The sequence below is a fragment of the Oncorhynchus masou genome, chromosome 33 (genome assembly GCF_036934945.1).
Source record: "Oncorhynchus masou masou isolate Uvic2021 chromosome 33, UVic_Omas_1.1, whole genome shotgun sequence".
Lineage (NCBI taxonomy): Eukaryota > Metazoa > Chordata > Actinopteri > Salmoniformes > Salmonidae > Oncorhynchus > Oncorhynchus masou.
Genome location: NC_088244.1, coordinates 40,954,403 through 41,011,025, shown reverse-complemented (window position 1 = coordinate 41,011,025; position 56,623 = coordinate 40,954,403). Strand labels below are relative to the sequence as shown.

The following is a 56,623-nucleotide window of genomic DNA, read 5'->3' as shown; positions in this document are numbered from 1 at the left end:
GAAAATACAGGAATGGCATAAATCCTCTTCCAACGTTGTCAGCGGAACAAAAGAACGTTAGTATAGTGCAGGATGCTCCTGCCAGGCAGACTCCGACAGGACAGGACAAGGTGGAAGCAAACGAGACGACAGCTTGCTTCTGGCATCAAAAAACACAAACAAGAATCAGACACTGAAAGTAGCAGGAACAGAGAGAGAAATAGAGACCTAATCAGAGGGGGAAGAGAGAACAGGTGGGGAAGAGTGAAAGAGCTAGTTAGGGCAGATGTAGAACAGCTGAGGAATGAGAGACAGAGAAGGTAACCTAAAAAGACCAGCAGAGAGAGAGAATGAAGAGAAAGGACAGGAACAGACATAACAAGACATGACAGTACCCCCCCCCACTCACCGAGCGCCTCCTGGCGCACTCGAGAGGAAACCTGGCGGCAACGGAGGAAATCATCGATCAGCGAACGGTCCAGCACGTCCCGAGAGGGAACCCAACTCCTCTCCTCAGGACCGTACCCCTCCCAATCCACTAGGTACTGATGACCACGGCCCCGAGGGCGCATGTCCAAAATCTTACGAACCCTGTAGATGGGTGCGCCCTCGACAAGGATGGGGGGGGAGGGACGAGCGGGGGCGCGAAGAACGGGCTTAACACAGGAGACATGGAAGACCGGGTGAACGCGACGAAGATAGCGGGAGAAGAAGTCGCACTGCGACAGGATTAATGACCTGGGAAATACGGAACGGACCAATGAACCGCGGGGCCAACTTGCGAGAAGCTGTCTTAAGGGGAAGGTTCTGAGTGGAGAGCCATACTCTCTGACCGCAACAATATCTAGGACTCTTGGTCCTACGCTTGTTAGCGGCCCTCACAGTCTGCGCCCTATTACGGCAAAGTGCCGACCTGACCCCCTTCCAGGTGCGCTCGCAACGCTGGACAAAAGCCTGAGCGGAGGGAACGCAGGACTCGGCGAGCTGAGATGAGAACAGCGGAGGCTGGTACCCGAGGCTACACTGAAAAGGGGATAGACCGGTAGCAGACGAGGGAAGCGAGTTGTGGGCGTACTCTGCCCAGGGGAGCTGTTCTGACCAAGACGCAGGGTTACGAAAAGAAAGACTGCGTAAAATGCGACCAACAGTCTGATTGGCCCGTTCGGCTTGACCGTTAGACTGGGGATGAAAGCCGGACGAGAGACTGACGGAAGCCCCAATCAAACGGCAAAACTCCCTCCAAAATTGAGACGTGAACTGCGGGCCTCTGTCGGAAACGACGTCAGACGGAAGGCCATGAATTCGGAAAACATTCTCGATAATGATCTGAGCCGTCTCCTTAGCAGAAGGGAGCTTATCGAGAGGAATGAAATGAGCCGCCTTAGAGAATCTATCGACAACCGTAAGAATAACTGTCTTCCCCGCTGATGAAGGCAGTCCGGTGATAAAATCTAAAGCGATGTGAGACCACGGTCGAGAGGGAATGGGAAGCGGTCTGAGACGGCCGGCAGGAGGAGAGTTCCCAGATTTAGTCTGCGCGCAGACCGAACAAGCGGCGACAAATCGACGCGCGTCACGTTCCCGAGTGGGCCACCAGAAACGCTGGCGAATGGAAGCGAGCGTACCCCGAACGCCGGGGTGGCCGGCTAACTTGGCAGAGTGGGCCCACTGAAGAACGGCCGGACGAGTAGGAACGGGAACGAACAGAAGGTTCCTAGGACAAGCTCGCGGCGACGGAGTGTGAGCGAGTGCTTGCTTTACCTGCCTCTCAATTCCCCAGACAGTCAACCCGACAACACGCCCGTCAGGGAGAATCCCCTCGGGTCGGTGGAGACCTCAGAAGAACTGAAGAGACGAGATAAAGCATCAGGCTTGGTGTTTTTGAGCCCGGACGATAAGAAATAACAAACTCGAAACGAGCGAAAAACAGAGCCCAACGAGCCTGACGCGCATTAAGTCGTTTGGCTGAACGGATGTACTCAAGGTTCCTATGGTCAGTCCAAACGACAAAAGGAACGGTCGCCCCCTCCAACCACTGTCGCCATTCGCCTAGGGCTAAGCGGATGGCGAGCAGTTCGCGATTACCAACATCATAGTTATGTTCTGACGGCGATAAGCGATGAGAGAAAAACGCGCAAGGATGGACCTTGCCGTCAGAGAGAGAGCGCTGAGAAAGAATGGCTCCCACGCCCACCTCTGACGCGTCAACCTCAACAACAAACTGACTAGAGATGTCAGGTGTAACAAGAATAGGTGCGGATGTAAAACGATTCTTAAGAAGATCAAAAGCTCCCTGGGCGGAAACGGACCACTTAAAGCACGTCTTAACAGAAGTAAGGGCTGTGAGGGAGCTGCCACCTGACCGAAATTACGGATGAAACGACGATAGAAATTAGCGAAGCCCAGAAAGCGCTGCAGCTCGACGCGTGACTTAGGAACGGGCCAATCAATGACAGCCTGGACCTTAGCGGGATCCATCTTAATGCCCTCAGCGGAAATAACGGAACCGAGAAAAGGGACAGAGGCGGCATGAAAAATGCACTTCTCAGCCTTCACATAAAGACAGTTCTCCAAAAGGCGCTGGAGGACGCGTCGCACGTGCTGAACATGAATCGAGAGAGACGGAGAAAAAATCAGGATATCGTCCATGTAAACGAAAACAAAAATGTTCAGCATGTCTCTCAGGACGTCGTTAACTAGTGCCTGAAAGACAGCTGGAGCGTTAACGAGGCCGAAAGGAAGAACCCGGTATTCAAAGTGCCCTAATGGAGTGTTAAACGCCGTCTTCCACTCGTCCCCTCCCTGATGCGCACGAGATGGTAGGCGTTACGAAGGTCCAATTTGGTGAAAAACCTGGCTCCCTGCAGGATCTCGAAGGCTGAAGACATAAGAGGAAGCGGATAACGATTCTTAACTGTTATGTCATTCAGCCCTCGATAATCCACGCATGGGCGCAGGGACCCGTCCTTCTTCTGAACAAAAAACCCCGCTCCGGCGGGGGAGGAGGAGGAGACTATGGTACCGGCGTCGAGCGAAACCGACAAATAATCCTCGAGAGCCTTACGTTCGGGAGCCGACAGAGAGTATAATCTACCCCGGGGGAGTAGTTCCCGGAAGGAGATCAATACTACAGTCATACGACCGGTGTGGAGGGAGAGAAGTGGCCTTGGAACGACTGAACACCGTGCGCAGATCGTGATACTCCTCCGGCACCCCTGTCAAATCGCCAGGCTCCTCCTGTGAAGAAGAGACAGAGGAAACAGGAGGGATAGCAGACATTAAACAGGTTACATGACAAGAAACATTCCAGGATAGGATAGTATTACTAGACCAATTAATAGAAGGGTTATGGCGCACTAGCCAGGGATGACCCAAAACAACAGGTGTAAAAGGTGAACGAAAAATTAAAAAAGAAATGGTTTCGCTATGATTACCAGAGACAGTGAGGGTTAAAGGCAGCGTCTCACGCTGAATCTTGGGGAGAGAACTACCATCTAAAGCGAACAAGGCCCTGGGCTCCCCTAACTGTCTGAGAGGAATGTCATGTTCCCGAGCCCAGGTCTCGTCCATAAAACAGCCCTCCGCCCCAGAGTCTATCAAGGCACTGCCGGAAGCAGATGAACCGGGCCAGCGGAGATGGACCGGAAAGGTAGTGCGTGATCCAGAAGGAGAGGCCTGAGTAGTTGCGCTCACCAGTAGCCCTCCTCTTACTGATGAGCTCTGGCTTTTACTGGACATGAGGTGACAAAATGACCAGCGGAGCCGCAGTAGAGACAGAGGCGATTGGTGATTCTCCGTTCCCTCTCCTTGGCCGAGATGCGAATACCCCCCAGCTGCATAGGCTCAGCATCCGAGCCGGCGGAGGAGGGTGGCAGTGATGCGGCAGGTGGCAGTGATGTGGAGAGGGGAGCAACGGAGAACGTGAGCTCCTTTCCACGAGCTCGGCGACGAAGATCAAACCGTCGCTCTATGCGAATAGCGAGCTATTAAGGAGTCCAGACTGGAAGGAACCTCCTGGGAGAGGATCTCATCCTTAACCTCGACGTGGAGACCCTCCAGAAAACGAGCGAGCAAAGCCGGCTCGTTCCAGTCACTAGAGGCAGCGAGAGTGCGAAACTCAATAGAATAATCCGTTATGGATCTATTCCCCTGACATAGGGAAGACAGGGCCCTGGAAGCCTCCTCGCCAAAAACAGAACGGTCAAAAACCCGTATCATCTCCTCCTTAAAGTCCTGATACTGGTTAATACACTCAGCCCTCGCCTCCCAGACTGCCGTGCCCCACTCACGCGCCCGTCCGGTAAGGAGAGAAATGACGTAGGCGATGCGGGCTGCGCTCCTGGAGTAAGTGTTGGGCTGGAGAGAGAACACCACATCACACTGAGTGAGGAATGAGCGGCACTCAGTGGGCTCCCCAGAGTAACACGGCGGGTTGTTGATCCTGGGCTCCGGAGACTCGGAAACCCTGGAAGTGGGCGGTGGATCGAGGTGGAGTTGGTGAACCCGTCTTGTGAGGTCGGAGACTTGGACGGCCAGGGTCTCAACGGCATGTTGAGCAGCAGACAATTCCTCCTCGTGTCTGCCTAGCATCGCTCCCTGGATCTCGACGGCGGAGTGAAAAGGGTCCGGAGCCGCTGGGTCCATTCTTGGTCTGATTCTTCTGTTATGAACTTGAGTGAAGACCCAAAAGCGGTTTTAACAGAAAACAGAGTTCTTTAATGAAAATACAGGAATGGCATAAATCCTCTTCCAACGTTGTCAGCGGAACAAAAAGAACGTTAGTATAGTGCAGGATGCTCCTGCCAGGCAGACTCCGACAGGACAGGACAAGGTGGAAGCAAACGAGACGACAGCTTGCTTCTGGCATCAAAAAACACAAACAAGGATCAGACACTGAAAGTAGCAGGAACAGAGAGAAAATAGAGACCTAATCAGAGGGGAAGAGAGAACAGGTGGGGAAGAGTGAAAGAGCTAGTTAGGGCAGATGTAGAACAGCTGAGGAATGAGAGACAGAGAAGGTAACCTAAAAAGACCAGCAGAGAGAGAGAATGAAGAGAAAGGACAGGAACAGACATAACAAGACATGACAGCAGGAGAACACTCCTCCTCCAGTCCCCCTTGAAGCCGTACCTCCTAATTCCATAGGGATAGGAACATGGGGGCTAGGGATAGGAAACGACAGGACCTGATCCGAACGCCCGCGAACAGTCAGCAGGTTGTCGAGACGGATAGCCAGATCGATAAGTCCATCCAGTGTGAAAGTGGTGTCCCGACATGCCAGCTCCCTGCGGACGTCCTCCCTGAGACTACATCTAAAATGATCAATCAAGGCCCTGTCGTTCCGTCCTGCTCCTGCTGCCAAAGTCCTGAACTCAAGGGCAAAACCCTGTACGCTCCTCATCTCCTGACGCAGGTGGAACAGCCGTTCACCCGACCCTCGGGTGGATGGTCAAAAACAGCTCGAAATCGGCGGGTGAACTCTGGGTAATTATCCTTAGCCGAGTCCGGACCATTCCATACTGCGTTAGCCCACTCAAGGGCTCGCCCAGTCAAACAGGAGATGAGGGCGCACACGCTCTCCTCTCCAGAGGGAGCAGGACGCACGGTAGCCAGGTATAATTCCAGCTGAAGGAGGAAACCCTGGCACCCAGCCGCCGATCCGTCAAACACCCGTGGGAGTGTCAGCTGAAGAGCCCTAGAGCCGGATGAGGTCGCAGAAACAGGAGGTGCTGGAGAAGGGGTTGGTGAAGATGATGTGGGGAGGCCACTCCTCTCCCATCGATCCATTCTCTCCATCATTTGGTCCATAGCAGAACCAATCTGGTGAAGCATGCTGGTATGATGGAGGACCCTCTCTTCCATCGATGGGAGATGAGACGCTGCTGCTCCTGCTGATTCCATAGGTGGTGCGGGATTCTGTCACGTCTAGTCAAGGTGGGTGGAATCAGGCGCAGAGAGCAGAATGCGATAATAACGTTATTTCTCCGGTGAACAAAAAACAAACAACAGTCAACCCAAAATAAAGACAGGGTGAAAATATCCAAAACAGGATAAAGACTAACCGGAGAAAAAACAAACAGCAAACACCGACATACAAAACGAAATGACAAAATAAACAATCCCGCACAAAACAAGGGCGGGACAACCTACATTAAATACAGACACTAATTAACTAAACAACACACACGTGAAACCAATTAGACAAAACCAACAGAAACATGAAAAAGGGATCAGTAGTGGCTAATAGGACGGTGACGACGACCGCCGAGCACCGCCCGAATGGGCAGGAGAGCCAACCTCGGCGGAAGTCGTGACAAAAGCGAAACTGTGACTCCACTAGAGCCGAGCAGGTAATACAGCTCATGGTTTCAATGAATGATTCTCAAATTCTTTATTGACTTAATGTACCAGTCAAAAGTTTGGAAACACCTACTCATTCAAGAGTTTGTCTTTATCTTTACTATTTTCTACATTGTAGAATAATGGTGAAAACAACAAAACTATGAAATAACACATGGAATCATGTAGTAAACAAAAAGTATTATGGTAAGAACAGCTCAAATAAGCAAAGAGAATGACAGTCCATTATTACTTTAAGCTTACAAGCTATTTGACCAGTCAATGCGAAAAATGTCAAGAAACTAAAAGTTTCTTCAAGTGCAGTTGCAAAAACGATCAAGCGGTATGATGAAACTGTCTCTCACGAGGACCACCACAGGAAAGGAAGACCCAGAGTTACCTCTGCTGCAGAGGATATGTTCATTAGAGTAACCAACCTCAGAAATCGGCAATTAACTGCACCTCAGATTGTACCTCAGAGTTCAAGTAACAGACACATCTCAACATTAACTGTTCAGAGGGGACTGTGTGAATCAGGCCTTCATGGTCAAATTGCTGCAAAGAAACCACTACTACTCAAGGACAAAAATAATAATACGAGACTTGCTTGTGCCAAGAAACATGAGCAATGGACATTAGACCGGTGGAAATCTGTCCTTTGGTCTGATGAGTTCAAATTTGAAATTGTTGGTTCCAACCGCAATGTCTTTGTGAGACGCAGAGTAGGTGAACGGATTATATCCGCATGTGTGGTCCCCACCGTGAAGCATGGAGGATGAGGTGTGATGGGGTGGGGGTACTTTGCTGGTGACACTGTCTGTGATTTATTTACAATTCAAGGCACACTTAACCAGCATGATGGCTACCACAGCATTTTGCAGCAATATGCATCCCATCTGGTTTGTGCTTAGTGGGACTATCAATTGTTTTTCAACAGGACAATGACCCAACACACCTCCAGGCTGCGTGACCAAGAAGGAGAGTGATGGGGAGCTGCATCAGATGACCTGGCCTCCACAATCACTCAACCTCAACCCACTTGAGATGGTTTGGGATGAGTTGGACCGCAGAGTGAAGGAAAAGCAGTCAACAAGTGCTCAGCATATGTGGGAACTCCTTCAAGACTGTTGGAAAAGCATTCCAGGTGACTACCTCATGAAGCTGGTTGAGAGAATGCAAAACTCTCATCAAGGCAAAGGGTGGCTACTTTGAAGAATCTCAAATATAAAATATATTTTGATTTGTTTAACATTCTTTGGGTTAATACGTGATTCCATATGTGTTATTTCATAGGTTTGACGTCTTCACTATTATTCTACAATATAGAAAATAGTAAAAAATAAAGAAAAACCCTAGAATGAGTAGGCGTGTCCAAACTTTTGACTGGTACTGTACTTCAATTCATTTTTTCAACTGGCACCAGGGAACCTTCAGACGAGTCCTGTGACGCCTGTGGGCGTCCTAGAGCAAAACAACCGACACATACATGTCCATGAGAGTAATTTTTCTTATATGTTACGAATTACAATTCGTATGATATGTTAGAAATTTGCAAAATGTACAATATGTTTTTGCTTTAACGCTGCAATATGTAACTTATTTGGGCAACCCGACCAAATTCACATAGAAATGTTGAGTTATATATCTGCCATTCACATTGAAAGCAAAAGAAGCGGTAGATCTGTTCTATGTGCACTATTTCTGCTTCATACAGCTGAAAATACTATATTTGGGGTTTTGAAAAATCATTTTCATAGCGGTTTAGATGGTACAATGATTCTCTACAGAATGAGTGCTTGTTTTTTCACATAAACTGAAATTAGGCAAACCATTTTGAATTTTAGCAACCAACCAGGATATGGTGAAGCGATTTCTGCATATTACACCTTTAGGTAACCGTCTGTCTTATGTAACCATATCAAAGGTAACATATCATACTATACTGAACAAAAATATAAAAAACACATGTAAAGTGTTGGCCTCTGGAGCAGTGGAAACGCATTCTCTGTAGTAATGAATTACACTTCACCATCTGTCAGTCAGACAGTAAAATCTGGGACTGGCAGATGCTAGGAGAACACTACCTGCCCCAATGCACAGTGCCAACTGTAACGTTCGGTGGAGGAGGAATAATGGTCTGTGGCTGTTTTTCAGGTCAGAGCTCTGTGCAGGCCAGTCAAGTTCTTCCACACTGATCTTGACAAACCATTTCTGTGTGGACTTTGCTTTGTGCACGGGGGTATTGTCATGCTGAAACAGGAAATGGCCTTCCCAAACTGTTGCCACAAAGTTGGAAAGACAGAATCATCTAGAATGTCAGTTTATGCTGTAGCATTAAGATTTCCCTTCACTGGAACTAAGGGGCCTAGCCCGAACCATGAAAAACAGCCCCAGACCGTTATTCCTCTCCACCAAATGTTTACAGTTGGCACTATGCTTTGGGGGCAGGAAGCATTCTCCTGGCATTCGCCAAACCCAGATTAGTCCGTTAGACTGCCAGATGGTGAAGCATCCCTATGGAACACTTTTGATGCCATGTCCAGATGAGTTGGGGCTGTCCAAAGGGCAAGGGGGGTGCAACTCAATATTAAGGTGTCCTTTAATGTTTTTTGCAATCAGTGTAGATTGTCATTATGGAGACACCTATTGGATAAATGTGGCAACTCCTCTTTTGCTGCAATGAAAAAATAAAAACGTTTTCAAGCCTTGTGGGCGGGTTTTGTGTGTTCATTGGCTTAGATATTTAGCTAGACCTGGCAACCCTGGCTGTGTCTGTTGGTTATAACAGAAGGCGATCGCACGACTTTATGGGCAGAAAGAAGAAAGAACAGAAACAGACAAAGCATGGCTGAACAGACAGATGCTAATCATCTCAGATGCTAGCAGTGAGAAAGAAGCAAGCAGCCCACGCGAATACTTTCCAGATCTCAATGGCAAAATACGCCTTATCTACATCAAAAACGGGGCAATCGGAAATGAGAAACCTTACACATTTGAAAGGACGACGGAGGCGTTCAAATCAATGGATTAAATCTTTGTACAGCAGCTCCTCAACCTCATCTATGCTGGAAATGTGCAGCAGTCAGAGCGTTTGGTTTCCATAGTAACCACGGAAACACGCTGCCACGAACAATAGGTAGTACTGGCTCGCGCGTTTATTACAGACATACATAATCATCCTAATATTACCCTGTATTAGCATGCACTATGCTTAGAAATAAATTTGTAAGACTTTCTCAAAACTAGTGACAGTAGTTTACTTGATACCAGTAGTTGGCTGCGCTGTATTGAATTACAAAAATGGGGCCAGTGCACAGCAATGTGTATTGTGTTCTTGAGAGTCTCTTGCCTATTGACTTTTAATAGCCAACAAATTGGTTAGCTAACACACTGAGGAAATGTAGGTCAAACTATATATCAGTTACTATAAAGAATAGCTCGCTAATGCTAGAGTTCCTTTTTTGGTATATAACTTTAGTAGCTTGCAGAGACAGCAGCTATAAGTTCTCTAGCAACAAGTAACAAATAAACAAAGTGAACTGGCTGAAAACCTAGGTGGACAGTGGGGGTTGTAACAAACATAGGGGACTGAGCAAGCTTGCCTAGGCACACATTTTTCTCTGGGGAAAATTTACCTTATTCATAAAACAGAATTTTGAGCTCACAAAATGATTAAAGGTAAAGGTAAATGTATATTTCTCAGTCATCCAACTTTAAAGAAGCAATCAGCAGTGGTAACAACAGCAAATCTCTGACCTTTTTTCTGTAAAAAGATGAGGGATGGGGCTGGAGATATGTAACCACTCAAATTCATAGACAGAGCTATGGATGCAGGACTGACCATCCATGCATGATATCAAAACTATAGTTTTAACCATGTTTGGAAGCTATATAGTGTTTGTTTACATTTACTTTGTTTACAAACATTGAAATAAAACAAGCTTATATTCTGGGTTCTGATGGGGGATGACATTTGAACCTGCTAAGCTCATGAGGCAAGTTATATTCTTCAATAATGAATGGGTACATATAATTAATTAATAAGTAAAACATTTTTTACTGCTGATTGCCCCTTTAAGAGTGTGCTTTATCATTCATTTCAACTTATTTTGGAGATAATTTGACAGGCTCAATTGTGTTACTGTATTAGCTTAACTAGAGCCACTATAGTGTTACTATAGTTGCTGTACAGCTCTTTGTGTTATTGCCCTAAGAGCTAGGCTACTTAAGCTAAGTTTGACTTCTCATATTTCAAGTTCACATTGGTTATTCTGGTCAATTTTGTTGTGGTATTTTAATAAAAAATAATCTCTCATTTTAAACTATGATTTTATATAACATGTGTTTTTCCCCCCAATTGTGGACAGTCATATGAACACTAGTGTTAATCACTGGAGAGCAGGGGGGCGTGATCATGACAGCCCTGGGACCTGCTGGGATAGGAGTGGCGGACCTGTGCCAAGAAGGAGACAAACTCTTAGAGACTGGAGATTTGGGGAAGGCCACTGCTCTGTACATATCTGCCTTCAAGAGCCATGCTGGATCCACCATGGGTCACATGCGAGGCCTGGGGGGTTCCAGGTTGGCTAGGGTGATCTCCACTCTGGAGACCTGGCTCAATGGTCATGGGGAGATCCAGGCCTCCATGGAGGGCCTCAACAAAGGCCTGGCAGCTGTGTTCCTATCAACACTGAGCCCAAACAATGTGTCTGCCTCTCTTTTCAAAATGGAGTCCATACTTCAGGGTGCCGGTCAGGGCTGTGACGAGATTGTTGTACGCTGCTCAGCTTTGCTCGAAGGAAAGCAAAACCCATGTCGAGAGGGTTCCACTTGTGTGGTTTTGGAGTTAACTAGAGCCCTCACCTGCTTGCTCTCAGACCCCTACAGTCCCAAAGGCCCTAGGCTTTATCTCAAGGCTTTCCAAGACAATAAATCGGAGACTGTAAGACTGGTCAAGGGTAGACAAGCTCATCACCTGCCCAAGATAGTGAAGGCCTTCTCTGAGCAGATTTTGCCAAAAAATACTGAAATGAAGTCTAGGGAGAGAGCGAGTGAGGTCATCGACATTGTAGCAGAAGCTGCCTCTGAATTCCTTGAGTTCTTAATGGCTGTTTCGCCAGGTGACACAGATGTGCAAGAGCTGCAAGCAACCTTCTTATTTTCATTAGGCAAGTTCGAAGAGAGCGCAGATGTTTATTCTGCTGCCTTGCAGGATCTTTCACAATCACAACCAAAGTCAGGTACAAGCAAGGTGGTTAAGGGGATGCCAGCAGAAAGAAGAGCCAGTCTCTTGACCTGTAGAGCGGCCGCCCATTTCTTCATAGGGGGGCGAGCCACGGAGACAAGCCGGGACCTTGGTGAGGCTTTTGGAGTCCACCCTGCCACAGCACGACTGCAGTTCCAGAGGCTCTTCGTGGACCAGGGGACAGGAGCGGCAGCCCGCATGCAACTGCGTCAGCAGGCAGAGAGAGGACTGTTGGGGTACAGGGAGACAGTCCTGGTCCGTCTTGACCTGCGTTCCTCTGAGGGCGTGGAGCTGCTGGACCCAGTGATCGCGCAGCTCTGGGCGCTGTGCCACATGGAGCCCGACGGGGGCAGCAGAGAGCTGCGGGTGCGGCTGGCCGAGTGCCTCCTCCTGCGGGGCGAGTTCCGAGAGGCCCTCTCCATCTGCAGCCAGCTGGCGACCCACACCAACTCCCACACCCAGCATAGCTACCAGAACACTGTGCAGGTGCTGCGCGGCTACTCCCGTCTTCTCTCAGATGACCACAAGGGAGCCCTGGAGGACTTTCAAGCGGTGATCGAGCACATGGCACCCCACCCTTCCAGCTGTGTGCGGGCGCTGTGCGGCAGGGGCGTGCTGCGCATGATGGGGGCCTGCACTACCTCACAGCCCTGGACTATGTGACGGCGAGCAGGTTGCAGCCCCAGGACACTGCGCTGACTGTACGCTGCTTGGTTCCCTGGAACTGCCGCGGGCTGCTGCTCACAGTGCTGTTGGAGCAGGCCAGGGTCATGCTGGAGGAGTGGACCGTAGATCACAGCTCCAGCCTCAGTCCCTTGGAACAGCAAGAGCACCAGCAGACCAAACAGCTACAGCCTACGCAGACAAGAGATGGCTCCAAAGAAGGGTAGCTTGTGCATGTGTTTCTCAGTGTTGAGGAAGCTACTCTGTTATCATTGTTTACCAAACTACCAATTACTTCACACTAGAAGAAGTTAAGATACAATAAAAATATAGTTCACTAAACTAAAGCTACTTAGAAAAAGTAGTTCTCGACATCCAAGCTACTTGGGGAAAAATGATCAAATCTAAATTTATCTTTATTTAACTAGGCAAGTCAGTTAAGAACAAATTCTTATTTACAATGACGGCCTAGGAACAGTGGGTTAACTGCCTGTTCAGGGGCAGAATGACAGATTTGTAGCTTGTCAGCTTGGGGTTTGAACTTGAAACCTTCCGGTTCCTAGTCCAACACTCTAACCACTAGGCTATCCTGCTGCCCCAAATGTCAGACTACAAATTGCAAGAAACAGTTCACTCTAGGGTCAGGTATTAACAGAATGTGTAATTTAGTCTATTAAACGCAAAAACCTTTATTGCCTATATTTCCCCCATATTTTCTTATTTTTGCAAAAACAATTGTGTGTAGTTCTAGTAGTTAATTACTTTTTTGCCATGTAACGGTGTAGCTAACTTCTGAAAACACTACCAAAATTTGAATTTATTTCAAATTCCACCAAGCTACTGCAAAATGTAGTTTAATTACTAGTTGAACTACATGTAGTTCCCTACTCCCTAACACTGGTGTTTCTGCATGTCACACATGGGGTACTTTAATGTGAAAGATCTCATGAAATAGGCTGCATTGTGAATTAGGCTATAACCCACAAGTTGGCTATTCTTTAGACAGTGCTTGAATGATCTTATATTCGTTTTTCATTCTTAAACCCTGTCTGTCAGGGTTTGTATCAATTTGTACAATTTTTATTGAATTAGTATTCAATTAGATCTTCATGACTTTCAGTGAGGGTTTTTTAATTCATGAATGTCATTTCAGTATCGGCTGATACCCTGATTGAACCGTGATTGAATCTCTCTCTTTGGCAGGACACCAGTTGGAGTCCACTCTCTGGCTGTTTTGCTGATGGAGTTACAGCCCAGTGCTGATGCTCCTCAGATCCTGGTGGCTGATGCCCTGTACCTGCTGGGCCGGGTGGAGGAAGCGTATCGCTTGCTGTTGGCCATTGGGCCCGCTAGCCCACGTGCACCCATCCTGGCCCGCCTCATCCTGCTTCAACTGCACCGGGGCTTCCTTTATGATGCCAACCAGGTCCATCATTATGTAAACATTGCTTTATGTGAAAGGGCAAACTATTATGTTTAGTGTTTCCAACATAAATAGTCATTCTAATGGTCCTAACATTTAAAAAAATATATTACCTACAGTATAAGATGTCTTTAGAACACTTGTCAGGAGACCACAATATGACTACAAAAATACCTTTTGATACTGAAAGTCACTTGTTATCATGCACCAGCAATACACTTGACTTGGCCCTAAGTAACATTGTGTTCAAATTATACTTTTTAAATGTGTATAAATTCACACTTTGCAAATGCTGTTACAGCTATCCAGAATTATATGCACATTTTGAAATTGTGGACAAATGTTCCCAAATTTGCCATGATAAACTAAAAAGCTAATGACTGCTATCAACTAACTTTGTGCTCATGCTTTGTCTGTTCTTCTTTCAGCTGCTGAAGAAGCTGATCCAGTGTGGTGATACGAGCTGCTTGCGCCCCCTGCTGGCCTTGGCGTCTAAAAAGGACCGGCTGCTACTGCAGGGCTACTGCCACTCTGCCTCCAAACGCATCCTGGAGGGCCTGCAAGGCGAGTGCACCCTGAGGCAGGCCGTGGCCTATCTGTCCATCGCCATCATGGCCTCTGGTGATTGGCTCTTGTCATTTGGTCAAGCATAGGTCATAATTTTGGATACATGTTTTGTTGTATAGGAAGCTCCTCCATGATAGTTAGGAATTCCTGCTTTTGTGACATTTATCCTCCATTCTCTTTTGTAATAGAAACTTACCTCCCCCTTGACAAAATTCAGATTTTCCAAATTAAGTTTCAAATTAAGTAATGCTGACAGATTAAAATTAGGTTTATACTGTATTTTGTTTGCGGTAGATGCATCTCTGAATCATAAACACTTGATAAAGGGTCTCTTTTTTAGTGTAGCTTCGTCGTTATGTTTCGAATAGGTCATAATAGTACAATGTACACTGAGGGTACAAAATATTAGGAGCATCTTCCTAATATTGAGTTGCACCCCCTTTTGCCCTCAGAACAGCCTCAATTCGTCGGGGCATGGACTCTACAAGGTGTCAAAAGCATCCCACAGGGATGCTGGCCCATGTTGACTCCAATGCTTCCCACAGTTGTGTCAAGTTGGCTAAATGTCCTTTGGGTAATGGTGGACCATACTTGATACCCACGGGAAACTGTTGAGCGAGAAAAACCCTGCAGTGTTGCAGTTCTTGACACACTCAAACCGTTGTGCCTAGCACCTACTACCATACTCCATTCAAAGGCACTTAAATAATTCACCCTCTGAATGGCAAACATACACAATCCATGTCTCAATTGTCTCAAGCCTTAAAAATCCTTCTTTAACATGTCTCCTCCCCTTCATCTAGACTGATTGAGTGGATTCAACAGGTGACATCAATAAGGGATAATAGCTCTCACCTGGTCAGTCTCTGTCACGGAAAGAGCAGGTGTACCTAATTCTTTGTACACTCAGTGTATATTTTATATATACTAACATTCATGACATTATAGGCAATACAACTAATGTAAGGTCTACTACTTGCAGGATGTGAGGCAGCAAACTCATTGATGGAAAGGGCCAGGTGCTATGTCTTGTTGGGCCAACGCAAGACAGCCATCTTTGATTTCAACTCCATCTTGAAAGAGCACCCTGATCATGTACAGGCCCTCTGTGGAAGAGGCTTCACCTATCTCATGCTAAACCAACAGAAGGTACTAGGACACAAAAATGGGGGATACTTATCCTGCTGTACATGCAGTGCTAATATTGCTTTTTGCATCAGCATTAAAGCAATTGTTTTAAGGGCTCTACATCCACATTGACAGCTTCTGATTGACAGATAATCTCAAGACGATTATAAAAATGTCTTTGTTTTCCAGGAATGCACTCAGGATATACTGGCAGCACTTCAAATAAGCATGGACGCCGTCACCAAAGACATCCTATCGCTCAAAGATAAGGCAAGGAAACTGGTCTGTGATTGGCTGCAGCACTACTGCCGGACCAATCTGTCGGAGATCCTGGCGGCTAAGTCCGTCCCCTGCAAGGAAGAAGAGCTTCGAGAGGCTTTTCTAATTGGAGGAGTCCTGATGAGGACTGACTGCCGAGATACCAGACGTCATCTCCTCTACGTAGATATACTACTGGCCAAAGGTGAGATTGGCACTTGGCTGACAGACTCTCACTTATCTATCATCAGTGAGTGCTCTTTTTGGATGACTTTTGCCTATCCCAGCCTAGACCATATGCCCTATGATTACACCTATGAAGTAATCTCAGATTTTCACACCTGCATAGGGTGTAGGTTTTATGGGTCGACTTGGGATTTAGCCTTTGTCCTGTTCTGCCCTAGAGATGACACAGTATGGACAGTGTCTAAGCAGGCCTACTTTTAGGAAGGTTTTAGTTTAAGTATATTTTTGTAAAGTTGCTTTTTTTGATGATGCTGTTATATGATACCAGATCAGATTCATTTGTAGATTGAAGATACTTAAAAGTACAGCAGAAGAATGGTAGCTTCTGAAAGTAAACTGGAAGTGCTAAGCTGTGCACAGTTAGTACATGTAGCTGTTTTGAAATATCTGCCCCTGTGATCCAGGTGAGGTGAAATCAGCAGGAGCTCACCTGGCTCAGGTGTTTGGCCAGGATCCCCGGGAGGCTGCAGCTCAGGCCAGGGTGGGCGTGGTGGAGGCCTGGCAGCAGAATTACCGCGGAGGCGGCGCCAGGCTAAGCAAGCTGACTGAAAAGGAACCCTCTACTCTGGACTTCCTGCTGACCCTCATTCCCCCGATTCACAGGAAACGCATGGCACAAGTAAAAACAAAGACAACACCTATCGACAAATCAGATTGCTAACTGTTTTATAATCCCTTTTTCCCCCCACGCAAGACAAAGCAATTCTTACAAGAAAAACCAATCAACTATTATTACAAGACAAAACAATCAACTCTTACGAGATGTAACAGTCAACTCTCATCATAATATGCACTCACACAATTATGTCTATGTTACCATAGGCAGCAGCCCAGGAAGCAGGCAGTGTCTCAACGAGTGGCCATTGGGAGCAAGCCCTGGCCCTTCTGACTGTGGCTGTGCGAGCCGCGGCAGAGCTTCGACCGCAGTTCCTGCGCCAACGGGCCGCTTGCCTCGCCCAGCTTGACCTGCATGAACGGGCTGTGGCCGACCTGGACCAGGTCATCCAGAGCCACGGTGACCCCTCCGACGCTACAGTCTCCGGAGCCCCAGAAGAGCCTCACGTCTGGGCAGACGACCTGTGTCAGCGAGGCCGCAGCCTGGTGCTGTGCTCCCACGAGGGGCCCGCCCTGGACGACTTCAGCCGGGCCCTGGAGCTCCACCGGGGCCAGGCTTTGCAGTGTGTGGAGGCCGGGCTGGGAAGGTCCCGCCTGGCCGAGTGCTTCCTGCGTATGGCCCTGCAGCACTACGGAGAGCAGCAGCTCAGTAAGGCCTGGAGGTTGACCGAGAGCGGCCTGTTGGTGGACAGTGAGCACATGGAGCTGCGCAGGCTCAGGGCCAGGGTCAAGCGGGAGCACTGCAGCCCCTGCATTGTACACTAGATTAGTGTACCTTTGTAGTGCCTTTGTCCCTTGAGATACCATTGTACTGTACTTTGGAAGAAACACTTCCAAGTAAAGCTCACTTAAAGTAACCCTATGACAATTTGTTTTTGTGTACACTAAACCTCAGTTAATTGCTACCGCAAAAATATTTAGAATGTCAAAGGGGAAGCTGTATTTATATCTTATTCAGAATGAGGGCTAATAGAATAATGAACATTTCGTTGGGTAGTATTTTTGTAAATATGTGAGTATTTTGCAATCACATTCCTGACATTTAATAGGAAATGGCGTGGAAACAATGGATATTCCCTGGTACTTGATACCTGCCCTATATGGTGCCTTGTGGTGGTTGAAAGAATCCCAAAGGAACAAACAAGTAACACAGGTTATTTCTGTGTAATTACGTTTGACTATTTTACTACATAACTAGTACGACTGTAAAGATGCAACTACACACAACAATTTTTGTTTTATTTTTGTGTATTTTTGAATTCATGTGTAATAAACCAAATGTCTTCGACAGCAATTACTTTTTTTTACATTCAATTTGTTACATTCAAGTTAAAGACTGATTGTGTTTAGTTCATTCAGCTTCAGTTTAGTTCAGTTTAGTTCATTCAGCTTCAATGTCATTGACACAAATCAATTTACAATTGTGGAATACCAGAGCACAGCATCTGAGAATTGATACAGAAATCTATACAACCAAAATATCACCGTGAGGTTAAATAGTTATTTTAGAAAGTGCCCATGTGCAGGTTTTACTTTCTAAGGGGCAAATTCAGACCTGAGACATGCAAACTTTTCTCTCTATGAGTGCTCTGACATTGAACTTAAGCATGGGTGTCAAGGTCATTTGTAGAATTAACGGACCAAGGCACAGCGTGCGTAGAGTTCCACATGTTTAATTAAAGAAACTCAAAACAATACAGAACAAAAACGAAATGTGAAGTCAAATGCAGTGCACACTGGCAACTACACACAAACAAACAATATCCCACAAAAACCCAGTGGAAAAGGCTGCCTAACCCCAATCAGAGACAACGATAAACAGCTGCCGCTAATTGGGAACCATACCAGGCCAACATAGACAAATAATAACCTAGATAACCCACCCTAGTCACAACCCGACCTAACCACCATAGATAATAAAAGGATCTCTATGGTCAGGGAGTGACAGTACCCCTCCCCAAAGATGGGGACTCTGGCCACAAAACCTGACTCATTAGGAGAGGGTCCGGGTAGGTATTTAACGTCGGGGGCGACTCCTGTGCGGGGCGAAGTACCCACTCCGCTCACAGATACGGCAGCTTTGGTGGCAGCTCTGGTGCGAGGATCGTCGCTAGAAGCTCTGGACCGTGAATCGTCACCGTAGGAACCGGACCGTGGATCGTCCCGGGAGGGACCGGACCGTGGATCGTCGCCGGAGGGACCGGACCGTGGATCATCGTTGGAGGGACCGGACCATAGATCGTCGCCGGGGGCCCCGGACCGTGGATCGTCGCCAGAGGCCCCGGACTGTGAAACGTCGCCGGAGGCCCCGGAACGTGAAACGTCACCGGAAGCTCTGGACCGTGGATCGTAGCCACGCCAATAAAATGCAAATTAATTACTTAAAAATCATACAATGTGATTTTCTGGATTATTGTTTTAGATTCAGTCTCTCACAGTTGAAGTGTACCTATGATAAAAATTACAGACCTCTACATGCTTTGTAAGTAGGAAAACCTGCAAAATCGGCAGTGTATCAAATACTTGTTCTCCCGACTGTATATGTATTCATATCCATTTTGGGGAAGGCAGGTTACTTTAGAAACACCAAATACAGAAAATAAATACTGAATGAGATAACAAGATTAGAATGTGTAGTCTGTATAATATGTATGTTGTTCGAAAGAAACCTGGTATGGAATAAGAGGGATAATGTAATGATAATGATGCAAAATTAATGAATGAAGATACAGTCGTTGGCCCGTTAAGAAGCAGCCCCACTTCTTGCCATACCTAAACAAGCCTCTGTCAATCATCCTAAATCAGCACTCCTACTCTGAGATGCTTTTTGGACATAGGCACAGATTGGTTTTGTAAACCCTGTTAGAGCAGTAGCAGCAGGTGGCTTGGTCACTCACACACAAAGTACTCCATCATTTCAGGGTTATGGTGAGGGGAGGGTGCCAGACGCAGTAGCTCCTCACCCTAGGCAACGGTCGGGTAGTTGATGGCCTGGACGTAGATGTGTCTCTAGCAAGATGTCACACACCTTGGAGTTGAGCTCCGCGTTACACATACTACAACATCTTCAACCTACAATTATACTCAAGGTGTCACTGCAGGCTTTTTCAGGCACTTTTTCAGGCACTCCCAAAGCCCCCCTAATCATTAACACATCAGATAATTAAGTCAGATAATCAATCTTTAGAAAATGAACATCCCCTTTAGGGTCTAATTGTCAGAAAAAGCTTTCCAACAGAACTCATATAAATGACCCAGTTAGATGAGAGGTGCACAGACATTCTACATGCTAAGAAGCTTAATTTGTGGTTCGCAGATATATATTTTCTTGATTCAGCTAACAAGATGTGGCAATTTAAAAAAAAATTTTTTTACAAGTGGCTTAAGAAGGAACAATACATTTCTTGGTGCAGGAGGAAAAACTACCCACTGAACAAGAAGTTGAGAAAAAGGCAGGGCTCTAGTAATGACACATGATTGGGGTGACATTGACACAGATAGGATATCCACTGCTTAAGGCTGTAGTTGTAATAGAAAATGCATTACCCTTATAGGGATGATGTAGTAGTAGCAGCGATGGAAGAGAAAGCGAGACATCTCACTGGCTAATTTTTTTCTGGTTCATATGCAGTCAATTAACTAAGTAGACAATACCCAGCTTCTATGGCATTCGTGTCTATGGGAGAGCCACCCCTTAAGTAGTCCGGAAGTGTGACAATTTTTTCAATGGTAAACAGCCTTAGTAAGACATTTTCATTTATCCATCATCTTTGGTAGTAGTTATTGGAGCATGATGTACCACAGTACCCATAATGCTCTTCACAACCTATCCAAGGGTGTCTTGTCTCAACATAGATATAAATGATGTAGTAGCAGTGCCATAGTATCTCTTACCTTTGATCACAGGCAGTCCTTTCTCCAGGAGCAGCTGCCTCGTTCCTCTGGTTTGACGTTCCCCTGCATAGCAACTGGCCCTCGGAGCTCCTCAGGACCCTCACAGACACCAGGGCCCCAGCCAGGACCATTGGAGGCAGTGAGGTGGTGAAGAAGAAGCCTACAGCGAAGGAGCGTACCGTATCCACCAGGGTGGTGCTACTGTCAATGTAGCCCCCTACACAGCCAAAGGCTTTACCTGCAACAATACCAAAGAATAATAAAGAATTACCAAATGGAATACTTTGTGTAAATACAAGGCCTGCTACTATAATCCAATGAGACATTACTCTTATGTGAGTTAGTGTATAATATTACTGGATTTTGGAAGCAATGGAGTATTTTTAAGAAAGTTAAAATAGTGTATCAAGTTTGAATGTGACCCAATGTCACTAGCTAGATTGACAACCATTTACTCGGAAGCAAGTAGGCCTATGACTAGACTTGTTTAATACCCCCTTGTCATCTTAGCTTATATAAGCACTGATCTGAAACAATATTAAGTTCTACCATCAAATGGTGAATGTTAGGTTGGAGAGAAGGTAAGCTGGTCCTAAATCTGTGCATAAAGGCAACTTCTTCTTTGAGCTATTCACAGTCCAAGAGGGACTCTTATCAGTATGGCCAGACTGGGTGTGTGGGAGCATCTCCACAGCTGATACCATATGTCCCCTGCTTCCTCTGATAACGCCTAGCTTCTATTGTGCCTTTGATTAACCAGCATCATAGCATGATCAAAATTAATGCTGTAATGTCAGCAATATAAATGTATCAGTTAGTACATGATGACCAGTAATTAATTGGTTAACTGGCTTCTTCAATTGTATTATCTTGGCTCAAGCAAATCTGTTTGTGATGAGGGAGACAAGCTAAGACAGATAGAGACTAATGGTTAAGGGGGAAATCTGCAGTTGCTACATCAAAAGTTTAGAAACACATACTAATTCCAGGGGTTTTCATTATTTTTACTATATTCTACATTGTAGAATAATAGTAAGGACATCAAAATGATGAGATAACATATGGAATCATGTAGTAATGTCACAATTGTCATAAAGGGGAGACCAAAGTGCAGCATGATTAGAATACATTCTTCTTTTGTTGAAGGACGAACACGAAGAACAGATAAACAAAAACCACCGTGACGCTATGACCAACGAGTACAGCCACAGGCAACTTCACATAGACAATAACCCACAAACCACAATACAAAACAGGGTACCTAAATATGGTTCCCAATCAGAGACAACGACACCTGCCACAGATTGAGAACCATATCAGGCCAAAACACATAGAAACAGACTAACTAGACATGCCCACTCATATCACACCCTGACCAAACAAAACATAAAAACAAAAAACGCAAATAATGGTCGGAGTGTGACAAGTAACCAAAAAAGTGTAAAAAACAAACAAAATATATTTAATATTTGAGATTCTTCAAATAGCCACCCGTTGTCTTGATGACAGCTTTGCACATGCTTGGTGTCACGTCTGGTCAAGGTGGGTGGAATCAGGCGCAGAGAGCAGAAATGCGAATAATAAAGTTTATTCTCCGGTGTACAAAACAACAGTCAACCCAAAAGCAAGACAGGGTGAAAAACTCCAAAACAGGGAAAAGAATAACCGGGAGAAAAACAAACAGCAAACACCGACAGACAAAACGAAATGACAAAATAACAATCCCGCACAAAACACAAGGGCGGGACAACCTACATAAATACAGATACTAATTAACTAAACAACACAGGTGAAACCAATTAGACAAAACCAACAGATACACGAAAAAAGGATCAGTAGTGGCTAATAGGACGGTGACGACGACCGCCGAGCACCACCCGAATGGGCAGGAGAGCCAACTTCGGCGGAAGTCGTGACACTTGGCATTCACTCAACCAGCTTCATAAGGTAGTCACATGGAATGCATTTCAAGGAACAGGTGTGCCTTGTTAAAAGTTAATTTGTGGAATTTCTTTCCTTCTTACTGCATTTGAGCCAATCAGTTGTGTTGTAACAAGGTAGGGGAGGTATACAGAAGATAGCCCTATTTGGTAAAGACCAAGTCCATATTATGGCAAGAACAGCTCAAATAAGCAAAGAGAAATGACAGTCCATCATTACTTTAAGACATGGTCAGTGAAACCGGAAAATTTCAAGAACTTTGAAAGTTCCTTCAAGTGCAGTAGAAAAAAACATCAAACGCTATGATGAACTGGTTCTCATGAGGACCGCCACAGGTAAGGAAGACCCAGAGTTACCTGCAGAGGATAAGTTCATTAGAGATACCAGCCTCAGAAATTGCAGCCCAAATAAATGCTTCACAGAGTTCAAGTAACAGACACATCCCAACATCAACTGCTCAGAGGAGACTTCATGAATCTGGCCTTCATGGTCGAATTGCTGCAAAGTAACCGCTACTAAAGGACTTGCTTGGGCCAAGAAACACAATCAATGGACATTAGACCGGTGGAAATCTGTCCTTTGGTTCGATGAGTCCAAATTTTAGATTTTTGGTTCCAACCCGCGTGTCTTTGTGAGACACAGAGTAGGTGAACGGATTATCTCTGCATGTGTAGTTCCCAGCGTGAAGCATGGGAGGAGGTGCTGTGATGGTGTGGGGGTGCTTGCTGGTGAAACTGTCAGTGATTTTTATCACAGCATTCTGCAGCGATACGCCATCCCATCTTGTTTGCGCATAGTGGGGCTATCATTTGTTTTTCAACAGAACAATGACCCAAATCACACCTCCAGGCTGTGTAAGGGCTATTTGACCAAGAAGGAGACTGTGCTGCATCAGATGAACTGGCCTCCACAATAACCGACCTCAACCTTTGAGATGACTTGGACCTCAGAGTGAAGGAAAAGCAGCCAACAAGTGCTCAGCATATGTGGGAACTCCTTCAAGACTGTTGGAGAGAATGCCAAGAGTGTGCAAAGCTGTCATCAAAGGAAAGGTTGGCTACTTTGAAGAATCTAACACTTTTTTTTGGTTACTACATTATTCCATATGTGTTATTTAATTGCTTTGATGTCTTCACTATTATTCTACAATGTAGAAAATAGTAAAAATAAAGAAAAAACATTGAATGAGTAGGTGTGTCCAAACTTTTGACTAGGTACTGTATACCCATTGATTCTTGAAGAATATAACTTATTTCTTTGCCTCATGAGCTTAGTTCAACTGTCACACACTTTCAGAACCAAAATATAAACTTGTTTTACTCCAATGTTTGTAAACATTGCATATGTTAACATAAACTGTATAGCCTCAAATCATGGTTAAAATTGTAATTTTGAAATCATGGATGGTCAGTCCTTTTATCTTTAGATCTGTTTATGAATTTCAGAGTGGTAATATTACTCCAGGCCAATGCCTAATGTTATTACCAAATCAGAGGTGGGCTGAACACTTCGTTATGGTTTTAACTGTGGATTGGCCCTTTGAAGCTATGAGGGAACCTTCTTGAGGTGTCAATATACTGCATTTGTACAGTAAGTGTGCTAGCTACAGTATTCTATAAATTACATTACAAAAAGTGTTACTATTTCACTTTGTGGTAGTAATCACAAAAAAGCAAGGATTTTTAATTAAGGAAAGAAATTCCACAAATTGACTTTTAATGTGGCACATCTGTTAATTGAAATGCATTCCAGGTGACTACCTCATTAAGCTGGTTGAGAGAATGCCAAGAGTGTGGAAAGCTGCCATCAAGGCAAAGGGTGGCTATTTTGAAGAATCTAAAATATATTTAGATTTGTTTAACACTTTTTTTGTTATTTCATAGTTTTGATGTCTATACTATTGTTCTACGATGTAGAAAATAGTAAAAAATAAATGAAAACACTTGAATGAGTAGGTGTGTCCAAACTTTTGAATGGTACTATATATATATATATATATATATATATATATATACACTCACTTGCTCACTCTCTCTGTTTGGCACACACTCTAGTCTTTTTTTTATTTTTTTATTTTACCTTTATTTAACTAGGCAAGTCAGTTAAGAACAAATTCTTATTTTCAATGACAGCCTAGGAACAGTGGGTTAACTGCCTGTTCAGGGGCAGAACGACAGATTTGTACCTTGTCAGCTCGGGGGTTTGAACTTGCAACCTTCCGGTTACTAGTCCAACACTAACCACTGGGCTACCCTGCCGCCCCTTTGACTACTAATGTAAAATATTAGCTGGAGGGAAGCTAAAGGAGAGGGTTCCATGACACACAAGGGCAAGAGCAGGGAAACAAAAACAGGATGGGCGTCTGATGGACACACGGAACATTCTGGACCAGAAAGGGAAAAGCCGTTGACAGCGTGACAGTTAGGAAATGGTGTTCCTCCACTGTGAACGCTGTGTTGTTCCTAGATGGAAAGAGTCCACCATTCTCTACTCCGAACGAAGAGGAAGAACAAATATTTGGGCAATCATTAGGGGTCAAGTTCTGTAACTATGGTTTCATTTACAAACACTTTGGATGTTACTGTAGGAAAGGATCATTTTAGATATCACTATTAAATGTCACTATATATATTATGTTAATGTAACTAGAGCTTTTTCCCTTGTACTTGCATACTAAGTAGCAGGAGGCAGTAGGATCAGGTGCAAAAATATACAGATTCTCAAATACTATCAAAACACTGGCATGAATTAAATCAAAACCTAAAGCTTCAATCAGGCTTACCCTGTCAAACCAATTATAGCTGGATTGGGGTATATATCAGGCTAGTGACAGCCTCCCCACAGCTCACATACCTAAACTAGAACAGAACTGAAGCACATCTTAAAAACAGGTACCCTATTTTTTGAAATGCACTTAATGCCTCCCTCATGTAGGCCACTCTAAAAGAACCCCCCCCCCCCCCCCCGTTATAAAATAATACATATTCCATCCATGTTCCTGATAAAGCTGGGAGTAAATTTGCACTTATCACTTGGATGTGTAACATAACAAGCTTCGGGGCTTTAGTAGTTTGTCAGATTCATTGCTATTCCACAAATGGGGCGGCAAGTAGACTAGTGGTTAGAGCTTAACCCGAAAGGTTGCAAGATCGAATCCCCGAGCTGACAAGGTAAAAAAACAAATGTTGTTTTGCCCCTGAACAAGGCAATTAACCCACTGTTCCTAGGCCGTCATTGAAAATAAGAATTGTTCTTAACTGACTTGCCTAGTTAAATAAAGGTTAAAAACAATCTAATAAATAAACAAACACACAATGATTAGTCATGGCATCTAAAAACACCAACAAATGGAGTTCCAGCAACCATGTACTATGTAGGCCTACTACATTCTAACCATCCATCCAGTTCTTGACCAAGTGTGTGTGTGTGTGTGTGCCCGCCCTCCTACAGTGGTGCAATCACTGAACATTCTAAATGACCAGATTGCCTACTTCATGGTGAATGGACCCAAGGTGTTGGTGGAGGAGGACCGTGCCTTTCTGCCCAGCGAGGGGAGACTCTTCGTATATCCTTGGCCCTGATGAGACACCTGCTCATGGGCATTCAGGTACAATAGGAATTTATGCACACACACACCTGACACATCGAAGAGGGTCAAAGGGCACAATAGAGACGGTAGGATTCACTATAGAGAAATGCTGATTCAGAAGGAATTCAGACACATTTTCCTTAGTAAACAAACAACCTGCCTTGTTATACAGTGCATTCGGAAAGTATTCAGATTTGATCTGTGCCTCGAAATAATCTTGTCTCTGAGCTCTACGTACAATTCCTTTGACCTCATGGCTTGGTTTTTGCTCTGACATGAACTGTCAACTGTGGGACCTTATATAGACAGGTGTGTGCCTTTCCAAATCATGTCCAATCATTTGAATTTACCACGGGTAGACCCCAATCAAGTTGTAGAAACAGGAAGGTCAATAGAAACAAGATGCAATTGAGCTCAATTTCGAGTCACATAGCAAAGGCTCTGAATAGTTCTGTAAATTTGATATTTCAGTTTGTTTTTTTTGTATAAACTTGCAAACATTAATAAAAACCTGTTTTTCGATTTGTCCATATGGGGTATTTTGTGGAGATTGGTGAGAATCCATTTTAGAATAAGGCTGTAACGTAACATCATGTGGAAAAAGTGAATGGGTCTGAATACTTTCCGAATACACTGTATATTTTGCATTGACACGTGCATCACATTTGCTTCATCATACTTCAAGATTGTCTTTAGCTACACCCGTTTACCAACCAGACTTCTTAATGGAAATATGAGCATTCATAATTTTCAATCACGCTTAAATCCTGCAGCTGCGCAAATTGTTACGAGGACATAGGTTGCCATTGCCGAGTGGCCTTAATACGTGCTTCAGGTGAATTGTAAATATTAATGGGATGGTAAACCGCACAGACGCGAGGACAAAAAGGAATTTCCTCTATCAGTGTGTGTTGTCAATCTGTTCACGAGGTTAAGATGGATCTCTCATCATTTCCGAGATAATTTGGGCATTCAAATGTTATTTAGGATGGCAGGTAGCCTAGAGCTTAAGAGTATTGAGCCAGTAACAGCAAGGTCACTGGTTTGAATCCCTGAGCTGATTAGCGGAAAAATCGATGTTCCCTTGAGCAAGGCACTTAACCCTATTTGCTCCGGATAAGAGCATCTTCTAAAAGACTAACGCATTTGACTGACTGGATGGATGGATGGATGGTAGAATTAGCAAGAATGCTTATTGAGCTCTATCTCTATTCTCCCTGGCCTTCACTGATGACGTGAATCATCATCCTACTCCTCCGATGATTATTATCCAAGATTAGACGTGATGTCTTTTAAAAATGTATTTATTTATTTATTTTACCTTTATTTTACTAGACAAGTCAGTTAAGAACAAATTCTTATGATTTTGCTGGGAATCAATCATTCCGAGGAAGGGAGAGAAAAATACAACTGAGAATTTTGGGGGCTGGCGATTGAGGTTTGCTGACTGCCAGCACGGCGGCTTTGTTATTAATATCATGAATTTGCCCAAACACATTTACTCCGTCACTCGCTTTAATGGGCGCGGTCAGATAAAGACGTTATCGCCACTCTCTGTCCTGCACTCTCTCTCTGTCAGTCATTCCTGCACATCATTTCCTGTGACCTTGAAGAGACTGTCATTCAGATGAGAGGAGTAAGAGATGAGAGACAGGGTTGAGAAGGAGGAAGAGAAGGAGGGGTAAAAGAAGGAGATTTTACTGATGAGAAGAAGGAGAGGCAGATGACAGACACAGGTGAGATGAGAAAGAGGTAGAGGAGATGGAAGAACATAAAGATAAGGCCTCATATGGGTAATGTCATAAATAACTACGAGCAGTGGCTGACTTTTGCCTAGAGGGCCTGTCGAACTTAGTTTTTTTTGCACAGAATTATCATCATATGGCTAATAATGGGGGCCCTCAATGAAGAAAATGGGCTGGTGTGTGGGCCTCCAGGAAGAAAATGTTTTGGTGTGGGATTTTCACGGATAAAAATGGGCTGGTGTGTTAGAAATGACAGGGACGATTTCTGGTCCCAGTACGCCCCTGGCTAAGAGTGTGTGTTTTGGATAACCATGTTTAGGTCTGTATATGAGCGGCTTTATTTATTAGTATGAGAGCCTACATTCTTGTTGTATTTAGCATAGCATTGCAAAATAACCTAGCAGACAGTGTTGTGTTCGATACCACCTAAAGCGAGAATGATTCACGACCGGAGCAATTCTACATCTGATGAGGACCGGAGGTGGGGTGAGACCGAGGGACAAGGGGTTCGAGACTGAATCAAGACCGAAACCAGAAAAATGCAAGTCCAATTCAAGAACATAATTGTCATTTTGTCAAATCACCACCATAATAATGTTTCAAAATGTCCAGTATTTCCGTGTTCATATTTCAGAAAACAAAGTATGGATTCTTCAGACATTCAAAGTAGTGAAAAGAATGCATGCTGAGGGAAAATAGAGCCACTCAATAAATTATTACTAACCCAAACACAGTGGGTAACAATGGGCCTTCTACGCCTTCAAAGACAGGCTAAGGATTTATAAAATAACAATTAGAATAATATAAAAATAATGACAATTATTATTATTTTCAATTATGTTCTGATATAATCTTTTCAGTTTTTGTTGGAAAGGAAAGGGTTAACACTGAAGAGAATAAAAGACTCAATCAGGATGTATCTTTCCTGGGGCCTGTTGCACAAAAGTAGAATTAAGACATCCGGGATAAATGACTCAGCTGAGCTCAATGAAGCCAAAACATGTGCGTCCAGGCTTAATTGGTTGCACAAAGACCAAGCCAGGATGAGCAGACACGGATTCATTAAACCAGGTGAAACCAATCCTGGATAGGTGCGCGCTCACGGCTCACTCAAATAGACCCCGCCACAGATCACAGATTAACTGATTTACCATGGCAACTAGAGCCGCGTACTTTTCCCTGTCGGAAGCACAAATCCTCATGGAGGCATACGAGGAGGTAAAAGATATAATTAAGAAGAAAGGCAACACCGCCACAGTGATAAAGCAAAGAGAAAAAGCGTGGCAAAGTATTGCAGACCGCCTGAATGCGTAAGTAGTGCACAATTACACACTCACCGCTCTGCTGAAACATCACAATTACAATTCAAATATTTAATTCACATCTCCAAAAATGCAGTTGTACTGTAATTATGAAACGGTGAAATTTTTAATTGAAATGCACTGCAGATATGAGTGAAATTGTGTAAAGTAACTCCATCACACTGTATAAAGCTATGATAAATTATTTGATATTTTTACTGAAAACAAGACAAAAATACCAAGTAATTTTTTGCAGTGTGACTCCATTAAATGTGTGTGTGTGTGTGTGTGTGTGTGTGTGTGTGTGTGTGTGTGTAGATTAAACATGAACGGGCCAAAACGGACATGGCAGCAGGTCAAAATCAAATACAAGAACATTCTGCAGAATGGTATGGTCCCTGACTAATATTTAACAAAGCACAAGCATATATTGTACCCAGAAGGTGCCTGCTCACACATTGTCTGTACTGTTTTAGCAGTGAAAAAGAATACCCACAGACAAGGCACGGGTGGTGGGTCACCAAAGGCTGACCTTACCCCAGCAGAGGACATGGCCTTGGAGCTAAATAAAGGCAGGCCCGTCTTAGAGGGGATCCCTGGGGGAAAGAGCCGAGCATAGGTTCCTCCCAAGATGCCACCCGCTTCATTCAAGGTATGTCCTTCCATCTCTACATGGGATACAACCACATTCATATTGAATCAATTTGGACTGTCTGACTTTGGTTTACCTATTGCCTTGCAGTGTCTGGCAGCACTGTGTTCCTGTTAGAGCCACCAGCACAAGCACCAGACGATGCTGATCCAGTGAGTACTCCATCAAAGGCATACTATAGGCCTGGCATGTCTTGTCTACTAGCTTCAATATGAATCCGATTAAATGTGATAGGGTGAAGGCCCCAGTGCAGCAGCAACAGCACATGATGGAGACGATGATGAGGAGGAGACCATCTCTCTGGATTCCAGAAGGCATGAGGTATCATGTTAAGACTGTGAAAGTACTATTTACTCTACAATGGTGAGGAGTCCTCATCAAAATCAAAAAATCTAATTTATTTTACAGGACCCAGATGCTATACAGTGGGAACCAGCCTGGAAACATAGTGCGTATTAATAAAAGGACACCACATCCTGCCAAATTCCAGCTGCGCTAATTGTATTGTGTTCACAGAGCTCACAAGCTATCAGAAAGTTGTATGGCAACCACCTCCGGCGCCAAATAGAACTGGCAGACATAGACATTCAGTACAAGAAGAAAAAGATGGAAAATCTTGCACTGGAGTCCGAAATAAAAAAGAGGACAATTAGGAAACTGGACCTTGAAATAAAAAAACTTGAGAGGGAGGTGAGATATGCCTTCAATGTACACTGTATGCTAACTGTAACACAAATGTATTAATCATTATTTTTCTTTCCTCCCCCAGCTCCAAGAAGATGACACAGCTCAAAATAAAAATTAGGTATATTCTCGTAAAGTCAAGTGAGCCATGACATATGAGCTCTTATTGTGAGCACACAGGACGGTGGCATCTTTCTAAGGTTTTTTTTATTTTCCCAGCAATCAGTACAACCAAGTCATCGTTATAAGGCATCGCCCTCTTTTGCCCACCCCCCAGCACCAGGTGTGGCCACTAGCCTATATGAAGGCCCAAAATTGTGTGTTCCTTTCTGCTCTGACAATGGCATGCCCATTCGTGCGAGATGTGGTGGATGAAGAAGCACTTGTGCTGAGGAGAGCCTTCAGGCGAGAAAGGGTCTTCAGGGACCGGTTGGACCCACTGGCCTTCCCTGATGACCATCTATATGAAAGATACAGGTTTTCTGCAGATGGCATCAGGTATCTATGCAGACTACTGGGTCCCAGGATTAAGCACCGCACTGCACGGAGCCATGCACTGAGTGTGGAGCAAATGGTTTGTGTGGCCTTGCGCTTTTTTGCTAGTGGAGCCTTCCTGTACTCAGTGGGAGATGCAGAAAAGCTGAACAAGGCCACAATTTGCCGCACAATAAGGAGTGTGTGTCTGGCTATCAAAGCATTAGCAGATGTCTTCATCTCCTTCCCTGGCCACAGAAGACTCTGTGACATCAAAGAGGAGTTCTATAGGATTGCAGGTAAGAGGATCTACAAATTACAGGACAACTGTTAACACATAGTAGGATACTCATTACCTTGTGTGACAGGTTTCCCCAATGTCATTGGTGCAGTGGACTGCACACACATAAGGATAAAAGCCCCCTCAGGTGCCCATGAGGCCGATTTTGTGAATAGGAAATCCTTTCACAGCATTAATGTTCAGGTGAACATAACTTTTTGATATTGTCCATTAACGAACACTCTGCATTGCCAGTGATGTGCATTGATTGGTGTAATATTCCTCATCTTATGATTTCAGATGGTCTGCAATGCTGACTGTGTGATCAGCAATGTTGTGGCAAAATGGCCTGGCTCAGTCCATGACTCCAGAATCTTTCGGGCCTCTGAAATCTATCAGTGCCTATCACAAGGTAAGCCACACAACCCCTATTTATAACCATCATGGCTGTGTCAAGAATATCACTGTGTTTATGAGGTAGTAATGATGAGATTTTGTGTTGACAGGTGAATTCTCTGGTGTGTTGCTGGGAGACAGGGGGTATGGCTGCCAGCCTTTTCTCCTGACACCTTTCACGGACCCCCAGGAAGCACAGCAGGCCTACAACCATGCCCATGCCAGGACCAGGGCCAGAGTTGAAATGACCTTTGGCCTCCTGAAGGCACGCTTTCACTGCCTTCACAAATTAAGGGTCAGCCCTGTTAGGGCATGTGATATTACTGTGGCTTGTGCTGTCCTCCACAATGTGGCCTGCCTGAGGAAGGAGAGGGCCCCCAGAGTGCCACCAGCCATGGACTGGGACAATCCGGCAATCTTCCCTGATGACGACAGTGGTCGGCTGCTGAGGGACCAATATGTGTTGAATTATTTTAGTTAGTATGTGTGCTTTCAATTTTGGTTAAATATGTCCTGCGATGGCAGAGGAATTTGGGTTTTTTTGGGTTCGTTTTTTGACGAATTTGGCCTCTTATGATGTTTGTGCGGTATACTGTGTGTAATACAAGGCTGCAGGGAGGCTACTGCATCCATTCATTTGTCTGTTCAGTTGATGTGTATGGATTTGTCCTGCATTTATTTTAGTGTGCAGACATGCAGGGTGTGTTATATACAGACCTTTGAATGTGTATGTATCATTTTGTATAATATGCTTGGATTCTGTGCTTTCCATCTTGTAGAGTCACTGTGACTTCAGTTTCGAAAGGAGCTGATGGTTTACCTGCTTTGTTTTGTCCTTATTCAATAAAGGAACATAATGTTACACATTGTGTTTTTATATTCATATGGAATGTGTATTTGTTTATATGACAGAGTACTAGGGCCACACTGAAGAAAAAGGATAAAGTCATACATTTATGAGGCTGGTTCTTTCTGCAGAAAAGCTACATATTGTTTTTACAGTTTTGATACTTATGACAATGTGATACTTAATATTCTGGCACATCAGCATGTCTTTGTTTATGAAACCATACTGAAGTACAATTTCACGAAATGCCCCACATCTGTCATTTTAACAACTGTCCTCCTTTAAAACAACTGGTTACAATATTATGACTTGTGTTTTTTTCCCCTCTGTGGCCCTAATATTCTATAATTTTATATATAGCCTTATAGTCTATGGGAAACTGTAAATTATCTAATGATAGCAACATCATCTAAAAATCATTTTTTATCCAAAATCATTGAAATTAATGATCACAAACGTTTAAATAACAGTGGGTTTATGTGATATGTGATAACAATGTATAGTGTGATAACAATGTATAGTGAGCAGTGAAATAACTATTGGTTTCCATTTGTGGTGACTGCTGACTGACATTAGGGATGAGATTAAATAGATCCTGGAATTTAGCCTGGTCTGGAGCAGGCTAGCTCCACAGAATAAATCTCCATGGTAATTTATACCATAACATATCCTCCTGCCCCCTATCCATCTTTAGTGCAACCGGATTACGGATCAATTGAGCCAGGATCACCAAGATATCCTGGCTTAATCCCTTATCCTAGTTTTGTGCAACAGGCCCCTGGCCTCCACAACCCAATTGAGATGTTTTGGGATGAGTTGGACTGCAGAGTGAAGGAAAAGCAGGCAACAAGTGCTCAGCATATGTGGGAACTTCTTCAAGACTTTTGGAAAAGCTTTCCTCATGAAAGTGGTTGAGAGATTGTCAAGAATGTGCAAAGCTGACATCAAGGCAAAGGGTGGCTACTTCGAAGAATCTTTTTTGGTTACTACATGATTCCATATGTGTTATTTCATAGTTTTGATGCCTTCACTATTATTCTACAATGTAGAAAATAGTAAAAATAAAGAAAAACTCTTGAATGAATAGGTGTATGTTGATGTTGCAGGTGTATCAAATTTCAATCTTTGAACGATGCTGTGCCTGCATGTATTACAATTATACACTTCAACAGTGTTTACCAATCTTGGTCCTGGGACATCAATGGTTACACATTGTAACTATGCAATTAGACTAGAAACATGATTTAACTAGTTAAAGGCTGATTTAAAATTCATATATACAGAAGTAGAAAAAAACAGTACACTGCACTTCCTATGCATCATGTAAATACTCAAACCAGTTCATCTCAATATCGAATGCCCTTCATCTGCATTGATCTGATAAACACCGGACAGGTGTAGTATTTCATCAAATGAGAGACTTAATTTCAACCAGTAGAGAATGTGAAATGCTTAATTTTCCAAGTGTTATAAATACAAGTTCAATCTGTACTTCAATGCACATCTGTTATGCATTATGAAAACAGAGGAAGAAACGTGGCGAGAGAGGTGTAAAAGACCTGAGAGGTGGGAAAGAGATAAGGACATTGGAGCAGGGAAGGCCGCATATGATAAATGAATCACAGTGCTACCCTAATATTCTTTCATTTCATCAAAATGACATAAGTGTCTCTAGTGGTGTCTCCTAACCAGCCTTGGACTCCCAGTCGGCCCGAAGGTTATCTTAAGAGCGGGTGAGGTGGCGATGACGGGACTGGGGGTTGGAATCCTCTTTCACAGCAAAACATATATGCAGATGAGAGATGGAGAGAGAGTTGTTTGACTTGTTTGTTTTTTATTCTAACACAAGTCATAATCATCAGGTGAAATGCAAAACTGACCTTGGATCATTAACTCTGAGACTACTACATCTCAATCTGTATTTCAATGTAAAGCATTCCTTTAATAATACTTCCTGTTGACCTGACCAAGTGACCTCTCACCTCTGATCATGCTGTGCCCTCTATGTAGCCAGTTGATATGCGGGAGGGGTTCACCAACACAGCGGATATAACCTAGAGGATTTAGAGAAGGAGAGAGAGGGATGAAGTGAAGGAGACTTATTGAGAAAATAAGGTAGTTAAAGAGACAGTGTTCAACAGGAATCTATGTGTGGCCTCACCTGGAGTCCACTCTAAGTGGCTGCAGAGTACTTTATGCTGAAAAACATGAACGGACACACGAGGACAAACAATTTAGCGTAGTTATAGAAATAATGAAGTGTCATGGTTGGCCCTCTTGCCTATTCTTTGAAGGAGCCACAGTTATATACACCAGAGCCTGCATACTGCACAACACATCATTTAGATTGATACATGAGTGTAGGTGTGGGTTTTGGTGTCTAATTGTTCTAAATTTGTTCATTGTGGGTGACTTATAATAGCCCGTTTTGTTTTTGTACCGACGTCACACCCTTACCTAAACAGTACCCTCAGCTGAGAAGTAGAAATCAAAGGGAGAGAAACTAGGAATTGAATAACAGCAGTTGACATAGCTAAGTAAATTGAAGAATACTCCTATTGCAATGTGGATGGCTCTTAAAAGAGCATTTGGTTGTGCATAGTGTAGTCTATCCTTGAAACATCCTGCAGAGCACCAGACTTCTCCTCTTGCATGCGGCAGCGAGCTGCAGATCCCCTCCTGGTCCTCGTGTCCATCCTCATGAAGTTATGCAGGACACAGGTAGCCTTCACACACCTGAATTCCTCCAGGAGGCAGTCCCAGATGGCCCTGGTCACTCAACCTTGCAGTGCCCTACACAGTAACTGTAGGCAATCGGTTTGAAATAATCTACAGTTACAAGGTATCTGTGGTAATATGGAAGATAGTCATTATTAGACTTTTACATCACCAGGGAATTGTGGATTACTAAAGTATGTTATCCCTTATAACAATTCATGATAACATTGGATTGATAGGTCCATTTGCACACACACGTGCATGTGACAATAACAGGATCATATCAAGGATAGTTCCACAAATGAATACAGAAATACTATTTGATGAGTTGATCATTTGAATCAGCTATGCAGTGCTAAGGCAAAAACAAAAATGTGCACCTCTAGCTCCCTAGGACCAGGATTGAGAACCACTGCTCTTCATTGGTACAGGCTTTCATTGCTCTCTTTATCAGAGGACAGAACCTCACAAGAAACAGACTTCAATTGTACTAAAATTACACAGCACTGAATATGATGTTACTATTATCTCTGTCCTCACTTCTAGGAACTGGAACTACACACAAGTACCTGCCTGCCATATCCCGAATAGCCTACTCACTTTGACAGTTGGGGCTGCTATCCTTTCACCCTCCTCCATGGCTTTAGCTAGCTACCTACAAATGCATTTGGAGTTTGTTTTATAAAGTGACAAATACATCAAGATAGCTAGCTAATATGAAGTTAGGTACCTGGGTGATATTCAATTTAACGTTACTTATACAGTATGTAAAGTTGGCTAGAAAGCTAGCTGGCCAACTAGATAGCTCATTTAGCAGGTCATTTGCGTTACCCTGCTAGTTAGCTGATAATACATCGGTTGTTTTTTTTACATTTTCAAAATGTATTTGCTTACTTGAATAGGTTCTCCCAGCCATGTAAACAATTGGAAACAGGGCAGCAAAGTTTGTCACCAGAGCTTATTACTATTGGACTATTTACACATTTAATAACCAGACCTTCTTAAGAACTTGCTATGCTGATTTCTTGACGCACCCTCGAACTTGCTGCCATGTGCACGCCCACAAGCGAGTCACAATCGGCTGCCTAAGTGGAACGCGGCAATTTACCGCTTGCAAGTGTACATGCCCGGCATATGGCCATGCGGTACAGCGCTTGATTTGCCCTCTGCATGAATCCAGGCCCCGCAATTGCGTCACACGAAGCTTCCGTCCACATTTCGGATCAAGCATAAGTATTCTTATATGTTGTTACTTTTTCTTTAGCACTTCCGTCGGAGAAAGTTCCTGGTTTGAAAATAGGTGAGAATAGTGAGTTTCCAAGACATAGCTTACATAAATAATTGATTTGATAGGGGCGATCAACTACAAAGGAACTATTTGGAATGGATGGCTACAAATGAAAACATCACATCGCGCGAATCTTTGTCTGTCTTGCTATGCAAGGTAAGGCCATGTAGACTACCGCCCCATTTCTTTATTATTACAAACCTCTTTGGTTTTTATCAGTAGTAAACTTTAACGTTCATACATAGCCAAAACTATAGTATATTAAAACGAGAAAAACATGGGTTAATTTCTTTGTTTTTCCGAACACACCCCTGAGCGAGTAAGATTTTATACTGGGCGACTGGGTCAAAGACGTGTGTGTTGTGAGCAACAACAGTGGACTCTGTGGGCTGCTTTCAAAATAAAAGTTCCTCATTGAAACTGCGAAAACGGATACAAATGGAAGATGCCACAATTGGAGTAGATAATGCTAAACAAAGTTGGAACGTTATATAAATTCAACAAAATATTTAACACAAAGTAAAACATCTGAAATCGCACTGTGGATGTATTGAACTTCATAATTGCATTGGGGGCATACTTAAATTGCAATATACAGCTTACTTAGCCCAAGATGTACTCTTAAGGAGCATGCCATTGACAATTACAGAATGGTTACCTGGAGGGAAATGGGGGAGGGTCATGCTTTTTCAATCAAGGTGAGATTTAGTATTTTTTGTTTTAATCTAGTCCAGGGGAGGGTCGTGTAATTTGTAATTGATGAAATGTAAATATTTCTTAGTGTTTTAGAATGAGTTACTTATTAGGCTATATATCGCTGTGTGCCCGATGCCACCTCTCATCTCTGATTCTCCACTGTGCACGCAATATTAATTGTTAGTGTGGTCTCTATTTAGTGTTGTCTCAATCAAATTATCCATAGCCTATAGCCTATAGCCTATAGCCTACGAAGTGTATGCTCGGAGTAGCACAGTGCAAAGTTATACTTCTAAAATAGCTACTGGGATGGTGTAAATAAAACTAGGCTGCATTACACACTGCAATGGATATTTCAACCCTGAGCCCTGCTCTGCTCATGCTGGGCAAAAGGTTTTTGTGTGCTGCTTAACCAATGCTGTGCTGAGTAGGTCTAGGATGGCAGGTCAGGAGAAGAGTCAAAAGTTTCTTCCCCACATTTTTTTGGATTTAGGCCTAGTCCAAAAAAGAAATAATATTGCGCGCGCGGACTTGCCTATAGCCATGTTCTGAACAGTTTGAGAAGGAGTCCACAAAGATAAAAGGAGGACCAGAGAAAAAAACATTGCTAGCTTGCTACTACTATAACTTATTTTATTAATAACAATGTGTTTCTGGCCCATTATGTATTTGAGTTGTTGACCTTATCATCCAGATTCGATTAGCTTACATTGTGGTGTTGAAACTTGAAGCAGATGCCGTGGCACAATCAGTCGGATATGGACAGCTCATGGTGCTGAAATTCTTCATTCTTCATTTTACTAACATCAAGAGGGCTTTGTGTTTGAGCCTATTTCTTCCAATTTAAGAAATAAGAGGTAGGCCTACTTGTTTGACAGATGAAATGAGGCTATAGGGTGCTATATGCATATTTGTTGGTCAATTCTTCCACCCACCATGCGTACATTTTAAGGAAATAGAAAAAAGCACAGTCCTATCCATTGTTAGCTTAAGATTTTGAAGAATATAAAATGGACCCGCTTTGGTCCACGATGCTTTATGCTAGAAACAAGCTGTAAAATACCCAGGAATGACGTGGTTCCGATGGATATGGGGATATCATTGTTTAGATTATTTGACATTCAGAGGCTGACTTTGCTTGGTAAGTAAAATCTAATTCTGACCCCTTGACTTTTTTTTATTCTCAAACTGATTAAATTGTTTTTCTCCTCTCATTAATCTACACACAATACCCCATAATGACAAAGCAAAAACAGGTTTACAATTCTTTGCTAATTTATTAAAAATAAAAAACTTAAATATCAAATTTACATACACTACCGTTCAAAAGTTTGGGGTCACTTAGAAATGTCCTTGTTTTTTAAAGAACATCATTTTTTTTGTCTATTTAAAATAACATCAAATTGATCAGAAATGCAGTGTAGACTTGTTCATGTTGTAAATGACTTTTGTAGCTGGAAACGGCAGATTTTTTATGGAATATCTACATAGGCGTACAGAGGCCCATTATCAGCAACCATCACTCCTGTGTTCCAATGGCACGTTGTGTTCGGTAATCCAAGTTCATAATTTTAAAAGGCTGTGATAATTAGAAAACCCTTTTTCAATTATGTTAGCACAGCTGAAAACTGGTTGTTCTGATTAAAGAAGCAATATAACTGGCCTTTGACTAGTTGAGTATCTGGAGCATCAGCATTTCTGGGTTCGATTACAGGCTCAAAATGTCCAGAAACAAAGAACTTTCTTCTGAAACTCATCAGTCTATTCTTGTTCTGAGAAATTATGGCTATTCCATGTGAGAAATTGCCAAGAAAGTGAAGATCTCGTACAACGCTGTGTGCTACACCCTCACAGAACAGGGCAAACTGGCCCTAACCAGAATATAAAGAGGAGTAAGAGGCCCCGGTGCACAACTGAGCAAGTGAACAAGTACATTTAGTGTCTAGTTTGATAAACAGATGCCTCACAAGTCCTTAACTGGCAGCTTCATTAAATAGTACCCACAAAACACCAGTCTCAACGTGAACAGTGAAGAGGCGAATCCGGGATGCTGGCCTTCTATGCAGAGCTCCTCTGTCCAGTGTCTGTGTTATTTTGCTCATCTTTTCTGGCCAGACTGAAATATGGCTTTTTCTTTGGAACTCTGCCTAGCAGGCTAGCATCCCAGAATACCACAACAGGAAATGTATAAAAAATGTTGACATCATGGCTAGTCATGGTTTATGTACATGTTTTGGAAGTCAGTAAATGTCATTTTTGAAGTGAACCTTTCCCTGACCAGTTTCAACTGAAATTGTCCACCATGAACTGTGCTAGCTAGCTGAATTGTACTAAATAACCATGCTTTTACAATATACAAATGGTTGGGTATATAGATAATTAGTAAAACCACAATGTAATTTTTTATTTTTATTTAACTAGGCAAGTCAGTTAAGAACAAATTCTTATTTACAATGACAACATACACAGCAGATGACATGGGGTGAGATTAGATGAGCTGGTCGGGTGCAACCCAGGCGACAGACATGGCGATGCAGGGAACTGAGCTTGGGTGAAGACCAAAGTCACCCTCCCGGCCCAGAGCCTCGCTGAGGCTAGTGGCTAGGCGGGGTTGGGGAGGTTGCCCTCCTTTCGCCCTTCTACAGAGCGATAGGCCATAGTTCACAAAAAGGTTTAAGTTTGAAACGAGAGCATACTGGTGCTTCACCGGCACCAAGGCGATGATGAGGGGAGACATTGAACCACCGCCTTCACCAGGACGCAGAGCGGTTGACTTGGTACCTGAAGCCACACAAGGGTCTTGGGCAAGACCAAATCGGTCGCGCAACTGCACTGGACGTCTCGCGGCGTCCGTCTGCACCACTCCTGATACGGGGATCTGAACACGACTCCCGTTCAATTGGCCGGAGGCCATCGCCCCTCCCTTCTGAACGGCGTTCGCCCATCTCTTCTCCACATAGGCCTTCAAAGTTCTCATTTGAATATTTGCTACCAATATGATGAAGCAGCTTCAATTTGATTGGCTGTTGCATGCTATTTAAATTACGTTTGAGTTGCTTCATGCGAAGTTGTCACGAGAGATGTCAAAGACATGTCACTAACAACTGCAACCAAAATTGTTTTGAATGTTGCTTTGTGTAACTTCAGCCTTAGAGATATCCCTCTGTGCCCAGCCTGGTTTTATAGATTAGACGTAACAGTACATGTAAATCACACACAAATTAGAATATGTTTTGTTTGGTATGGTTATGTACGATATGTGTCTTAAGGCAAAAAAAATGAAAGTAGGTGGTTAGTCGTCGTGGTGGATGGGTTGGCATATTATTCGAACCTCTCGCAACCCAAACGTTGTGTTCAAATCTCATCACCGAGAACTTTAGCATTTTAAGTCATTAGCAACTTTGCAACTACTTACTACTTACTACTTTTTACCTACTTTGCAACTATTTAGCATGTTAGGTTAAAGGGTTAAGATTAGCTAACTTCTAAAATTATAATTTTTATCTCACGGATGGTGAGTCCTTGCATCCATAGCTTTTGTCTTTGGATTTGACAGTGGTTTTCTCCAGCCCCATCCCCTTAGTGTACATTTTCACAGATTTAATTTTCATGTTTTTAATTGGCCTATATTGAAATTATTGGAACAATTATTCTCTATTTATCCAAATTCTATCACAATTTGAGTGCAATCACTTTTCCCAATTATACATGTTATATTGGGATTTGTGTTGGAAGGCTATATTGTTAACTCCACAGATTAACCTCTCTACTGTATCAGTGTTCTCTCTGTGCCCTAATCGACTGTCTTTCTCCTCAGTCTTTGACTGAACACCAGGAGGGCCTACATTTTGGGGAAAATGCGCAGTACAAGCACAAGTGGGGTGCCCCCGAACCCCCCTGTAGCCAGAAACCACAACAACAGCCCTGGAAACTCAGGTTCCCAGTATGCCTTGTGTGCCCTGGGGGTGGGGCTGGTGGCCCTGGGCATCGTCATGATTGTGTGGAGTGTGGTGCCCTCCGACACGGCCGGGAACAACAGCGGTGGCACTGGAGGAGGGAACCCCAAACCAGACAACAGGGGCAGGGCTTCGTCGGTGGCCTTTGTGCTGGTCGGGGCTGGGGTGGCCATGCTCATGCTGTCCCTGTGCCTGGGGATGAGGAACAAGCAGCGGGAGCAAGCTCTTCAAGAGGCCCAGACTCTGGGGGCAGACAACGTAGTTGCCAGTGGGGAGGACGGAGAGACGTGAGTACTGTAGCTACTGAATAATAACTGAAATAATTACTGACCTCAGCAGGTTTGTTTGCTCAGGGTTCATTGCAGGGATGGGCAATCCCTTTACTACTTTTACTAACCTTTGCCTTGCTCCTAGATGTTTAACATCACATGATGTACACCAGATGATGTCATCAGTGTTTCCGGATATTGTCATCGGACAACACTTACAGTTGAAGTCGGAAGTTTACATATACTGTATGTATTGTATAGACCTCCCAAGTCTGGTTCATCCTTGGGAGCAATTTCTAAATCCCTGCAGGTACCATGTTCATCTGTACAAGCAATAGTACGCAAGTACTAAACACCATGGGACCACACAGCCGTCATACCGCTCAGGAAGGAGCTGCGTTCTGTCTCCTAGAGATTAACTTACTTTGGTGCGAAAAGTGCAAATCAATCCCAGAACAACAGCAAAGGACCTTGTGAAAATGCTGGAGGAAACAAGTATAAAGATATCTATATCCACAGTAAAATGAGTCATATCGACATAACCTGAAAGTCCACTCAGTTGCACTTCACAAAATAGATGGCTTCAATGAGGGAGGAAAATTATGTGGATATATTGAAGCAACATCTCAAGACTTCAGTCGGAAAATTTCTAAGCTTGGTTGCAAATGGGTCTTCTAAATGGACAATGACCCTAAGCATACTTCCAAAGTTGTGGCAGGCCAACAAAGTCAAGGTGTTGGAGTGGACATCACAAAGCCCTGACCTCAATCCCATAGAAAATGTGTTGGCAGAACTGAAAGCAAAGGAGGAAGGTATGTGAGCAAGGAGGAAGGACTGGGCCAAAATTCCCTTATTGTGGGAAGCTTGTGAAAAGTAAAAAACATGTTTGTCCACATTGTTCATAAACTCTCAAATAATCAGCACATCAAAACTTGTACATCAAGGTGCATCAAACATGATTTAGAACTTGATTATGGAAATGTGTTTATTGGTTGCAACTTGTGGAAAAGTGTCCACAGTGTTTCTGTCATCTCAAATAAATCAGCACAGAAAAATGTACATCCAGAGTGCATCAAACAAGATTTAGACCTTGATTATGGAAAAGTGTTTATTTCTTTATTTTAATGTTGCAACTTGCTGAAAATTGTCCACAGTTTTCATATCATCTCAATAAAACAGCACAGCAAAAATTGTAATCCCAGAGAGCATCAAACAAGATTTAGACCTTGATTATGGAAAAGTGTTTATTTCTGGAGATGAACATGTTGAAAATTGGTGAAAGTTTCTTTATTTCCCACAGTGTTCCTATCATCTCAAATAAACAGCCCAGCAAAACTTATACATCCAGAGTGTGCATCAAACAAGATTTAGACCTTGATTATAGAAAAGTGTTTATTTCTGTATTTCTTGGTTGCAAACTTGTTGAAAAGTATCCACACAAATAAAACTACTGTGTACATTCATTGTGTAATCAATACAGTCCACTGCCTGTGCACTGGCATGACCCACAACTCAGTAGGCTACCTGTTGTTATATTGCATTTGAGCTTTGTTCAGGCGTCTGTACAATAAGAATGATCCTACATGTTGTAAATTTGTTACAGTTATTGTTAGTTGGTGACGATTGGCATCTGTAGCTGTAGAACGAAACTGAACGAAAATATGATTGCAAACATGCAGCAAAAGATTTTACCGAGTTACAGTTCATTTAAGAAAAGCAGTCAATTGAAATAAATTCACTAAGCCCTAAATTTGGATTTCATGAATGGGAAACCATCAGGACTGTAAAATTGATAGTACACACAGCATAGCCTACAGTACACAGTAGCAACAATGTAAAAGAAAAAAAGAATCCATTCTGAACTGACTTACCTAAAAATAAAGTCAAAATAAAAATAAATAAAATAAAAAACATACCTTAAAAAAATGGATTTCAGAATTATTCAGATGTCTAGTGTAGCCTGAGAGTGTTGGACTAGTTACCGAAAGGTTGCAGAGTTACACCGTGCCCCCGAGCTGACAAGGTACAAATCTGTCGTTCTGCCCAGGCAGTTAACCCACTGTTCCGAGGCCGTCATTGAAAATAAGAATTTGTTCTTAACTGACTTACCTAGTAAAATAAAGTTAAAATAAAAATAAATCAAATAAAAAACATACCTTAAAAAAAATAGGGGCGTGGATAGAAAACCAGTCAGAAGCTAGTTTGACTGCCATTTGCCTCATGCAGTGTGACACATCTCCTTCCCATAGGACTGGAAAAGTGTAGGGGTTGAATCAGGAACATTGTCCATATCTTCAATGGCTGTGTGAAATGTTCAACTTCCAGGAATTTTGTAAAAGATGCTTTCAATATGGGGTTGTGTATGAAACATCAAATTTTATTGGACACATACACATGGTTTATTGACTTGTGCAAAGTGCTACTACTTCCAACAGGGTGCTGCAAAATCCTCTTGGCACCTACCTATGGGTGGACATCTTCTACAATAGATGTAATCAGATGGCCCCTTGTCATGCATCTGTGGCTAAATAATCTCGATGGCACTTGTCAAACTTTTTAGGACACCTATTTATTCAAGGCCTTTTCACTTAGTTGTGGAATATCAGTGAAGACAACACAGTTCATAATTTTGAGACTATGGTCAACATGTTGCTAGTAAAGGCACACTTTTTCAGTAGCATTTTGGGATATCAGTTTATGAGGGACTCTTGCCACATAGGGTAACTGGGAGATCATGTTCCCAAGTTTATGCTGTTATTCAAATGTCACAAATTAGTGATCTTGCTCAGAAGAGGAGAGTCTATGTTGTTAGGAAATGACCATGTGTATATCCTCAGGTGAAAGCAGAGATAACTGGGCACCATTGAATTCTTTTATAATAGCATGATTATGTATATTTAAGTTGTACATCAAGAGTCACCAGGTCAGGGTGTTGGGACATCATTGGTGTTGGCCAAATGTACCTTATTATTCATGTTCAAGTTTTTGTATTCTGTACAGCTGCTCCTTGGAATTTTGAAAGAGGTGTTATTTGGCGAATGAATTAATGGCTTTGCACAGACAGTGTTTGTGCCTTCTGTCATGTCTCTCCTTGGGGGATGCATAGTTCCAATACAGGAGCTTGAAGACACCATATGACAGAGGAATTGTAAAGAGACTGAGGAGACTAGATTCCACTGTAAGATGCAGTCTGGGAGCTACTTTAAACATCATAGTTGGGTTTGGGTTAGCTGCTTTTTTGGTTAATAAGCTGAAAGAATGGATAAATATAAGGATATTGCACTCTGAACAACATGTTGAAGGCATTGACGGATAATGAATTGCTGAGTTACCTCAAGAGGATGTAACGTTGATTAAGGGAGAGGCACTTGCATATCAGGTGACGTCCCTATTAACTGAAATGGAGGAAATGGGGTACAAAGTGAAAATGGAATGACGTTCAAGGTTTGGAACCCAGCAGAAAAGTATCCTGGAGGCATAGAGTGGGAATTTTCATCATCTCAGACTTTTCTTTCATTTTCATGCATATGTAATTATGCATCAATGCAGTAATCACATTTCTAATACTGTTTTGTTTTGGATGTGTTTTTTTGATGTCATGTTGATAACCCTGTTCAGCAACTTATACATTTACTTAGGAACCAAACAAAGTGGTGAAAGTAAAACAGTTCTAGCTAACACAGAACAAGAAATCAGATTCAGCTGGAATGTCATTTTTTTGTGATGAGAGATGGAAATAAAATTTTATGGTGATGAGAACACAAATCTCCGTTTGTAAATGTCGTAAGAATAGCAGAATTAGTTATTTAGTTTTGATAAATAGATTTTTATCAGGCTTTCATAAGTATGCTTATGTGGGAAAAGTCAGAAACCAAATTGTAGACCGCCACAAGTCTGTTCATCTTGGGAGACCATTTTTTAACGTGAGGAAGGTACCACTTATCATCTGTACAAACAATAGTACAACAACAATATAAAGAACATTTGTCCACTGTCGTCATACCAGTCAGGAAGGAGATGGGTTTTGTCTACTAGAGGATGAGTCTTTTGGTCCCAAAAGTTTCATAGGTCCAAGAATGTCACAAATGAAGTGAATGGAAAAGATGAGCACCCAAAATGCTTATGTTTTTGAATGGAAATGGTACAAAAGTATCCAAAGTAAAACGAGACCTTATGTTAACATAGGCCGCTCAGCAAGGAAGAAGACTGTTCCAAAATGAGCAATAATAATTTCAGACTACGGTTTGCAGCTGCACATTTGGGGAGATAGATCATGCTTCTTGGAAAATGTCCTCTGGTCTGAATGAAACAAAAATTACAACTGTTTTTCACCATAATGACCATTGTTATGTTTGGAGGTAAGAGGGGGGCGCTAAAAACACACCACCCCAACTGTGAACCATAAACATGGCAGCATCATGTTGTGGGGGTTCTTTGCTGCAGGAGGGACTTGTTGCACTTCACAAAATAGATGGCTTCAATGAGGGAGGAAAAACTTATGTGGATATATTGAAGCAACATCTCAAGACTTCAGTCTGAAAATGTTTTAAGAGAGGAATTCTGTCTAAATGGACAACGACCCTAAGACTTCAAGATGATGCTTTCTTGTTGTGGACACTAAAGGAGCGGAGTCTGAAAATTGTGAGAAATAAAAGGAAATGTTTGTATTCTGACCACGCAAATAGTTGTGTTGCAAATAGGTCCTAGAAAATGTGTTGGCAGAACTGAAAGCAAAGGAGGAAGTGTATGTGAGCAAGGAGGAAGGACTGGGCCAAAATTCCCTTTTATTGTGGGAAGCTTGTGAAAAGTAAAAAATGTTTGTCCACATTGTTCATAAACTCTCAAATAATCAGCACATCAAAACTTGTACATCAAGGTGCATCAAACATGATTTAGAACTTGATTATGGAAATGTGTTTATTGGTTGCAACTTGTGGAAAAGTGTCCACAGTGTTTCTGTCATCTCAAATAAATCAGCACAGAAAAATGTACATCCAGAGTGCATCAAACAAGATTTAGACCTTGATTATGGAAAAGTGTTTATTTCTTTATTTTAATGTTGCAACTTGCTAAAAATTGTCCACAGTTTTCATATCATCTCAATAAAACAGCACAGCAAAAATTGTAATCCCAGAGAGCATCAAAAAGATTTAGACCTTGATTATGGAAAAGTGTTTATTTCTTTTTGGCTTAATGTTGCAACTTGCTGAAAATTGTCCACAGTGTTCCTATCATCTCAAATAAACAGCCCAGCAAAACTTGTACATCCAGAGTGTGCATCAAACAAGATTTAGACCTTGATTATAGAAAAGTGTTTATTTCTGTATTTCTTGGTTGCAAACTTGTTGAAAAGTATCCACACAAATAAAACTACTGTGTACATTCATTGTGTAATCAATACAGTCCACTGCCTGTGCACTGGCATGACCCACAACTCAGTAGGCTACCTGTTGTTATATTGCATTTGAGCCTTGTTCAGGCGTCTGTACAATAAGAATGATCCTACATGTTGTAAATTTGTTACAGTTATTGTTAGTTGGTGACGATTGGCATCTGTAGCTGTAGAACGAAACTGAACGAAAATATGATTGCAAACATGCAGCAATTTCAAAGATTTTACCGAGTTACAGTTCATTTAAGAAAAGCAGTCAATTGAAATAAATTCACTAAGCCCTAAATCTATGGATTTCTCATGAATGGGAATACATGAGATATGTACAGATATACTAGGGTAGCCTTAGAGTGTTGGACTAGTTACCGAAAGGTTGCAAGTTCGAATCCCCGAGCTGACAAGGTACAAATCTGTCGTTCTGCCCAGGCAGTTAACCCACTGTTCCGAGGCCGTCATTGAAAATAAGAATTTGTTCTTAACTGACTTACCTAGTAAAATAAAGTTAAAATAAAAATAAATAAAATAAAAAACATACCTTAAAAAAAATAGGGGCGTGGATAGAAAACCAGTCAGAAGCTAGTTTGACTGCCATTTGCCTCATGCAGTGTGACACATCTCCTTCGCATAGGACTGGAAAAGTGTATTTGGGCTGTTGATTGTGGAACATTGTCCCCCACTCCTCTTCAATGGCTGTGTGAAATGTTCAACTTCCAGGAATTGTGTAAAGATGCTTTCAATATGGGGTTGTGTATGAAACATCAAATTTTATTGGTCACATACACATGGTTTATTGCGAGTGTAGCAAAGTGCTACTACTTCCAACAGTGCAGCAAAATCTAACAATTACACAACTACCTAATACACGCAAATCTAAGTAAAGGGATGGAATAAGAATATATATATACTACCAGTCAAACGTTTTAGGACACCTATTCATTCAAGGCCTTTTCTTTAGTTGTGGAATATCAGTGAAGACAACACTATGACATAATTTTGAGACTATGATCATGGGCCATGTTGGTAGTAAAGGCAGGGCTTTACTTCAGTAGCATTGTTGGGATATCAGTTTATGAGGGACTCGTGCCACATAGATTGGTAACTGGTAACTGGGAGATCGATGCAGTTTATGCTGTTATTCAAATGTCACAAATTAGTGATCTTGTCAGAAGAGGAGAGTCTATGTTGTTAGGAAATGACCACGTGTGTATATCCTCAGGTGAAAGCAGAGATAACCAAGGGCACGGGTTGAATTCTAAATGTAAAATAGCATGCACCTTATGTATATTTAGTTGTACATCAAGAGTCACCAGGTGGGGGTGTTGGGACAGCATTGGTTTTGGCCACACACACACTACTCCTTTACAGCACCTGCAGCGTTAAATCTCTCGCTCCACCTCCTTCTGTCATGTCTCTCCTTGGGGGGTGCGTAGTTCTCACATGAAGTGAGGTCCAGCTGCATAATGGGTGAGCTTGAAGACACCATATGACAGAGGAATTGTAGCGAGAGAGAGAGAGAGAGACTAGATTCCACTGTAAGGACATGCAGTCTGGGAGCTACTTTAAACATCATAGTTGGGTTTGGGTTAGCTGCTTTTTTGGTTAATAAGTGAAAGAAAGAGGATAAATATAAGGATATTGCACTCTGAACAACATGTTGAAGGCATTGACGTGAAGTGCTGAGTTACCTCAAGAGGATGTAACGTTGATTAAGGGAGAGGCACTTGCATATCAGGTGACGTCCCTATTAACTGAAATGGAGGAAATGGGGTACAAAGTGAAAATGGAATGACGTTCATTTTTGTGGAACCCAGCAGAAAAGTATCCTGGAGGCATAGAGTGGGAATTGTCATCATCTCAGACTTTGGTTTTCATGCATATGTAATTATGCATCGCTTACCACATTGCTAATACTGTTGTGTTTTGTGTGTCTTTTTATTGATTTCTAAGTCTTATGCTATTTACTTAGGAACCAAAAGGTGAAAGTGGTGAAACAAAAACCGTTCTAGCTAACACAGAACAAGAAATCAGATTCAGCTGGAATGTCATTTTGTTGTGTGATGAGAGATGGAAATAAAATTGTGTATGGTGAGATCAGAGAACACAAAAGTCTCCGGGTTTGTAAACTGTCGTAGCAGAATCAGAATTAGTTATTAGGTAACATTGATAAATAAGATGTTTTATCAATTTTCATAAGTATGCTTATGTGGGAAAAGTCAGAAACCAAATTGTAGACCGCCACAAGTCTGTTCATCCTTGGGAGCAATTTACAAACGCCTGAAGGTACACTATCATCTGTACAAACAATAGTACAACAACAATATAAAGAACATGGGACCACTCAGTCGTCATACCAGTCAGGAAGGAGATGGGTTTTGTCTACTAGAGGATGACCGTACTTTTGGTGCGAAAAGTGCAAATCAATCCCAGAACAAAAATGAAGGACCTTGTGCAGATGCTGCCAGGAAACAAGGTACAAAAGTATCCAAAGTAAAACGAGACCTTATGTTAACATAGGCCGCTCAGCAAGGAAGAAGCCACTGTTCCAAAACAGCAATAATAATTTCAGACTACGGTTTGCAGCTGCACATGGGGAGATAGATCATGCTTCTTGGAGAAATGTCCTCTGGTCTGAATGAAACAAAAATACAACTGTTTTTCGCCATAATGACCATTGTTATGTTTGGAGGTAAGAGGGGGGGGGGGGGGGGCTTGCAAGCCAAACACACCACCCCAACTGTGAAGCAAGGCGGTGGCAGCATCATGTTGTGGGGGTTCTTTGCTGCAGGAGGGACTTGTTGCACTTCACAAAATAGATGGCTTCAATGAGGGAGGAAAATTATGTGGATATATTGAAGCAACATCTCAAGACTTCAGTCGGAAAATTTCTAAGCTTGGTTGCGAATGGGTCTTCTAAATGGACAATGACCCTAAGCATACTTCCAAAGTTGTGGCAGGCCAACAAAGTCAAGGTGTTGGAGTGGACATCACAAAGCCCTGACCTCAATCCCATAGAAAATGTGTTGGCAGAACTGAAAGCAAAGGAGGAAGGTATGTGAGCAAGGAGGAAGGACTGGGCCAAAATTCCCTTATTGTGGGAAGCTTGTGAAAAGTAAAAAATGTTTGTCCACATTGTTCATAAACTCTCAAATAATCAGCACATCAAAACTTGTACATCAAGGTGCATCAAACATGATTTAGAACTTGATTATGGAAATGTGTTTATTGGTTGCAACTTGTGGAAAAGTGTCCACAGTGTTTCTGTCATCTCAAATAAATCAGCACAGAAAAATGTACATCCAGAGTGCATCAAACAAGATTTAGACAAATAAAGTGTTTATTTCTTTATTTTAATGTTGCAAGATTTAGACCTTGATTATGGAAAAGTGTTTATTTCTTTATTTTAATGTTGCAACTTGCTGAAAATTGTCCACAGTTTTCATATCATCTCAATAAAACAGCACAGCAAAAATTGTAATCCCAGAGAGCATCAAACAAGATTTAGACCTTGATTATGGAAAAGTGTTTATTTCTTTATTTTAATGTTGCAACTTGCTGAAAATTGTCCACAGTGTTCCTATCATCTCAAATAAACAGCCCAGCAAAACTTATACATCCAGAGTGTGCATCAAACAAGATTTAGACCTTGATTATAGAAAAGTGTTTATTTCTGTATTTCTTGGTTGCAAACTTGTTGAAAAGTATCCACACAAATAAAACTACTGTGTACATTCATTGTGTAATCAATACAGTCCACTGCCTGTGCACTGGCATGACCCACAACTCAGTAGGCTACCTGTTGTTATATTGCATTTGAGCTTTGTTCAGGCGTCTGTACAATAAGAATGATCCTACATGTTGTAAATTTGTTACAGTTATTGTTAGTTGGTGACGATTGGCATCTGTAGCTGTAGAACGAAACTGAACGAAAATATGATTGCAAACATGCAGCAATTTCAAAGATTTTACCGAGTTACAGTTCATTTAAGAAAAGCAGTCAATTGAAATAAATTCACTAAGCCCTAAATCTATGGATTTCTCATGAATGGGAATACATGAGATATGTACAGATATACTAGGGTAGCCTTAGAGTGTTGGACTAGTTACCGAAAGGTTGCAAGTTCGAATCCCGAGCTGACAAGGTACAAATCTGTCGTTCTGCCCAGGCAGTTAACCCACTGTTCCGAGGCCGTCATTGAAAATAAGAATTTGTTCTTAACTGACTTACCTAGTAAAATAAAGTTAAAATAAAAATAAATCAAATAAAAAACATACCTTAAAAAAAATAGGGGCGTGGATAGAAAACCAGTCAGAAGCTAGTTTGACTGCCATTTGCCTCATGCAGTGTGACACATCTCCTTCGCATAGGACTGGAAAAGTGTATTTGGGCTGTTGATTGTGGAACATTGTCCCCCACTCCTCTTCAATGGCTGTGTGAAATGTTCAACTTCCAGGAATTTTGTAAAGATGCTTTCAATATGGGGTTGTGTATGAAACATCAAATTTTATTGGTCACATACACATGGTTTATTGCGAGTGTAGCAAAGTGCTACTACTTCCAACAGTGCAGCAAAATCTAACAATTACACACCTACCTAATACACGCAAATCTAAGTAAAGGGATGGAATAAGAATATATATATACTACCAGTCAAACTTTTTAGGACACCTATTTATTCAAGGCCTTTTCTTTAGTTGTGGAATATCAGTGAAGACAACACTATGACATAATTTTGAGACTATGGTCATGGGCCATGTTGGTAGTAAAGGCAGGGCTTTACTTCAGTAGCATTGTTGGGATATCAGTTTATGAGGGACTCGTGCCACATAGTAACTGGTAACTGGGAGATCGATGCTCCCATCAGTTTATGCTGTTATTCAAATGTCACAAATTAGTGATCTTGTCAGAAGAGGAGAGTCTATGTTGTTAGGAAATGACCACGTGTGTATATCCTCAGGTGAAAGCAGAGATAACCAAGGGCACGGGTTGAATTCTAAATGTAAAATAGCATGCACCTTATGTATATTTAGTTGTACATCAAGAGTCACCAGGTGGGGGTGTTGGGACAGCATTGGTTTTGGCCACACACACCTTTACAGCACCTGCAGCGTTAAATCTCTCGCTCCACCTCCTTCTGTCATGTCTCTCCTTGGGGGGTGCATAGTTCTCACATGAAGTGAGGTCCAGCTGCAAAATGGGTGAGCTTGAAGACACCATATGACAGAGGAATTGTAGCGAGAGAGAGAGAGAGAGACTAGATTCCACTGTAAGACATGCAGTCTGGGAGCTACTTTAAACATCATAGTTGGGTTTGGGTTAGCTGCTTTTTTGGTTAATAAGTGAAAGAAAGAGGATAAATATAAGGATATTGCACTCTGAACAACATGTTGAAGGCATTGACGTGAAGTGCTGAGTTACCTCAAGAGGATGTAACGTTGATTAAGGGAGAGGCACTTGCATATCAGGTGACGTCCCTATTAACTGAAATGGAGGAAATGGGGTACAAAGTGAAAATGGAATGACGTTCATTTTTGTGGAACCCAGCAGAAAAGTATCCTGGAGGCATAGAGTGGGAATTGTCATCATCTCAGACTTTGGTTTTCATGCATATGTAATTATGCATCGCTTACCACATTGCTAATACTGTTGTGTTTTGTGTGTCTTTTTATTGATTTCTAAGTCTTATGCTATTTACTTAGGAACCAAAAGGTGAAAGTGGTGAAACAAAAACCGTTCTAGCTAACACAGAACAAGAAATCAGATTCAGCTGGAATGTCATTTTGTTGTGTGATGAGAGATGGAAATAAAATTGTGTATGGTGAGATCAGAGAACACAAAAGTCTCCGGGTTTGTAAACTGTCGTAGCAGAATCAGAATTAGTTATTAGGTAACATTGATAAATAAGATGTTTTATCAATTTTCATAAGTATGCTTATGTGGGAAAAGTCAGAAACCAAATTGTAGACCGCCACAAGTCTGTTCATCCTTGGGAGCAATTTACAAACGCCTGAAGGTACCACTATCATCTGTACAAACAATAGTACAACAACAATATAAAGAACATGGGACCACTCAGTCGTCATACCAGTCAGGAAGGAGATGGGTTTTGTCTACTAGAGGATGACCGTACTTTTGGTGCGAAAAGTGCAAATCAATCCCAGAACAAAAATGAAGGACCTTGTGCAGATGCTGCAGGAAACAAGGTACAAAAGTATCCAAAGTAAAACGAGACCTTATGTTAACATAGGCCGCTCAGCAAGGAAGAAGCCACTGTTCCAAAAGAGCAATAATAATTTCAGACTACGGTTTGCAGCTGCACATGGGGAGATAGATCATGCTTCTTCAGAAATGTCCTCTGGTCTGAATGAAACAAAAATACAACTGTTTTTCGCCATAATGACCATTGTTATGTTTGGAGGTAAGAGGGGGGGCTTGCAAGCCAAACACACCACCCCAACTGTGAAGCAAGGCGGTGGCAGCATCATGTTGTGGGGGTTCTTTGCTGCAGGAGGGACTTGTTGCACTTCAAAATAGATGGCTTCAATGAGGAGGAAAATTATGTGGATATATTGAAGCAACATCTCAAGACTTCAGTCGGAAAATTTCTAAGCTTGGTTGCGAATGGGTCTTCTAAATGGACAATGACCCTAAGCATACTTCCAAAGTTGTGGCAGGCCAACAAAGTCAAGGTGTTGGAGTGGACATCACAAAGCCCTGACCTCAATCCCATAGAAAATGTGTTGGCAGAACTGAAAGCAAAGGAGGAAGGTATGTGAGCAAGGAGGAAGGACTGGGCCAAAATTCCCTTATTGTGGGAAGCTTGTGAAAAGTAAAAAATGTTTGTCCACATTGTTCATAAACTCTCAAATAATCAGCACATCAAAACTTGTACATCAAGGTGCATCAAACATGATTTAGAACTTGATTATGGAAATGTGTTTATTGGTTGCAACTTGTGGAAAAGTGTCCACAGTGTTTCTGTCATCTCAAATAAATCAGCACAGAAAAATGTACATCCAGAGTGCATCAAACAAGATTTAGACCTTGATTATGGAAAAGTGTTTATTTCTTTATTTTAATGTTGCAACTTGCTGAAAATTGTCCACAGTTTTCATATCATCTCAATAAAACAGCACAGCAAAAATTGTAATCCCAGAGAGCATCAAACAAGATTTAGACCTTGATTATGGAAAAGTGTTTATTTCTTTATTTTAATGTTGCAACTTGCTGAAAATTGTCCACAGTGTTCCTATCATCTCAATTTAAACAGCACAAAAACATGTACATCCAGAGTGCATCAAACAAGATTTAGACCTTGATTATGGAAAAGTGTTTATTTCTTTATTTTAATGTTGCAACTTGCTGAAAATTGTCCACAGTGTTCCTATCATCTCAAATAAACAGCCCAGCAAAACTTGTACATCCAGAGTGTGCATCAAACAAGATTTAGACCTTGATTATAGAAAAGTGTTTATTTCTGTATTTCTTGGTTGCAAACTTGTTGAAAAGTATCCACACAAATAAAACTACTGTGTACATTCATTGTGTAATCAATACAGTCCACTGCCTGTGCACTGGCATGACCCACAACTCAGTAGGCTACCTGTTGTTATATTGCATTTGAGCCTTGTTCAGGCGTCTGTACAATAAGAATGATCCTACATGTTGTAAATTTGTTACAGTTATTGTTAGTTGGTGACGATTGGCATCTGTAGCTGTAGAACGAAACTGAACGAAAATATGATTGCAAACATGCAGCAATTTCAAAGATTTTACCGAGTTACAGTTCATTTAAGAAAAGCAGTCAATTGAAATAAATTCACTAAGCCCTAAATCTATGGATTTCTCATGAATGGGAATACATGAGATATGTACAGATATACTAGGGTAGCCTTAGAGTGTTGGACTAGTTACCGAAAGGTTGCAAGTTCGAATCCCCGAGCTGACAAGGTACAAATCTGTCGTTCTGCCCAGGCAGTTAACCCACTGTTCCGAGGCCGTCATTGAAAATAAGAATTTGTTCTTAACTGACTTACCTAGTAAAATAAAGTTAAAATAAAAATAAATCAAATAAAAAACATACCTTAAAAAAAATAGGGGCGTGGATAGAAAACCAGTCAGAAGCTAGTTTGACTGCCATTTGCCTCATGCAGTGTGACACATCTCCTTCGCATAGGACTGGAAAAGTGTATTTGGGCTGTTGATTGTGGAACATTGTCCCCCACTCCTCTTCAATGGCTGTGTGAAATGTTCAACTTCCAGGAATTGTGTAAAGATGCTTTCAATATGGGGTTGTGTATGAAACATCAAATTTTATTGGTCACATACACATGGTTTATTGCGAGTGTAGCAAAGTGCTACTACTTCCAACAGTGCAGCAAAATCTAACAATTACACAACTACCTAATACACGCAAATCTAAGTAAAGGGATGGAATAAGAATATATATATACTACCAGTCAAACGTTTTAGGACACCTATTCATTCAAGGCCTTTTCTTTAGTTGTGGAATATCAGTGAAGACAACACTATGACATAATTTTGAGACTATGATCATGGGCCATGTTGGTAGTAAAGGCAGGGCTTTACTTCAGGTTTGCTTCCACCTAGTCCTATCCTGTCGGAGTCTGCCTGGCAGGTGCATCCTGCACTCTACTAACTATCTTTTGTTTGCACCGTGTCCAGTTCATCATATGCTACGTGTGATCTGCTACCACCGTTCCTCTGTGACCCGCACCGACCCAGAGCGACCTGCAGCCTGTCGCCGCTACCCAGCTATTCATCAGAGGGACTTTATGTTTCATTTGTCACCCTCTCTGCGGGTATTCTATTGTGCCATTGACAACGTCGGAAGAGGATCTATGCCATTCCTGTTTTTTCATTAAAAGAACTCTGTTTCTGTTAAAACCGCTTTTGGGTCTTCACTCAAGTACATAACAGAAGAATCTGACCAAGAATGGACCCAGCGGCTCCGGACCCTTTTCACTCCGCCGTCGAGATCCAGGGAGCGATGCTAGGCAGACACGAGGAGGAATTGTCTGCTGCTCGACATGCCGTTGAGACCCTGGCCGTCCAAGTCTCCGACCTCACAAGACAGGTTCACCAACTCCACCTCGATCCACCGCCCACTTCCAGGGTTTCCGAGTCTCCGGAGCCCAGGATCAATAACCCGCCGTGTTACTCTGGGGAGCCCACTGAGTGCCGCTCATTCCTCACTCAGTGTGATGTGGTGTTCTCTCTCCAGCCCAACACTTACTCCAGGAGCACAGCCCGCATCGCCTACGTCATTTCTCTCCTTACCGTACGGGCGCGTGAGTGGGGCACGGCAATCTGGGAGGCGAGGGCTGAGTGTATTAACCAGTATCAGGACTTTAAGGAGGAGATGATACGGGTTTTTGACCGTTCTGTTTTTGGGGAGGAGGCTTCCAGGGCCCTGTCTTCCCTATGTCAGGGGAATCGATCCATAACGGATTATTCTATTGAGTTTCGCACTCTCGCTGCCTCTAGTGACTGGAACGAGCCGGCTTTGCTCGCTCGTTTTCTGGAGGGTCTCCTCGCCGAGGTTAAGGATGAGATTCTCTCCCGGGAGGTTCCTTCCAGTCTGGACTCCTTAATAGCTCTCGCTATTCGCATAGAGCGACGGTTTGATCTTCGTCGCCGAGCTCGTGGAAAGGAGTTCGCGTTCTCCGTTGCCCCCTCTCCGCATCACTGCCACCTGCCGCATCACTGCCACCCTCCTCCGCCGGCTCGGATGCTGAGCCTATGCAGCTGGGGGTATCCGCATCTCGGCCAAGGAGAAGGAACGGAGAATCACCAACCGCCTCTGTCTCTACTGCGGCTCCGCTGGTCATTTTGTCACCTCATGCCCAGTAAAAGCCAGAGCTCATCAGTAAGAGGAGGGCTACTGGTGAGCGCAACTACTCAGGTCTCTCCTTCAAGATCCTGCACTACCTTTCCGGTCCATCTCCGCTGGACCGGTTCATCTGCTTCCTGCAGTGCCTTGATAGACTCTGGGGCGGAGGGCTGTTTTATGGACGAGA

At 42.8% G+C, this 56,623-nt stretch overlaps 4 protein-coding genes and 1 long non-coding RNA gene across 14 annotated transcripts; 4 read left to right on the top strand and 1 right to left on the bottom strand.

Moving 5' to 3' along the window:
• Nucleotides 1–10,732: 10,732 nt before the first annotated feature.
• Nucleotides 10,733–17,751, top strand: ttc34 (tetratricopeptide repeat domain 34). Its single transcript, XM_064955995.1, is given in 8 exon segments — nt 10,733–12,188; nt 12,191–12,449; nt 13,430–13,652; nt 14,078–14,270; nt 15,199–15,365; nt 15,534–15,807; nt 16,253–16,467; nt 16,671–17,751. Coding segments are annotated over 8 exon segments (3,345 nt in total). The 3' UTR covers nt 17,229–17,751.
• On the bottom strand, nt 17,705–36,070 carry LOC135528557 (collagen alpha-2(I) chain-like). Of its 7 annotated transcripts, none has more exons than XM_064957721.1 (6): nt 35,879–36,070; nt 35,585–35,639; nt 34,428–35,070; nt 34,249–34,320; nt 20,358–20,595; nt 17,705–18,798 (listed from the first exon to the last, which is right to left on the bottom strand). In XM_064957721.1, exons 4-6 carry the CDS (start codon nt 34,256–34,258, stop codon nt 18,348–18,350), a joined length of 699 nt encoding a protein of 232 aa, XP_064813793.1. In that variant the 5' UTR covers nt 34,259–34,320; nt 34,428–35,070; nt 35,585–35,639; nt 35,879–36,070; the 3' UTR covers nt 17,705–18,347. The 7 variants fall into 7 exon arrangements, 6 of the variants coding, with proteins under 6 accessions (XP_064813793.1, XP_064813794.1, XP_064813792.1 ...); XM_064957722.1 differs by lacking the exon at nt 35,585–35,639 and having other exon boundaries at nt 34,428–34,464; nt 35,003–35,070; XM_064957720.1 differs by lacking the exon at nt 35,585–35,639 and having other exon boundaries at nt 34,428–35,112.
• LOC135527599 (uncharacterized) lies at nt 28,821–29,529 on the top strand. The gene is made up of 3 exons (XR_010453461.1): nt 28,821–28,942; nt 29,252–29,322; nt 29,410–29,529. It is a non-coding gene; the product is annotated as an uncharacterized LOC135527599 (long non-coding RNA).
• Nucleotides 29,674–32,281, top strand: LOC135528559 (putative nuclease HARBI1). Its single transcript, XM_064957726.1, has 7 exons — nt 29,674–29,737; nt 29,820–29,906; nt 29,994–30,275; nt 30,355–30,390; nt 30,489–31,042; nt 31,324–31,435; nt 31,530–32,281. Exons 5-7 carry the CDS (start codon nt 30,974–30,976, stop codon nt 31,898–31,900), a joined length of 552 nt encoding a protein of 183 aa, XP_064813798.1. The 5' UTR covers nt 29,674–29,737; nt 29,820–29,906; nt 29,994–30,275; nt 30,355–30,390; nt 30,489–30,973; the 3' UTR covers nt 31,901–32,281.
• Nucleotides 36,071–36,195: 125 nt separating the features above from the next.
• LOC135528560 (transmembrane protein 51-like) lies at nt 36,196–41,680 on the top strand. 4 transcript variants are annotated; one of them, XM_064957728.1, is made up of 2 exons: nt 36,196–36,284; nt 40,786–41,680. In XM_064957728.1, the coding sequence occupies exon 2, from the start codon at nt 40,826–40,828 to the stop codon at nt 41,213–41,215; it is 390 nt and encodes a 129-aa protein (XP_064813800.1). In that variant the 5' UTR covers nt 36,196–36,284; nt 40,786–40,825; the 3' UTR covers nt 41,216–41,680. The 4 variants fall into 4 exon arrangements, with proteins under 4 accessions (XP_064813800.1, XP_064813799.1, XP_064813802.1 ...); XM_064957727.1 differs by having other exon boundaries at nt 36,234–36,428; nt 40,786–41,679; XM_064957730.1 differs by lacking the exon at nt 36,196–36,284 and adding an exon at nt 36,604–36,970.
• The last annotated feature ends 14,943 nt before the right edge of the window (nt 41,681–56,623 follow it).

Excerpts from the sequence above, each read along its gene's own strand:
- LOC135528559 (XM_064957726.1), top strand. The coding sequence starts at position 30,974 with ATGTCTTCATCTCCTTCCCTGGCCACAGAAGACTCTGTGACATCAAAG. Across the intron at positions 31,043-31,323 it reads GGAGTTCTATAGGATTGCAG|ATGGTCTGCAATGCTGACTG; the intron begins GTAAGAGGATCT and ends TTATGATTTCAG. Across the intron at positions 31,436-31,529 it reads CTATCAGTGCCTATCACAAG|GTGAATTCTCTGGTGTGTTG; the intron begins GTAAGCCACACA and ends TTGTGTTGACAG.
- LOC135528557 (XM_064957721.1), bottom strand. Across the intron at positions 18,799-20,357 it reads AGGACTGCCTGTGATCAAAG|AGCTTCCGGTGACGTTTCAC; the intron begins GTAAGAGATACT and ends TCCACGGTCCAG.
- LOC135528560 (XM_064957728.1), top strand. The coding sequence starts at position 40,826 with ATGCGCAGTACAAGCACAAGTGGGGTGCCCCCGAACCCCCCTGTAGCC.